This window comes from Neophocaena asiaeorientalis, unplaced genomic scaffold (genome assembly GCF_003031525.2).
Source record: "Neophocaena asiaeorientalis asiaeorientalis breed wild unplaced genomic scaffold, Neophocaena_asiaeorientalis_V1.1 scaffold62, whole genome shotgun sequence".
Taxonomy (NCBI): domain Eukaryota; kingdom Metazoa; phylum Chordata; class Mammalia; order Artiodactyla; family Phocoenidae; genus Neophocaena; species Neophocaena asiaeorientalis.
In genome coordinates, this window is record NW_020175191.1 from 3,513,487 (window position 1) to 3,585,301 (window position 71,815).

The 71,815-nt window shown below is 47.0% G+C and overlaps 1 protein-coding gene across 1 annotated transcript; it reads right to left on the reverse strand.

Annotated features, from left to right (window-relative positions):
• Window positions 1-12,813: 12,813 nt before the first annotated feature.
• On the reverse strand, window positions 12,814-21,174 carry NGF (nerve growth factor). Its single transcript, XM_024764943.1, has 2 exons — window positions 21,055-21,174; window positions 12,814-13,711 (listed from the first exon to the last, which is right to left on the reverse strand). The coding sequence occupies exon 2, from the start codon at window positions 13,697-13,699 to the stop codon at window positions 12,974-12,976; it is 726 nt and encodes a 241-aa protein (XP_024620711.1). The 5' UTR covers window positions 13,700-13,711; window positions 21,055-21,174; the 3' UTR covers window positions 12,814-12,973.
• Window positions 21,175-71,815: the final 50,641 nt, after the last annotated feature.

Below are 71,815 nucleotides of genomic sequence, written 5' to 3' on the forward strand. Positions count from 1 at the left end.
GCAAATGCCATTTTCTCTGCCTGGGACTTCCTTTTGTCCTTGTGTGCTCCAAGCCTCAGCTCAAATGTCTCTCCTGTAAAAGTCCCCCTTTGCCTTGGTAGGCAGAGCTAAGAGCTTTCTCTCACCTCACATTACCATTTATCATATTCATATCTATTCCATTACTAACTAATTGGATCATGCCTGGTTTTCCCACTTGACTGTGAGCTCTCAGAGGGCAAATACTCTTGTCTTATTCATATTTTTATCCTCAGTGTCTAGCACATAGTAAAAACTTAATATGTGTTTGTTGAAAGAATGATGATTAAATGAAAGAACAATAAAAGTAGAGGATGTTACCGCTTGGTTACAGATTTGTAGCCAGTGTTAAATAGTCCTGGAATGAAAGGAAAATGGGCTTAAAATTGCATGGTCACCAGCTGATTTCTTACCAACAAGGAAAAACATTGAACGAATGAAAAACATAGCTGAATGATGTTATCCTTAGGGAATGGTGAAACTATTCAGAGAAAGATATCAGAGAGGCACCTAGTGTTTTCTCATGAAGGACTTTGATTTTCACCCACATCAAGTATTCTCTAGCACCCGTAGTTTCTCCTTATACTTTTCAGTAGGTTCAAAACCTCCATGTTAAATAAGAAAATCAAACAAAAACCCTCTACTCATGCTTGAAGTTCTATCTCTAAGATCCATGATAGACCCAATCAGGGTCATCATACGCACATAATTTATTTTGATTTCCTCAAGGCATTGACAGTGTAGCTCATGAAGGCCTTGCAGACAGGATGGAAAAGGTGAATTAAGAGTTATTTGACAATCAAGTTTAAATAAAACTGGTTGCAGATCGGACTTAATCTGGAGTCAGGTCTTGGTGACAAGCCAAGCAGCTCTCTTCCATAGCCTCATCTTCCTGCCAGCTCCCTCTTCTGTGTTCTGTTCTAGCCATGCTGGCCTCTTTTCAACTTCTAGGACCTTCTGGGCTTTCCTCCACCAGACCTTTTGCATAAGGCTATTGTCTCCGCCTGGAAACTTCTTCACTTTCATCCTCACCAGGTTGATCCCACTCATCCCTTACCTCACACATGATTTTCTCCTCCCCAACTAGGTCAGACCCCTCTGTTGTGCTCATGGTCCCATGTACTTGTACTTGTAACACTCATCATGGTTGCAGTTTCTTTTATTTGTGGGATATCTTGCTCCTTCACTAGACCATAAGGTGATTTTTCTTTTCCCATGTCTGATTTTTCTCACCAGCTTATCCCAGTTCTTATACAGCCCTTGACTTGGATGAACAAATTTATGAATAAGAAAGCTCAGGTCCAAGTTAAGCAAGTACAAGACTCGCAAGTCTGTGGAAGTCTGCCTGGGGTCCAAAGCTGATAGGAGCAAGCAAATAAACCAAGTGAAGGAGTTAGTGCTCAGACAAAGAGAGTTTGCAATGAGTTCCCTGGACTAAGGTCACATTTGTTGATGTTTCTTTAAAAGCTCCAGGTTGGCCTTATCCTTCCTAATAGATGAGAGGATCTGTCAGTATGTTGGATTATGAGATTAAGATTCATATAGAACCCAACATCAGTGATCATTCAAGTTATTGAGCATCTCTTATTAGTCTCATGCTCTAACCTCTAGGGGGAGCTCAAGGCTTCCCCCTCCTCTCACAGGGTGCTCAAAATAGAAGGGGTGGGGCTCTTAGTGGAAGGAATAATGCAATTATAAATGGAGCTGGACTGAGCAAATGCTCTTATATTCACCCCTTTCCAGTTTGCTCTTGTGTTCTTTTCTCTTTCCTTTTCTTTTTCTTCCCTTTTGTGTTTGCCATCAGATGGGCTTGTTTGAGTTCACAGAACTCCTGCTAAGGTCAAAGGTGTTCCTGTTCAGGTTGCCAGGGTGGGAGACATTATAGGGATTTGGAGGCCAAACCTATAATTAGGAGTAAAGATCAAGCTTTTGCCTGGTGCATTCTTGGTGTCTTTATTCCTTAGGCTCTCATCATGGTGGTGAGCAGCAGGTAGAAGGTATAGCTAACACATCAGTGAGCCAGGCACTGTGCTAGGCTCTGAAATAACACGATGAGTTAGACATAGTTCCTGCCCACAAAGACTTTAAGTCTCACTATTCAGTAAGCCACATGCCTGTGTTTAAGCTAAGTAATCATTGGTAAAATGGGAGATGGAGGAGTCCTGGTCTAATAATAGTGAGAAAACAACAAGACAAAACAAAAAAACTAAGCAGTTGTAATTTACCATAAACTTGAAAGGAAAATCTAGAGTGATGTGGGAGCTGAAAACGTTTTTGTAATTTTAGGCTCCATTAATAGATATATACTATGTGGATCAAAGGAGTTAATAGTCCCATTGTAATTAGTGCTGGCCAGTCCACATCTGGAGTATTGTATTTCCTTCTGGACACCACATTTGAAGAGGAACATGGACAAATTAGAGTGTGTCCAGAGAGGGTTGACCAGGATAGTAAGGGGGCTGGAAACCCTTTCATACAGGGATGATTGAAGGACCTGGGAATGTTTAGCTTGGGAAATAAAAGACTTAGGTGGGGGACATAGTAGCTATTTTCAAAAATTTGTCATATGGAAATGGGCATGGGCCAGTTCCATGTGTTATTCCAGAGAACACTTCCTAGGGACAATACTTGGGTGAATGGGTAGAAATGTTGGGGAAAGATTTTTAGTTTAATATGAAGAGAAACTTTCTAGCATCTAGGCCATCCAGCAGTGGACTGCACATCCTCTTTTCTTAGCACTTCGCTTTCTTGTGTCCTTTTTTGCCTCTCCTTGTCAGGGTCAGAACTGGTTTGCATGTTCCCCATTCTTCCCTAACAATCTCAAATCTCTGATCCTTCTTGGTCACCCTAATGGGATGAAGTCCTAGAATTTGCTTCTATGTGAGTGAAACTAGCTCTTGACAACTGACACTCTGCTAAGCACTTTATAGAGGTGATATTGAATGCTTACTGCAAAGGTATGGGGTAGATAAAATTATCAATTTTATATAATTGTCTGTTTTACAGACAGAGAAACAGCTTAGACAACTTGCTCAAAGCCACAAACCTGATGCTATGGACTGAATGGTGTGCCCTAAAATATATATGTTCAAGCCCTAACCCTCAATGTGACTGTATTCCAAAATGGGGCCTTCAAGGAAGCAATTAAAGTTAAATGAGGTCATAAGGGTGGGGCCCTGACCCAACAGGATTAGTGTCCTTATGAGAGCTCTTCTTCACCCCACTCTCTTTCTGTCTTTCCCACCATGTGAGGACACAGTGAGAAGGCAGTCATCTACAAGCCAGTAAGGGAGCCGTTGGCTGGCACATTGATCTTGGACTTCCCAGCCTCCAGAACTGTGAGAAAATACATTTCTGTTGTTAAAGCCAGTCTATGGTATTTTGTTATGGCAGCCTGAACTGGCTAATACAGCCAGTCAGTAGGAAAGCCAGGATTTGAACTCAGGAATTCTGCTTCCATAGACTAGTCCCCTACACACCCTACTATGCTTGCCTTTCCCCTACCAAAATATAAATTCATAAAAAAATAAACAAAAGAAACCAGGTGGATTAGGAGTCTGGACCAATGTGGACTAATGGAACAGGGTGCTTGTTTTTTTTCCAGTGAATAAGGGGCAGAAGTGTAGGGCAGAGATAAACATGTAGCTTTTGTGGATGTGTCAAGGACAGTGATGTTCAGTACGTTCTCCAGGATCTATCACTATTTGCTACCTGAGCTGTGCACAGTGTCTTTGTTCAAAGAAAACAGTACTCAGATCCACCCTGTAGTCCAGATGGTCTGCACATGTCACCAGACTGAGAGCCCTCTTTATTTAGTGGCACAGTTAGGATTCTGATTTAAACATTGCCCTTCTTTTTCTGACACTCTCCCCTCATTCCACTGGGATCTGGGTATTCCATTTTCATCACATCTTTATTGCTTTACATAGGACAAAGGCTTTTATAATGAATAACAAAATTGAAAAGCTTTTTCCTCCTAAAAGCCTCTATAACTCACCAAATACACACAAACCACAACCCAATAAAGCCATGATTAAAGTCTATGTAGAATAAATCTCTCAATGAGTAGCATTTTGAGTTATGTTACCGCAAGTCATCCAAACCCTTTGATGTATGTTGGGCCCTCTTGCTCATAGACCTCTGTCCTATCATCACTTTCCCCAGCCATGAATCTTATGCCTGTGTGATTTCTCAGTGGAGAAGGAGTCTTGTCTAATAGGAGGCACAGGGGGAAGGCTTCCTGGAACATGTGGAGAAAAATAAGGAAAATGACCCAAGTGAAAGGTAAATCCAGAAACAGAAAATCAACACCAAACAGATGGTTTTCCCAGCTGGACTCCTTGCTTGTACTGAATCCAGAGGCTGCTGGAATAAGACTGATTTAGAGGGAATTTTGCCCACATTTTTGTCTTCTGGCTCTTGTTCTGTGTAGAATCACATTGTTTAAAAACAAACAAACAAAAAACCAACAACAGTAACCAAACAAACTTCAATCTCTGAAACAAAATATTTTCCAGATAAATTTATATTTACCACCTAAAGCTGCAAATCTCTGACACCGATTGATGCCAGCCAATGAACTTCACTGAGTTATCTAAATATACAATTTCTGGTATATGCATACAACATTCATTTGATTCTATTGCTTCCAGCAACTATTAATTCAGGGGGAACTAAGTGGCCATCTGTTCTGATAAACTTTAAGTAGCTTGAATTCTTCACAATTGCTTCTAGCAAAGCTTCTCTTAGGGCAATTGAAAGCCTCACTTTTTTGTGTGTGTCCATGATATTTTACTCAAAATCGTGATATTTTTGCTTAATGGATAAAAGAGAGATTGTAATGGCAGCAGCAACTGTTGTAGATCCATAAAGGAGCCGACTAAAGAGAGAAGGGATCGAACTGGTTGTTATTTTTAAATGACATTCTTCAAATATAATAAACTGTAAATAAACTGTATATTGCCCTTTAAGAGTGAGAGCCAGAGGTGGAAACTCCACATATGGCCACCAAAGGATCTGGTTTGAGGTTTTCAAATGCTTCAAGTGACTCCTGACATGGTTTGGCTATGAAATTCATCTACTTGAAGCTGAAGGGAGACAAACTCTGAGACAGGTGAGAGCCAGAGGTGGAAACTCCACATATGGCCACCAAAGGATCTGGTTTGAGGTTTTCAAATGCTTCAAGTGACTCCTGACATGGTTTGGCTATGAAATTCATCTACTTGAAGCTGAAGGGAGACAAACTCTGAGACAGGTGAGAGCCAGAGGTGGAAACTCCACATATGGCCACCAAAGGATCTGGTTTGAGGTTTTCAAATGCTTCAAGTGACTCCTGACATGGTTTGGCTATGAAATTCATCTACTTGAAGCTGAAGGGAGACAAACTCTGAGACAGGTGAGAGCTACTTGTTTTATACATTTAACTGTGACATTTTTCATTTTTACAGCCATTGCTGAGAGTTATATCAAGCGTTATGTAAATTGTCCCGGGTACAGTAAAAACAGCCCCTCTGGGAAGTTTTAGGACAGTCCACAATGTCTGACGCTGATGAGAATGACTTTCATCTCTCTGTTATGGAAACAAAGAAACTGAGGGTCAGAGAGGAGAGGAAGCTTGCTCAGATTTATTTTGAGAGGGAAAGACTCTGTATCAGGCCTCCATTATGGTGCTTTGCTTGTCACTAACTTTTTCACAAGTAGGATGAGCCTGGTGCTGTGTGGCTGGTGCCTTTCTCTCTTTCTGTCTCAATGCCAAATACAGCTTCGAGGCCTGATTCTTGTGACCCTACCTCCACCCCGGGCTTCTCTTTGGGATGAGTTTCCACCTCCTTGAGACTTGGTTGTAGCCCCCATCGCATTCTTCCCAACATGATATTAGCTGGGTCTGCCCCTTTCTGACTTCTCCCTACCAAAGAAGGACAGCAGCACTGACCTTGTGGGACAGCAGCTCAGGAGTGTAAGACAGAGGTTAGATTCTCAGTGGCTGGAGCAGAGCCAGGACTGTTGTACCCAAGGCCAATTTGGACTCTAAGAACCAAAGAGATGAGTCTGGTTAAAGTTCCCAATGGAGAACTGAGGTCTAGACCAAGGGGAGGCCATATGTGGTCTATGACCCTGATACTCAAGAGTGTGGTACCCAGAGCAGCATCATGGGGATCACCTGGGGGCTAGTTAGAAATTCAGGATCTCAGCCTCCTATCCTTTATATATTGAATTAGATCCCCAGGTGACTCAGGTGAACATTAAAATTTGAGAAGCACTTCCCTGGAGAACCCAGGGCAGGATCAGGGTCAGGGGCCTGGGGCCAAGGGTTTAGAACTCAGTAAGGATGAGACGGGAGTGAGAGGAGGTCAGGAATAAGCAAGTAGAGGCCAAGGTGAGGGGGCAGGGTGATTGCTGCCAATACCAGGGGGTATTTGAGCCTGCTATCATGGGCTGTGGGTGTGTGGCTATCTAGACTAAAAGCTGAAAGAAAGACCAAAATCCTCTATCCAGCCTCCAACTCAGACATAGAGTCCTGGAGGACAGGGGGCCCCACTTACCCTCTGTCTACTCAGGGCCTAGCAAGACACCTGTATGTCATTGATGTGCAGTTGGTCTCTGCTCAACTGAATAAGTCCCCTCAGTCTCTCCTGTCAGTCACACAGCTTGGGTGATTATAGTGGAGAGGTGCCACTGATTCTGCATTTCCCTCCGGAGTTTCCTGGTGAGATAAAGATATTTTGGTATCTTCTGTAGCAAAAATCACCCTGCTGGATCAGAGAGGAACCAGCATTGGATTCCTTGAGAGTCTAGGCAGTGCCCCAGAAGGCCCAGGCTCCCACCTGGGTGGTGACCCATCAACGTGCCAATTCTGCAAAAAGGAAAATAAGCCTGCTGATTCTTGCTATTATTGCTGAAAAGTTCCTGCCTAGATGCCAAGTCCAGAGCCTTGCTGTGTACCTGGGAATCGTTACTGCCAGCCTCTGCAGAATCTCAGGAATGAGCTCTGCTTGCAGCAGTCTTCTACTGGCAAGAATTAACGCTAGGTGCAGCTGAGAGAATGTGAAGGCTGGAGAGCCAGCTCGGGGGATTGCTTTTGCAATCAGAAGACGGCCCAAGTCCAATTTCCAGAGTCCTTTGAAGGGATGCCAGCTCGGACACATGTTTCTAATTATCATATGCGACCTCTAGACAGTGTGCAAGTTGCACTTTCATTATGTCAAAGTGAAAGGAATGGTGAGGACGAGATGAAGGGGAAAGAGGCTGCCAGGCTGGATGGAGACTGCACTTAGCCATGGCACCAAATGTCAGCCAGGCCATCGAGCTGGCCTCCAACCCAAGTCCGTACCTGGAGCCAGCAGTGCATGGTGCCCACTCTGGGGACCTCTCTTTTTCTTACTTATTTTGAGTCATGGAAACCCAGCTGATAAGGCTGGAGGAAGCCCCATATTCACAAGCTGTTTGACCAGCTCTTCGGCATCTGGTTGAATACAAAGACTGTGTGGACAGCATACGGGGACCTTACGTCCACCCACAGGATTTCACACTGTTATTCTCTGAGTTTTCCCAAGGTCTGTGTTTGTAGGAGAAGCTGGTTCCATGTCCAGTTTGTAGTTCAGAATGAGGTGAGAGAATAGGGGCAGCTCTTCTTTCTCTCCCATCCAGAGCTGGGCAACCTCGTGTTCGGGTTTCACCTTGTTTGTAGATCTGGAAGAAGTCCCAGCACAAACAATAATTTCGCTCATCTTCTTTTTCCAAACAGTTCAGAAGCTGTTTCCTTTGGAAAGTCTTCCCCGGTGTACTCTTTCCACCTGATTGCTTCTTATCACTGTGGCCATCGTCCAGAAGGTTTATTTGCACTGATTCGTCTGTTGCTCTGTGTTTTTAAGTCAGTGTGTGGGTGCGTGTGAGTGAGGAATGTACACGTCCTGGCTGCTTCAGAGCTCTCAGGGGCTCTCTTTGTGTGTGTATCTGTATATTGTGGCTCTATGTGGGCATCGATGTATATATAGCTGTAAGTGTATTTACCTAAGTTTTAAACACAGTAATTTACTATGTGCCACACACTGGGCTAAGTGCCTTTCAACTCAACAAAGCAGGTGCTATCATCATCATCCGCATTTTCCACGTAAGAAAACTGAAGTGCAGGGAGTGAAGGTAACTTGTCCGATATCACCCAGCCCAGCTGGTGGTGAGGCCAGGGTTTGACTGTGGCGGTCTGTGCTCTTCATCATGACACCAACCTTGGAAAGCTGCTTGGATGACTCCCAGGCAGTGGCTTCAGGAAAGACCTTGCCTTCAACTCAGACCATTAACCCATTTACTGCTGACACAGGGCGGGCACAGATGGGATGGGGTGGTGGGGGAGAAACAGATGGGAGCTAACTTCCATCTTAATTACCCTGGTTGAATGCCTGCCACAGGCAAGGTTGGGCCAGGTGCTGAGGGAACACAGATGGAGCACTTCCTTGATTTTAAGGAACAGGCCTGGGTTGGAGGGATACTCCTCAGGCTGCTGCTGCGAGAGGGCCCGCCCATCTTCATCTTGGCCCTGGGGCCCCGAGCCATCTCCACAAATCCAGGTGAACTTTGAGAAGGTCAGAGCTTTCCAGTTGCAGACGCAAGTGAATTGGAGCAAAACAGAGCCCACGTGCTTGACACGTGGAAACTCTCAAAGACAATGGCATGGACATATATGCACTACCAAATGTAAAATAGATAGCTAGCCGAGACAGTGGTTTATAAACTTGCCAAGGGCTGGGGAAGTAAACACATCCCAGAGAGCCAGGGAGCAGTTCTGTGGCAGTGATGCGAGCAAACAGAAAGCACAGCCTTCCGGTGCTCTCCTTAAGGTGGTCTTGGTTTTAGAACCCAGAGGCTTGCTCAGAGCTAATCCACATGAACTGCTTAGTGCCGTGCTTGTGGAGAGCAAGCTCTTAGTAAATGCTGATGGTCGCTATCAGCATTGCTTGTCACAAAAGGAACCTGTGATATACATCTGTAAAGCTGTCTGTTCACAAACCTCCTTGCTTTGTTGAAAGATGTCCACCCCATTCTAACAAACTTTCAGGGTTTCTCAGCCACCTCTACTTTTCAACACTAAAATTTATTATATACTTCTTAGGTGTGTAAATATATATATATCTACACACATGTATATTACTATTATTATCCCCATTTGACAGATGAAAAATTGAAACTCAGAGAAGCAAAGCAACTTGCCTAAGGTCACACAGCCTAAGCAGAAGTACTTTGCTTGTCTGATTCCAAATCCCATGCTCTTAACCATTACACTAGAACCTCTAGAATCTAGGTGGCCTTCCCGAGCCCAGATTCAAGCAGAATCTGGGCTGAAGAGCTGCTGTTCTTGATCTTACCCTTTGGGGTCTGGCTGTGCCACACCTGTATTCCATGATGTCCACTAGTCAGAAGATTTCCTTTACCCGATCTATATATCTGCCAACAAACATATATTTAGTGAGTACTAGCATAATTGTCACTCTCCTACAATTACCAGAGAAATTATTAAGTGCAGAGTAAATTACTTTGCCTTACCTTTGTATAGAACATGACTGTTTACTTTCAAATAGTTGGTTTTGCTTCATGCTCTCAACTCTGGGATCTAGGAATGATTATTTTCATTTCACAGCTGCAGGAACTGAGGTCAAAGAGGAGCTTGCCAAAGTTGCGCAGATAGGAATGGGGGAGCTGAGCCTAAAAGCTAGCTGACGCCAAGCCCAGTGTTCTGACCATCACACTGGGAGGCTTCCTCAGCACCAGGGCCCTGGGGGCTCCCACTGCTCCAGTCAGGCCTGTGAAAGGAAGACCGGGGTCACTGCTGCGTGGGCCCCTGTGCTCTCGATAGACGCGCTTTCACTCAGGTCTGCTCCCCAGCCTCACTGTCCCCTTTCTCCAAGGGGACGAGAACACCCGGCCCTTCCCTGTCCTCTGCGCTCCAGGGCTGGACGGACCCTCTGCCCCTAATGCAGATTACGCTGAGGGGAAAGTGGTGAGACTTAGGAGAAGCATTCCTATGTTTCGTGGGAATGAAAATAGCCCTTTGGTTGTTGCCGAACAGCTGTATCCCCGTGGTAGGTTTCCCGTTAGGATGGAATGCAGATCTAGGGCAGGCGGGTGCTGTGGTTGAGGGAGGGGGAAGTCACAGAGCCAGACTTGAAATATACACTAGAATCAGACACCATATTGCTGTGGTCTCCCAGAAGGAGGAGTCTTGCCTCAAGCTGAGGCTAGCATGGGCCTTGCTAGGAGGGCTGGGCTGTGTCAGGCTATGTACGGGCCAGGGTCTGCACTCCTCTCTTGGGCGGGCGTGCTGGAGGGGAGAGGGAGCTGGGTGTTTGGGGACCCCGGGTAAGAAGACCTCAGTGAGGCAAGTGAAGGAAAAATGTGTGGGATTTGCAGCTGCTGCTCTTCAGCAGAATATAGCGGGCAGTTTTGAGCTGTTTTTTCAATGTGTTCGAGTGTCTGGGGCCGTGGTGACCTGGCCGGCCTCTGGGGGGCAGCCTGGGTGGGTCTGGAAGCCAGAGCTCCCCGCTGTGTTGAGGGCAGGGTACAAGCTAGAGAAGCCCCCAGCTCCGGATTGTTTCTTGGATCCTTCCGACTCTTTTCAGCCAAACTGATATTCCCTTGCATTGTGTGAAAACTTTGGCTCCCACGCTGGGACTCCAGAGCTTGGCCTGGAGCAAATGTTGCCTTTGGGGCAGGCTATGGTGTTGGTGGGGAGTGGGGGGACTCGGGGGGTGGGGAGGACCTCCTCTTACCCCACCCTCAGCCTCGGTGTTTCCTCAGCGGCTAGAGGCTGCCTTCCCTCTAGGCAGGTGGTGGGGTCCAGGTCACCCCAGTGTCCTGCAGGGCTGGCGGTGGTTCTCCAGACTCTTCACGACGTTGTAGAAGTTCACAAACATAGCCTCCCTTCCCCGCAGAAGCTTCCTGAATGCCTCCCTCAGCAGCCCTCTCTCCCCACATCTAGGGCCCAGCAGGCCTGTCCAGCCCTCAGAGGAAGGGCCCCCAGGAACTGTCTGTCGGAGGGGCCGGGAAGGACAAGGCCACTGGCACTGGAGTCCAGGAAAAAGCCACAGACACAGGTCAGCGGGACGACTCCCTCCCTGCAGCCTTTATCTGAGCAAGTATCTTAGCACAGAATGTTCTGGTTGGTGTTTTTTGTACGTAAATCTTTATTCCAATTGCAGTAGCTTTGATAGGAAAAACAGGGCCCATTTCGTCACACTTTTACCTTAATCAAATGTCTCTCGTGCCAAAGCTGTCTATGTTTCTAATTTGCCCTATTTGGATTGGATTTTGGGGCGGCAGGCCGTGGGACAGGGAGAGTTACAGATGAATGAATACCGCCATTTGCTTTTTTTGTCAGAGGGACAATTTGGGCCTGTTCTTACACAAACTAGATAGGCATTTTACCCTGGGGGGAAGGGGAAGGGTAGGAAAGCAAAATTTCCATTTCAGCTAAGTGCCCTAAAGGGGGAAAGTTTTTTTGCCTTTGTGGAAAATACAAAAAACAAAACAAAATACAGACAAATAAAAGTTGCCCGGGAAGGTAGCAGCTGGAGAATGGGTAGAGCCCTGCTCCAGGCTGTGCCCTGGAGTCCCTGTCATCTCCAGCTATCTGTAAGACACTCCTGATACAGTCAGTGATAATGAGCACATCCCCGGGCTTCAAAAAAAACAAAACGAAGCAAAAAAAGGAAACTACCCAGGGTGTTGGATCTCTTGGAAGCCTGGGGATCCTGATGCTGGTGAAGATGACACATCTTCCTCCTCTTTCTGCTCGTGCTCCCTGCCCTCACACCCCTCTGCTCCCCTGTCTCTCCCTCTTGTTAGTGTCCTCTGTCAGGGAGGAGCAGAGGGGCGTGTTCCCTTCTGGCTTGGCCCACCTCTCCTCCACCCCTTTCCCGGTTATTTGTGTTGGTTCTCACTCATCTTTGTCTTTTCTCCCCACACCATCTTCTCTGCAGTTCCCATGACCCCATCCACCTTTGGTCACTTGTGGAAGTCACCCAATTAGGAATTAAAAAGTTAGTTTCAGGCCGGCCTCTGGTTCCTCTGATTCTAGGCCGATGTTGGGGCCATTGGAAGTGGCTGTGGGGCCGTGAATGGGTGACAAGAGTGTTGGAGGCCTTCATGTTTTTTGGGGTAATGGAGTCTTTCTGCAGGAAGCCACTGGGGGATAAATTGAGGGCCAGCCATTAGAACTAAGGCAATCTTAACATGAAATCAGATCTACCGTGACAGGCCTCCTGAGATTATTTCGTTACAACTCTTCCAGGGAGCTTTTCAGCAAACAGCAGATCTCCCCCTAAAAAAATGAGCCAGGCTTACGGGTCTTTGGTGCAAGTCTCCTCCTATCTATCTGGTGAGTCCCTGCAGGACCCAGCCTGGGCCCCTCTGAGGTCAGAGGCAGCCCTGCGCCCTGCGGCGGGGATCTGCCTTCTGATGAGGCTCCACAGATTTCCCCGAATGAGGCAATCAAGGCTCGGGAATCCGGGCTGTGGGGTGGATGATCCAAGGATTAGGTAGCTTTGGCTCTGGAATGCAGAACAAAGTTGCAATCCAGCAGACTTCCCTTCCTAATTATACCCGGCTTAGGCTAATTTAATCTGAACCCGGTTAGCCTTCCCTGAAGTGTGGCAAGCCTGGTTGGGGGGCGATGGGAGAGTGAGGGTTACAGGTGGGTCTGAGGGAAAGCCAGGGGGTGCTGTGTACCTTTCTCCCTGCAGCCTCCATCCCAAGGCTTGCAGATGGTCACCCTGGGCAAAATGACTAGAGGGCCGGCACACAGGCTGCTTCCAAAAATTTAATAAATAATGGTTCTTTAAAACTGTATAAACTATAAATTACCATGCAGTCCTTATAATTTAAAATAATTTACAGGTTGAGGTAGGGAGGGGCACCGGAGAGTGTGGAGGGGGGAGCTGGGAGAGGTTGAGGGCTGTCGGGCTGGTCAGGATCTCCTCCCAGCTTTCCTGCTGAGCACACACACGCAGGCCGTGTCGATCCGGATGAACCGCCAGGCTGCCTGCTTGCCATCCATGGTCAGCGCCTTGACGAAGGTGTGGGTCGTGGTACAATATGAGTTCCAGTGCTTCGAGTCGATGCCCCGGCATCCGCTGTCGACGGGATTGGGGTCCCGGCACTTGGTCTCAAAAAAGTACTGTTTGAATACACTGTTGTTGATGTTCACCTCTCCCAACACCATCACCTCCTTGCCCTTGATGTCCGTGGCGGTGGCCTTGTCCCCCACCCACACGCTGACGCTGTCGCACACGGAGAACTCCCCCCGGTGGAAGACAGGGTGGGACGACGACCGCTTGCTCCTGTGAGTCCTGTTGAAGGGGGCGGCCCCGCCGGCCTCCAAGTCCAGACGCTGAGCGTCCGCGGCCGCAGGTGGGGGCTGGGTGCTAAACAGCACGCGGGGTGAACGCAGGCGCCGCTTTTTAAACAGTTCGGGGTCCACGGTGATCTTGCGGGTCTGCCCTGCCACCCTGGCGGCTATCGCAGCTGCCGGGCCGCTGTGGGCTCTGCGGAGGGCTGTGTCAAGGGAGTGCTGAAGGTTAGTCCAGTGGGCTTGGGGGATGGCGTGTCCTGCTGGGACATTGCTCTGGGTGTGCGCTTCTGCCTGGACGCCGATCCAAAGAGCTGTGATCAGAGTGTAGAACAACATGGACATTACGCTGTGCACCTGGAATGAAACAGAAGTGAGGATTATTCCACCGAGCACTGGGTGTGGGGCAAGGGCAGTTTCTGGGTCCCTCGGAGTTGACCTCCCAAGAGGATGACGAGGAGGTTTCTCCTGGTCGCTAAAAGCAAGGAGACCCTGGAATTGACCATTCAAACTGAGACGCTTCTGAGAGTGAAGGGCGGTGCTACAACAGTTACACTGGGATGACAGGCTTAAACAGGGCTGGCTCCGACAACCTGGGTGTCTGGGCACCCCATCTACAGGGTGCACTTTCCCAGGAAGGGACGGAACCCCTGAAATTCTGCCCAGTGGTGTGGTATGAACTCGGCAGTGCTGGTTACAGAATTCTTTGAGTTCTGTGCCTGGGCAGGCGGTATGTGTGCACCTGTGTGAAACAGGATGGCTGGGGGGTGAGTCTGACACCTCTCCCAGTGCTGTCTCCTGCCCAACGGCTTGACTCCCCTGGGAAGGCAGTGGGCAGGGCTGCTGGGGACTTGTCTTGAAGCCTCAGCACTGAACACACCCTCTTCAGACAGTAGCACCGGGTCAGCTCTGAGATCTGGTGACTGAAAACCCACGAAGCACCATGTTTGGCAGAAAAAGTGAACATAACTCTGGGACCATCTTAGCCAGTCTATTCAGCCACCAGCCATCTATTCACGTCTATAAATGTGATACTGATAATGGTTTCTCTTGGCGTGAGTGATGTTTTTCAGCCTTTCAAATGCATTCGCTTCTAGTTTCTTATTAGTCTGTGAGTTAGGTTAGGATTTATCGTCTCTCTTTCATATGCAAGGAAAGTGATCCACAGAAATTAACTAACAGGCCTACAGCTGCAAACAAAAACTGGACCAGAAGTAGAATCCAAACATGACCCCTTACTAAGCCAGTCTACCCTTCCATCCTTCCTTCCTCCCCGACTTTCTCCTTCATTCTTACGTGCGTCTTTTTAAAAATTATTTGATCTTAAGTGAGAGTAGACCAAATGGCATAAGTCATCTGCCCCCACAAGGCACTGCCAGCCCCTCTTAAGCATGTGCCAGATAGGGCTCTGCACTGCACCGTGCTGCTTCCCCACCAGCAGCCACCCCCAAGCCAACTAGCTGTGAGACTAGCTCTGTTCTTGAGCTCACTTTCGGTGAGCTCCTGTGCACACCTGTACGTGTGTACCAGCCATCACTGGTAGGGTTAGAGGCATCTAACAAAGCTTCCCCAGATCTTCCTGGTAGGGTTAGAGGCATCCTCTAGAGAGGGTGTTAAACTTCCAATTTGATCCCTCTCCCTCTCTCTCCCCACAGGTCATTCTGCTCCCTGCCTGCTCTTCCAGCCTGGCATGGGTACCACTTCCTCCTTGAGGTCTGCTCAGATCACCCCAGCGAAAAGCCATCTCTTCCTGTTCTCAGCTTCAGAAGTGTGTGTGTGTGTGTGTGTGTGTATGTGTGTGTGTCTGTGTGTGTCTCTCTGTGTGTGTATGTGTGTGTATGTGTGTGTGTGTGTGTGTGTGTGTGTGTGTGTGTGTGTGTGTTCTCTCCTACTAAATCAGTGTAGTGGAAAGAACTCTGCTCTGTATCTGGAGTTAGGAAATCTTGTTTGGATTCCTAGCCCTGATACTTGTTAGCAGAGGAAAGTCACTTAATCCTCCTGAGCCCTCGTTTCCTCATTGATAAAAAGCAGGCAATAAACACTATTTCACAGGGTTGTTGTTAGGATTAAACAGGTGCTCACACACCTATTTAATTCTGAGTCATTCCAATGTCCTGCGGTCAAGGACTTTTTTTTCTTCCATTGTATTGCTGCTAATTCACTCTCAAAGCACACTCCATACACATCTTTTCCTAGCACATAGGTTTACCTCTGTCAGGCTTCTTCTCAAGACTAATATTTGAGCCTGTCTCGCCACTGGCCGCAAGGTCCCGGAGGGCAGAGCCTGTCTCATCCACCTGCGCACTAGTCACTCCACCCCTTGTCTCCCATGGCGGTTTGTGCATAACCCTGCGGCCTCTCTGCATGCTGTGGATAATCGTTTACACGTCTGTCTCCCTGAGAGCACTTTGGAAGCGGTGCAATATGAATTTACGGGGGCCATGTGCAGTGCCTGGCATGTAGTAGGTCCTCAAACTCTGTAAAGAAAATGAACGAGAGAGTGAATGGGTATGGCCAGAGCAGCTCACCATCTGCCTTCTTTCCACCATGATGCCTGGTTTCTTTTGGATTTTGTGCCTGTGACTACATGCTGCATTCCTAATCTGTTTTAAAGTGATGCATTCTTCTCTGTAATGTGCTTCTATTCAGCTGGAAATAGACAGCTCTTTGGTGCGATACCAAGAATAAAACCACCAAATTCTTTTCTCTCTGGTTACTTGGGAAGATGTTTGTGTTTGCTCCAGTTCTGCAGCCAGCCATGCAAAGGAAGCAGTGACACATCTGACTTTCCGACCATCACTGGTTGTGCTGGCTAATGGTCCTGCAGATAAGTGTCCAGCTGACTAGTCAATTGGCAGCTAATTCAAGCCCTTTGCTTTTGCTCCTTTTCTTGTTTCATTTCTTTCTGCCTCTCAGTACACATTATCTCTCATCAGGTAGATGAAGGGAGAAGAAATGAAATGGAAATTCATCCCTTTATATCCATGTTAGTAACACTTAGAATTTGGATAGGGAAATGACTAAAAGATTAAAATGTAGGGTTTTGATGGTAATAAGGGACATACTGCTCCCTATTTCCAATTACCAGAGGTTCCCACCTCATTCTGGAGTCCCCTCTTTGGTGAGCTCATCCTCTTCTAAGGAGTCAACTGAAGTTTCTGTGCAGTTGATGCCAATGCCAGGATCTCTGGTCCAACTCCTCTTCTGAAAGCCCGTTCTGAATCCCCAGCTTCCTGATGGGCACCTCCCCACGGATGCTGACATTTTAAATGCAAGACATCCAGAACAAAAATCTTTGTTCTCATAATCCTCACTAGGATTCTCCCCTTCCTCCTCTTTACTCAGCAGAAGCTGCCCCATTTGGAGCCACCTGACGATTTATGAATTAGTTCCACAGCTACTGTCTCTTGTGAGCATCTCTCCCCATCCTCCTAAACATGTTTCTCTGCATTTCCTTTTTCTGTTACTGGAGCCACCATTCCTTCATTCACCAGCTCCAAGCCTCAACTCACGACTGGACTCTTCTCTTTCCTCTTTGACCTCCATCCAGCCCTTTTTGTCTGCTTCAGTAGCATCTTTTTTTTTTATTATTTGTATTTAAAAAAATTTTTATTGGAGTATAGTTGGTTTACAATGTTGTGTTAGTTTCAGGTGTACAGCAAAGTGAATCAGTTATACATATAGCCACTCTTTTCTTTTTTTTTTAGTAGTATCTCTTGAAACTATACTTTCTAGTCTCACCTCTATGTTTCTAGTCTCACCTCTATGTTCCTGGTTCAGGTCATGGAACAGTCTCCCAGCTGATGTCCTGTGCCCTCATCTGTCTTCTCCCAATGCCTACCATCTCTGGCTGCCCCATTTAACTTCTTAAAGAAGTGCTCTGATCATATCACCCTGCTCAAAGGATCCAGTGGTGAGTGGTTGTCTAGTATGCCACTAGGTTGCTCAGCCTGGCAGACAGACCCTGCTCTCCTTCTACTCCCTTCACATATTTTGCATTCCAGGCAAACAGAATTCCTCAGAGGCAGTGCTTCCCCCCTGTTGCCCTTGGTTCAAACTCTTTTGTGCCAGGCATTCTTCCCTCTGTCCCTCCCTGTGTCTTTTCTGCTCTCCACCTCCGCTGGTTAGAGTCCTTCCTGTTGGCTTTAATACCCACCTTAATAGCCGCCTCCACTGGGGAGCTTTTCCTATTTCCAAAGAGATCAGTTCTCTCCCTTCTCCATCTCTAAAAGCATTTCCTTAATGCTCTTTTTTTTTTTTTAAGATTGAGATATAGTAATATATATGTTTATTTATTAATGTATAAAATAGTAAGGTCTGGAAGCATAACTAATAATTACCTTGATTTCGATATAGTGATGAGCATGGATTTTTTGCTATGAAGTGATAAAAAATATCTCTTTTTTGTTTTACATCTTTATTGGAGTATAATTGCTTTACAGTGGTGTGTTAGTTTCTGCTTTATAACAAAGTGAATCAGTTATACATATACATATGTTCCATATCTCTTCCTTCTTGCAACTCCTTCCCTCCCACCCTCCCTATCCCACCCCTCCAGGCAGTCACAAAGCACAAAGCTGATCTCCCTGTGCTATGCGGCTGCTTCCCATTAGCTATCTATTTTATGTTTGGTAGTGTATATATGTCCATGCCTCTCTCTCACTTTGTCACAGCTTACCCTTCCCCCTCCCCATATCCTCAAGTCCATTCTCTAGTAGGTCTGTGTCTTTATTCCCGTCTTACCCCTAGGTTCTTCATGACATTTTTTTTTCCCTTAGGTTCCATATATATGTGTTAGCATACGGTATTTGTCTTTCTCTTTCTGACTTACTTCACTCTGTAAGACAGACTCTAGGTCCATCCACCTCTTAATGCTCTTTTATGGCAACGTATTCTCCTCTTATCCTCCCCCCTAGAGGGTAAAGTCCCTGGAGGCAGAAACGCATCCTGTCCATCTTTGTCGTGTGCACGTGACCTAGCCCTCGCAGAGAGCTCCACCTCTTAAGAGTCAGTGAGTGTGTAAACAAGTCTCCTTCTGTGTCCCTTAATTTCTCCATCTGAGTGGTGAAGTTTAAGGTGTCTTCCAACTCTGACACTCTTTGGGTTTAAGCAAGTATAAAATTTTCTGTCCTGCCTAGAACTCTGCTGGTTCTACTCAACTGACTACACAGAATTCTTAAAGCCTAATGTGCTACTCCTCATTGCACTGTCCAGATAACCTGTGGTACCTGGTGGCATTTGATCACAGTGGAGGTTTGCATCGTGGAGAGATTGTTTTATTATTTCATTGAGATTTTAAAATGTTGCAAATATATCTCTCATTTGGGTCTTAGAGTAAAAGGTTTTTTTTTTAAATCGACTTACTCATAACAGAATGCCCCTAAAATCTTTAAAAAAAAAAAGTCTTTGGTTTAAAAATCATGAGTGGATAAGAAAGAAAAGAAAAATTAGTGTGTTTTCTATTCTAGTAATTGAAAGCACAAAGCACTGTCTACAAAAGAACATTCTCTCCTTGACGTGAACCAGGGGAGGAGTTTTATTTATTTTTTAAAACAACCTTTGAAGCCTTTCTTCTGAAGAGATGACAGTCCTCGCTGGGGCTTCACTAAGCAGAGACCTGTGAGCGGAATGATTAGCTGGGGAAGATGCAGTTAGGAGCTCACATGATGGAACATGTTCTGTTTAACGTGTGAATGTTCTGTGTTTGTTCTGCTCCCACCAGAATGGAAGATAAATGACTAAAAGTTGAGGGACCCGTCAGGGGCCTTTTATCCATCTACTCAAGGTCCGCCCAGCTTTCTTCACCCTCTCCCAGGCCGAAGGTACATTCTGTGGCTTTCCAGTGGTTCACACACTCCAGTAATAAGAGGAGTTTCCTGCACCAGGTGAATGATTTCACACAGGTTCTGGCCTCACCTGAATAGGTGATGAAGCTGCTGGGCAGAGCTAAACAACTGGTCCACCTCTGTGGCCAGGACAGCTGATGGCGCTGGGGGGCTCGGCGACCATGCCTTTGGAGGTGCATTGTAGAGGGAGAGAGAGAATTCCTACCTTCGCGGGAGGAGGGTCGAGAGAGAGCTGTTAGTGATTTTCAGGCTAGAGATTAGATCAGCGAACCAGGGTCACTAAGCGTTAGTAGAAGAGGAAATCCTCATGACTGAGGAAATCCAGCCTCCTCCTCCATCTCACTCGCCACATTACGAGTGCGGGTCAGGAATCGTTTCTTGTTTTACACTTGGCCTCCACTTGCAACGTAAACTGGCTGCTGTCTTCAGCCTGGGACTCAGTTGGGTGTTGGGGCCTGCGTGGAGTGAGCTTCCCAGGGAGAAATCCCTGAGGCTGCAGCGCAGAAAGGCACTGACAGAATAAACTCCAGCTCCTCTGCAAGTATCTCCCAGGCTGAATTTATTATGGGGAAGCATGAACTGGAAGGGACGTCAGAGTTGATCAAGGGCAGAGGTTCAGTGCATTAGAGTCACCTGGAGGGCTTGTTAAACCACAGACTGCCAAGCCCACCCCCAGAGTTTCTGATTCAGTAGGTCTGGGGTGGGGCCCGAAAATCTGCATTTCCCACAAGTTCCCAGGTGATACTGATGCTGCTGGTTTGGACACCACATTTTGAGAACCACTCATCGAGTCCAGTCCTTGAACCTTAGAGAGGAGAGAAATGGGCCTTGGAGAGGCTCAGCGACCTGGGGTTATGCAGCTAGTGAGTGGCAGGCTCTGCATGTGGGCGCTTGGCATTGCTCAGCCTCAGCTGCTCTAGAGGCGATAGGCCTGAGGCCACACACGGACTGTAATTGATGGGCCCTGGGCTGCGTTTACTCAACCTCCAACGTCAAAATGAAAATTCTGTTCAACAGGTTGTGAGTTTTACCATCCTGAAGCCATAAATCCAGATTCCAGGGAATAGTTGGACATTTAATTGTTTTATATCTTGTTTATCGGGTTTCTAGACATCATGCAGACTTGATCCAAAAGCACTTAAAATGCCCACGATAGAAACATGCAGCCAGAAAGCACTAGCAGGTACAGGCACCTGTGGATTTATTCTCTACTCCAGGATGGAATGGAAACAGAATCTACTGGTCTGAATCCTTAGAGACACATCTTAAAATGAATGAGGAGAGATCATAATTACATCACGATCAATTTAATTGTCTCATTACCCATCACAACAAACCTAGCAGGTGGGTCTTATTCTTCCCATTTTAAGGAAGAGGAAACAGAGACGGTAATAGTAAATAACTTGACCACAGGCAGAAGCCTGGTGGAAGTGGAACTCACCCCTGTCTTCAGACCTGGAGCTCTCCCCACCCTCCACTCCACGGCCAAGGGCATGAAGAGTGATCAGGGACCTTCAATCTCATAAGATCACCTGCTCAGACAGACCAGGAGCTGTGTGGAGGGTCTGACTGGCACTGTCTATTTGAGACCCTGTGTTCTGTTCCTTCAGAGGTGTGTGGCTCAGACTCTTATCGTGTCCTTGGAAGCCATGGGGCCAGCCTGAGAGCATGGGCGATGTCCTCTCCAGATGAGCTAGGAGGGCCACATGTGCTGGGTCACTAGGAGCCACCCGGGTCCCTGCTGATTGACAGCTGGCACTGATGCCCCATCCTCAGCCTGGGGCTCATTTCCAGTTGTCCTGGCAGCTCTAGAGCTAGGAATCTTGGTGAGACAGATGCCTCTCGGGTGCTTACCTCAGTGTGGCCAGGACAGAAAGCTGCTCCCTTGGAAAAGCTGTTATTGGGCCCAGACGCTGAGCTGAGCTTGGGTCCAGCATGCCATCCAGCCCCTTGGACTGCACGACCCCGGGCCAGGACTCTGTGAGAGGAGAGAGCTGGCATTAGATCGGCTCTTTACTACGTTCTCTAGCGGACGGGTAGCTGTGTCCCAAGCAGGAGGGGAGGGAGGGGCCAACACAACAAACCCTGTTTTCTTTCTTTCTTTTTTTAAAAAATTAATTAATTAATTTACTTATTTTGGTTGCATTGGGTCTTTGTTGCTGCGCGCGGGCTTTCTCTAGTTGTGGCAAGCGGGGGCTACTCTTTGTTGTGGTGCATGGGCTTCTTACTGCGGTGGCTTCTCTTGTTGCAGAGCACGGGCTCTAGGCACGCGAGCTCAGTAGTTGTGGCACGTGGGCTCAGTAGTTGTGGCTCGTGGGCTCTAGAGCACAGGCTCAGTAGTTGTGGCGCATGGGCTTAGTTGCTCCGTGGCATGTGGGATCTTCCCGGGCCAGGGCTTGAATCCATGTCCCCTGCATTGGCAGGTGGATTCTTAACCACTGCGCCACCAGGGATGTCCCAAACCCTGTTTTCTTGAGTGTTGGGACTTTACCAGCATCAGGACCAAAGGAGAAGACAGAGCTCAGCTACCAAAATTGCCAGGGGCCTGAACTTGCACAGACCTGCGGCAGCACCTGCCTCTCACTCTTGTGCCAGAGCTCTTGGTTTCTGCCTGGACACAGCCTATGGCTGATCTTACACGCAGTGTCGGTGCTTCTAGTCCCACATCAGAGTCCTGCTCTAGCAGGCCCCTAATCCAGGATTGAAATGGAATTATTCTGTACATTATACCCACAGATACAGTAGACCCAACTCTGGACCAGCATAACTAAGGTAAATTACTCAGAAGAAAAAGTCCTGACAATTGAGAACACGTTGGTGTTTTGATGAGAATCTAGAACAAGTCATGGTGGCAAAGAAGGCAACCTGACCACTTGATAGATAACAGAGAGCTGTTACAGAACTAGGACGCCAATCTCAGAGTTCAGATTTTAGGAAAGTCACATTTTACGAATCAGGAGCTAGGGAGCTGATGCAATGAGCTGATGCAAAAGTTCTATTCAATTTTAGGTTGTAGTTCCTAGAAGCAATGGTAGGTGTCCGTTCTTTTACTTCTATATGTATATAGAAGTATATGTAGGTGTTTCATTCATTCATTCAACAACATTTCCTGAGCACGTATTTCTACTATGTGCCAAGTACTATCCTAGGTGCTAGGGACCCAGCAGTGAATAAGATCAACAAGGTCTCTGCTTTTGTGGAGTTTATAGTCTTGTGTGAATAAACATCTTCAGATTCTTTACATGCCCTGCAGGTAAGCAGGGTATGAGGATAGAGGGTGATAGCAGGGTGTAGTGAGGGGCCATTGTAGACAGGGTGCTCAGTGGAGAGTTCTCCGAGGAAGTGGCCTTCAAGTTGACATCTGCAGGATGAGAAGGAATGGGGGAGAGAGCATTCCAGGCAGAAGGAACAGCAAGTGCAAAGGCTCTGGGGTAGAAACAAGTCAAAGATGCTGAGCATGTAGGGGAGAGACCAAAGAAATGAGTTGGAGAGGTAGAAAGATGTAGGGAGGAACTATGGTTTTACCCTATGGGCAGTGGGAAGGGAGTGGAAGGCTTTAAGCTAGAGGGTTACGTGACATTTTTTGTGAATGAATGAATGAATGGTTATGTCTATTGCAGAACTTGTCATAGGGTGGGGTAGCTCTCCCACCAAAAAGGTTGTAGAATGACATTTTTATCCTTCCTGTCTAGATTGTCTTTTCAACTCCCAAACCCCTTTTCCCATCATGCCTCTTCCCAGTGGGGGGCTACCCCCACCCCCCATCTTCCTGCAACACCCCCTTTCATCTTGTGCTATGGAAGCAAATGTCAGTGAAGCCACCATGGCCCCCAAGTCCCTGATCACACAGAGGAGCTGGAGGACAAGGAAGTAGAAAGGACCTTGGGTGGTTTTCCTGCTGTTAGAAGTTATGAAATTAAGGACTGAGATGTTACTATTCCTCTTTCTGACCCACTTTACTCAGAATATCATTTTTCCTCTAGGAGTACCAGAAAAACCTACACGTACTCAACTGGGGCTCAGGCCTAGAGATGAACACTTACTCAAACACCCTAAAAAAAGTTAGATTCCGTAGCAAAGACCATTTTCAGGCTCCCTCAGGGTTGGATTGAGCACAGGAGAGGGAGGATAGCAGGTTCCCCACAGCAAGAGGTGAGTATTCTAGGGTCTTGTTGCATCACTCATGGGAAGAGGATCTGGTCCACAAACCCTTCAGCTGGGTGTTTGGACAAACCTGACTGATCACCAGATTGGAATCTACAGAGCTGTGTCCTGGCCCATTTTGCTCTCATTTGTGGGTAAGTTGCCAAGTATCTTTAAACATCTCTGAGGCTTCTGCGTAGAATGAGGAACCAGCAGGGATGATAGCTAAGGTCTCCTCCAGCTCTGATCGCCTGTGATTCTATGGGCATTAGTGTTTCCAGCCTGCATCCTTACTGAGTGCTTAAGGAATGCTTTCCTGCCTGTCCAAACACTGGAATTTATTTATTTCATTAATTAAACACTAAACTTGGAGGCGCTGCACCAGCCACTGTGCTAAGTGCTAGGGAAGCAAAGAAGAATGAGACACAGCTCAACTTCCAAGAGCAAGTAAGCTAGAGGTAAGGAAAGCAAACACATGAATAGCATTTAAAGCACAATATGTTAAGTATGATAGATATCTGACATGATATGGAAAACATAGTGGAGGGAGGAGTTTGTTTTATTTGGCCAGATTAGCCAGAGACATATGTTCATAGAGGAAGGAACATTTGAGCAGGGCTCTTAAGGATGAATAGGAGAGCATCAGGGAAAAAGGGAAAGGCATCACAGAGCCCCAGAAGTCCAACATGGCTTAAGAGGGAGTCTTGGGGGAGGGTGAGAAAGGTTTGTGATGGGCCTTATACAGTAGCAGGTACTTAGGAGCTTGCAGAGCTCACTGCTGTGACATATCTGCTGACTGTACCTTCCTATGTGACACAAAAGGCCTACACTTTAATCTTTGGGACAATCAGGGAAGTAGGAGCGACTCTCTTTGAAAATATTCTATATATTCCACTGTAAGGCAGGGTGGCCTCCAATCCAGCTGATTAGAAGGAGAGAGAATGTCGATCTAAATCAAACATTCCACAACTCCTAGGCAGACCTGCCTTCTTGGAGGATCAGCTCTAGACCGACCACAGAGGGTTCCCTGGCCATATATCTGCAACCTCTGGGCCAAGCCACTTTTGCATGCCAGGGTCTCCTGCCAACCACATCTAGATGCCTGATTGCTATACTTGAGATCCTGTGTCTTTGGCCTTCTCTTGTTCAGTGTAGGTACAGGTAGTTTACTACTGGAGAGAGCAATTTCCGGCCCAGAATCCTAAAACACTAAGTGATTTTCATAGATATTGTTGTCATTGATTTTAGTCTTATGCTAGTGGAGGTTGGGGCTCTGAAATTAAATCCGATTTAAATATTACCAATTTCTAATGCAAAGATATTAGGAACAAACAACCCAAATGCGTATCTATTCTTAAACTCAGGTGGTAACCACTTAGACAGTTTTCACACTTTTATAAAAGCATGGAAATAAATCTCAGGACAATGTCCTATTCCTTCTTACAGGGCACGAAAGAATGCTATTGAAATCTGGTGTACCCCTTCTAGACCAGGACAATGCTGGCCTGTCCTGGGTCTCAGGCTTTAAAGCAGTATTTCTCAAAGTGAGGTCTACCATAGTACTGGCAATATCTTGGAACTTGTTAGAAATGCAAATTCTTAGGCTCTACCCTAGGCCTAGCAATGCTGAGTGAAACCCAGCAATCCGAGTTTTAATCTCTGCAGGTGATTCTTATGCGCATCCAAATTTGAGAATCACTGTTTTGGAGGGTCCCATTCTGGTCCCCTTCCAATTGCAACCTCTCCCTTGGGTGAGGGATCCAGGGCTGAGAGAGAGTGATAACCCAGAGTCAGCCTACTGCTGTGCGGTGCCTGCTTGGCTATAACTTTCCATTTCACGATCATCATTATGTCTAGACCACGCCCCAGAACCCCTGAGCAACCAGACTTGAGTCAGCTAGAGCTAAAGCATCTTCTGAAGACCCCCTGAGGTTAAGCGTGTTTGTATGGCCCTCTCTGTTGACACTTGTCTCAGCCTCCCCTTCACTTTCATATGGTCTCAATGATCTTTTGGTCAATTTCAGAATACAAACTGTTTTGTAAAGCTCCCAAGGTGACCCCAGGCAAAAGCCAGGGCTGAGAATCACAGCTGTACAGGAGGAATGGGAAACTTGACACTGGCTTTGATGAGCTAGCAATTAAGAAAAATTATCAAGAAATAAATATATCTCAGAAAATATAAAGTGCAGGTATGGTCACATCATAGGCAACAAGAAGGTGTGAGAATATAGCTTGCAGACTCTCAGGGGGATATTGCCCCTGTCTCCCCTTCCCACCTCCCCACCCCCAGCAATTGTCTAGATATAATTGACGTTTGTGAGTTGGAAAGTTTTCTTTTTACTCCTGGCATGCCACTTAAAATGTTCTTTGGTGTTGGAGCTATGGTTAGCTTATTATTAAGTCCAATGGTTATTTGCTGACAGTTTTAGTACCAAAAACTGGGGGATGCTTGACCAAAAAGACTTCTTGGACCTCTCATTCCTCGCAGGTGCTGGGACACAACGGCTAGTCCCAAGAGCAGTTTACACCACATCAAAAATGCTAGAGCAGCTGGAGTGAACTGCAGCCTCTTTCCTCCTAGATTCCACCTGCTGGAGTTCTGTGGGCTGGGAAAACTCACTAGAAAGGCTGGGCCTTAAGAACATGTTGCTGAGGGCATAATAATAACTTTTGGTGCTGTCGCTGTGGTTTTCACTGCTGTAACTGTTCCCCTTAATTCTCCCCTCTGTTAGTTCTTTCTCTGAGCCTATACACAAAGAAAATTTGAAATCTTTTACATTGAAAGTCTGTTTTCCAAATTTTTAGCCTAACCAGACGTTTTCTAGTATGGAATATGACTGTGGGGTTTGCGACTAGGAGCTTTTTTGCGGGGGAAGAATTCAGTTTGGGCCATTTTAAGATCATTTGATGTGTTTTAACTGTTTAGTTGTTTTGGCACATCTAATAGGAAAATAGCATCTGGCAATAAGGACTTAGGAAGACATTAAGGTTCAGCAAAACCACTATTCTTTTTGAAAGTTTCAATGCTGATAATTCTAAAGTGCCTTGCCACTTTTCTCTAAAAGAGAAATGGTCCTGTGGCTCTTTTGGAGATGCCCAGATAAATTACAAACTCTTCCTAGCATTTCCCAGAGAGGCAGCTCAAGGAAGAAGTCATCATGGTATTGACCTTGAGCTTCAGAATCAAAGAGCATTTGCTACAAACGTGCGTGGCCTTCTGGGGTGTGTGGCAGGCCACAATTTGCATGGTATTTACCCGACTGGATTCATGAGCTGTGGATGCATGAGCTGTGCAATGCCAATACCACGGAGAGGTTTTTGTAACGTGGGTAATTACAATGACACGAATGTGGTAGAAGATAAGGCATCTAAACACACAGCAGCCTTCCACTGTAGAGTTGTGGGCAGTACATTTTTGCAAGAATATGCTAGTAAATAACAGTCCTTGTAGTGTAGCCCATCAGCTTAGTCATACTAATGATATATCTGTAATCTACGTTTGAGTGCAGAAAACAATCCAATAGTTTCAAACTCTTCTGCAACCCTAAGAAAACATCTCCTCATTTCCAACTGGCTGATCCTTAAACCACAAGAAAAAGATCCATTTCAGTTCTGCATTGGGCCTTTCCTGACTGTTGTTCTAATACTTGGGACTAAGAGGTATTGAGGGAAAGGGGGACTCTCAGGTTGGTTGGAATCAAAGTTTACATCCAACGATACCAGCGCCTACTGAGGCCCCCAGCCCACTGTAGACCGAGATGCCCACCTGGGACAGAATACATGAGTGGAAACAAAACATTGCCAGTGAATGCTAACTCAGATCCAAGCTCTTTATTCCATTTGCTTTATAGGATTCAATGTCCTCAGCTCTTCTTGAGCTCGCCTTTTCCTCTCAGTGTATGGTATGTTTCCCAAGCAACAGGTCAGGCAATATTACAACACATAAGTCTATAATGCAATTCAGATGTAACTTCAGAAATTAAGACAAGCTAAAGATCCATAGCCCTGAAAAAGACCCGGGAAAAATCCTGGCTAAACACATACACAGTGTTCTAGGGCTTTTAAAATGCAGGCAGTTCATCCTTCCATTAAAGAGGGATAAGGGACAAGCTGTGGGGCTTGAATGTAAAGATCCCAGCAAAAGGTCACCCTTACTCAAAGTGTCCATGAGATGAGGCCATTTCTGTTTGAGCAGCTGGACTTCAATCTTACTGCAAAAACTGCTGCAACCCAACCACCCTGCATCAAAGGAAACATGGATCACAGGTAGCCAGCACCAAACACATCCTGGGGACACCGAGTCCCAAGGGCACGTCAGATGCCATCCTACTCCACACCCCCCCCCTTGGAGTGACAACTCCCTCACTCTTCCGTGCTGACATTTCCTGGCTTGTCTGCTGACTTCACACCCAGAAAATGACTCAAAGTATGAAAGATAACTTGGCCCAGCTTTGCCCAGGCATGCAGCACATGTGAATTCTAGGTAACCAGAGGATTACCTAGATAAGAGCTGGAAATGAAGAATTTATTTCCCTGTGTGTGTTTGTCAGGGGGCTTTGGGCTGTTTTAGCTACTTCCTGTGTGTGCCTTTAACTATCCCAGCCCCAAGTGGGCGCCTACTACACAGGTCATATACGCCTGATGGGGAATGTCGGAATGTCAGCGGGCTGGTTAACTGTAATGAGGGGCTATTTGATGGGCATTTTAAAGCTCACTTTAAAGAGTTTCATCTAGCTCCTTCATTACCCCAGGAGGAAAGGTCAGAGGAGATGAAAACCTGCTGTCCTCCTAAAGTCACTTGATTCTCATACAATTATATTTCAGAACATTCTCAAACTTCTAGTGTTTCTTCTTTTAGGCTTTTTTTGACCGTGACATCATGAACAAAAGCAAAACCCTGCACTGGGGAAATTTACTCCAGAGCTAACAAGGAACCCACAGAGTGTATCGTCTCCAGGGACCCAGAACATTGTGGGTAGTTAGAAATTCCAAAGATGAAGACAGACAGTTTTCCCTGCTCCATCACCCCCCGCCCACCCCGCACACACAGAGAAGGAAACCAGACACTCAGCCACTCAAGAGGTAAGTTTAGATGTTTAAGATTCAAAGAAATAAAAACTATTTATTTTAGAATCTCAGTTGTTATTTTACAGAATTATAGGCTGTTAGAGCTGTAAAGAAAGGCTCACTAATGACTCTGCACTTCCCTTGATGGCCACGTCAAACAAGGCCCTGAGGCCTGGGGCTGGTTGCATTTTAGCCCCACCACTTATCAGCTGTGTGACCTTTAGCAAGTGACTTAACCTCTCTGTGCCTCAGTGTCTCCTCTCAAAGGTCAGAATAATTATACCTTCTACCTTGAGTTGTTGAGAGGCTTAAACAGAATAAGCATTTAGCCCAGTGGCTGGCACCTAGCTGGTGATACGTAAATGTTAGCTATCCTTATTAATACCGTTAAAGACATTCAGCTATAATCAGGCAGTGGGTTACTGGCAGGCTTGGTGCAGAACAGAAGGCAATGCCTCCTGTCCATCCCATGCCCTGGTCTGGCTGTCTCTGGCAGGAAGAAATCCTGTTTGTGTTACAGTCGTTGTCTGTATTCCAGTCATTTTGGAATGGCTGGCCAGGCACATGCTCAGTGGCCCCGTCTGAACAAGTGTGGAACACAGTCGGTCGGCAGCTGCAGGATGATTATCTGCAGTCATTTCCTGACAAAGATGCTGAGTAACAAACTAAGACATTTGTTTTTGAAATGATCCATTTTCTTCAGCCTTGTCGTAGTCAGGGGCAGGAAGCTACTCCAGCTATGACTAAAACTTGCCAGGCCCTGTACAGTTAATAGCATCTTTGCTTAGTGTGATTGCTGCCTAACAGGGAAAGTGGATCACAAGGAGAATAAAACACGGAGGTATCTTCAAATTTATGCTCAGTTATCCAGGGATTTGGGACAGATTTAGGTATCTGCTGGATCGTTAACTTTTGGAGGTCTTGGGTGGTTTTCTCTCCATGGGGCAGTCTCAGAGGTTAGGCCCTTAATGAATGTTTGTTGAACAGAATTGAAAACTCTTCCCACAGCTGCACCAGTTTATTCAAAGTAAATCATTATTTCATACTATATTGGTAAATAACAAGTGGTCCCAATTTATATTCCTGGATAACTGGGTAAGCCCCACTTTCATGTTGGCGCTGTGGTGTTTTATTTAAGAAGGAGAATGCCCCGTTGCTGGGCCGACAGGTGCACTGCTGAGGAACCAAGTGTCTTAGCTCTCAGCAGCCCCTCATTCCGACTTCATGACAAGCACTAAAAAGCACACAGGTGTTGGGCAGAACAAACTCCTTATTTCCAGCTTGCTTATTTTTCTAGTTCAGAATTTCTTCGGAGAAAGCTATGCTCGAGTCCAGCCACTGGTTATGTTGTGCAATCCACTGGGATGGCAATCACCTCATTGTTTAGTTACAACCCATGAAAAGATGAAGCAAAGAAAGAAAAAAGCAGAGCACACACATAGGGAATGAGGGTGGAGGCTGCACGATGATAATGAAAACCATTTGTTAGCATTTCACTCCTTTCTTTGTGAATCAGCCGAGTTCCTGGCTCCAGGCCTCTGTCTGTGAAACAGAGCTGCCCTTCCAAGGCCTTCCAGGGGCTCATCCCGCCATATCTGGTCTAGAGTGTCACCCTTTGTCCCCAGGAAGGCGGGTGCTTGAATGGCTGCCCCAGCTCCCTCTGGGCCCAGCTCTGGCCCTCACCTTCTGTCCCAGGGCACCTACCCCTCCTGTGTGAATGTGCCCGGCCTCGGTGACTTTTAAGCCCTGCCTGAACCGGATTTGGTGCACTTTGTGTATGCAGGGCTCTCCTCTTTGCCTGCATTGTGTCCACCCGTCTGTGTCCAGGACTTGCAGCCCCAGCTTTTTTTTTTTTAAATTATTTCTACTTTTCTTTCTTTCAGCAGACCTGATTTCTCTATTCCCAAAATACAGGCTGAAACATTTTTAAGGATAAAAACCAAAAATAAATAAAAATTTAAAAATAAAGCTTATGCTTAACAAGCAAAAACCTTTCAACAACCGCCCCCCCCCCAAATTTACAGCCAGTAGAACAGTATATGTCTGCCTAAGCATCTCTGTTTTGCTTGCATTGTCCCCAAGAGAGGAAGCACCTCGAAATGCACATGTTGTAGTTACAGGCAGAGACCAGCACCAGATGCTCTGTGCACTTGTGCTCATGAAGTCCTAGTACCTAAGTGCTCCACCGCCCTCTGCCTACTTCTCGAATCTATCACAGCATTTATACAAGTCTGTTATTCAGAGCCATAGAGCATGGCAGCATTATGTTCAACCGTCACCACCACCACCACCACTATCTCCACCACCATGGCTGTCATTTCCACCACCTTGGCTGCCTGCATCGCCATGACCACCACAACCTCCTCCATCCTATCATCACCCATCACCACCACCAGCATCACTACTTCCACCATTTTACCATCACCATTACCACACCCCCACTATCAGTACCACCATCACCATTACTAACATCACCAGCATCACCACCACCACCACTACGAAAGGATTAAAGAACTTTTTGGAGTCAGTCAGGGAAGTCTGACCAGTGTTCCTCAAGGCCTCCTCTTAGGCTGAGCCAGAAGAGGGTCAAGACTGGGGGTCATTTAGTCTCTCCCAAGTAGTTAAGTGAATTGTTTACATTGCATATAACTCAACTGAGTGGTGAACAGAGCTGGGTCTAGAAATCAATATTCCTGCTTTCCGTCTGTGTATTCCATCATACTATTTTCCAGCACCCATTCTGGAAGTTGTATTTTTTTCTTTCTTTTTCCTGAATTTTGTTATTATTGTTAACTTTGTTTTTCCAGTAATATAGATGACATTATCTAGTTTAGATTTGATAAAATTATCTCAAAAGAGGAGTATCTATGACTATTCAAGGAAGTTATATATAGACACACATATACTTCAAAAGGTAAAGAAGGAATTAGGTACCTCGTCCTCCAAAATGAGGCCGGTTCTTCCATTTGCCTGTGCAATGTTTGAGGATCAGTGCACCATTGTTGCCGACCATCTTTGAGCTTTTCTATTTGTTCATAATCTGAAGACAATCTGACTTTGTGTTTAGGCCCCTGCAGGAGGGAAAGCTCTCCCAGAGCCCTCCCCTCAGCTTCCAGGAGGTACTCATCAGACTAGTGGGACTCCATGCAGTGATTGGCTCCCACTTGAAAGAGGGGAGTTCCCTGGGAGTTAAAGGCCAGCCCGAGTGTGGCTCCCTACTGGCCCCTCTGTGCCAGCCAGAGAAGGGCCACCAGTGTCCCAGGAGAAGGTTAGCTCCCTGGGGTGCTTCTTCCTTATCCACTTGTTCAGACACTGGAAGTTTGAGTTTAGGCTTGTGGGGCAAAAGGGCAGGGGTGGGCTAGAAGTCCCCCGAAGAGCCCCCTTAAGCTTCTCCCTTAGGCTGCCTGAGAGACATCAATAAGGATGGAATTACCTATATTTTAGGTGTAAAATTAAATGTGGTATAATATGATGCATTAAAATATGATAAGTACTTCACTAGCATAAACCATGGGTTAGAAGTGAATACAATTACGACCATTAATAATAAATAACAATTATTGGGTATTACGTGCCAGATACTCTACTAAGGGCTTTCTAGAGATTATCTTTTTAAATACTTATTAAAAGTCTTCTGAGATCAGTATTATCCCCAGTTTGCAGATAAGGAAACTTGCCCTCGACGTGAAGTGGGGAAGTACAAGTGCTTAGTGGATGTGTGAAGGACAAGAGCACAGGGCTGCTCTGTGGTCACTCCTCGTCACTGTTCTCCAGACTGCTGACAAATCTGACTGTTCAAAAGAGCAACAGCTTTGTCCTCTGGGCTTTGAACTGATGGCCGATTTCTGCTTCTGTGATATGGATAACGTATAGGTGGGATCCTGCGTATTTTCTATTCTTGAATTTACCTAATTGCTTTTAAAAATCTAATGGTGGAGTCCGCCTGCCGATGCAGGGGACACGGGTTCGTGCCCCGGTCCGGGAAGATCCCACATGCCGTGGAGCGGCTGGGCCTGTGAGCCATGGCCACTGGGCCTGCGCGTCCAGAGCCTGTGCTCCGCAATGGGAGTGGCCACAACAGTGAGAAACCCGTGTACCGCAAAAAAATAAATAAATAAAAATTTAAAAATCGAATGGTGATCTCCTATCTATAGAATACCTTGACTTCTCCACTTCTCTGTCATGAGACTCTCCTTGTTTACAACCTGAGGGAGCCCACAGTCACTGAAATGCCCTCCTCGCTGAAATACTCTAACCGCCGAGGAACAGATTCTGGATGGACCCACTATTCTGACAGTAATGTAGGTACAGAAGATAGATGCTTAGAATGTGCAGTTGTTTCTTACTGAGCAATTTATAGACATGGGAATGTGTCTATTCTATGTACTCTCATGCATTTTCTGGATAAGATTTACTCTTAATTGTGAGACTGTGAAAAAACCGAAAAACAAAAAAACACAGCAAGACAGGCACTACTCACTCTGGGCTGGGTTGTGATTCTCTGTTGGTTGGCTTTTTGGGTGTGAAGACCAAGCCAGAGACTGATGGGGCCAAGTGGAGTCTGTTAAATATTTCCATTCATGGACATGCAATAGAAAACCATCTCATACATTTACAGGAAAACATCACATATAATATCTTTGTTGTGCTTAATCAGAACCAGGGTAAAATTCCAGTCACCAGGAATAGAAACTTACCCTAATGATTTCATTTTTTAGTCCAAAATATACAGTGTTTTCTCTGCCTGCTCTGTTTGTCACTTTCTAAAACAAGAAATTACCAAGCTATAACTTTGGTTTGAGGGATGGGGGAAAACAGTCAACTCTGAACAGAAATAAAGAGAGACTGAATGTCAAGGGTCCTTGGTGGATGAGCATCCAGAAGTGGATTCAGTTTGTGGATTGTTGACTTTATTTCCCAGAACCGTGTGAATTACTCAATCAGTGTTCAACTGTCCATCCAGGCTCCAGGCTCTCAGCAGTGAGTACTTCATATATATATAATAGGAGTGAATCAAAGGCAGAGAAGAGGTTGAGTGAGCTACCACCAGGGGTTTGTGTGTGTGTGTGTGTGTGTGTGTGTGTATGTTGGTTTGGTTTGTTTTTTTTAATGAAGACATGGTTGTTTTCACTGTTAGTAAATGAAATGGTCTTTTCCAAGAAGACTCAGAATCTCATACTGTGAAAAACAGATAGGACGCTAGGCAGAAGAGAAGCACTTCCTTCTGATTTGCCACATTGAATTACATTGAACTGAGTAAATGGTTTAATATTAGGAATCATGCTTCTCTGTGTGCAGCAGATTAATGGTTTTTATTTTAAGCTCTGGGGTGAAAATCTGGCAGCTTCCTTAGCCCGCCAGCCTACAGCCTTCAGAAACTCTCTTTGAAAGAGACAGGATTGCTGTCTTCTAACTTCTCAAGAATAAGTGTGAGCAGGAAGAGTGCAAATCATAAGAAGGCTCTTCACCAGTGAGCAATAGCTGTCACCTACAGGCTGACAGCGACACTTTGGCAGACACACCAGAAGGGCGGACGTTGGCCATGAATTATGCAGCTTGGCCCCGTCCCCACTGGGCACCATGGGGGATCTGAGTAATGCTGGCACTGAGGATGGCCCTGGCTCTGGTGCAGGATCTGCAGCTTTCAGTTAGGGGCAAGCCTGGGGCTGGGTCCAGGTCAGGGACAGGGAGAAACGCCTTTCTCGTTTCCCATCAGCTTGGAGCTTGAAGAGTGTTTGTGGCATGAATGAATGAGTTCTGAACAGATGGAATCAGACCAGCCCAATGCCTGCAGGCACTGGGACAAACTCAGTGAGCTGGGGTTCGCCCTGCCCTTAGGAAATCTGATGTCATCATAGAGGGAAACTGAAGACAGGGAATGAGAAAGATGGAACTATAGTAAGAAGCACTTGAGAGAGGAGGAGAGTGGGGGGAAGTACAAGGGCAGTAAAAGAGAGGAGAGAGAGGGCAAGAAAATGACGGAGGGCAGTGGGCAAAGTGAAAGAAGGTGAAGAGGGGGACCCAAAGAGCAAAGCAAGGAGAGGGGAACCAGAGGAAGAAGGAAATGGAAGAAAGACACACAGATTGAGGGAAGACTTTGAAGATGGCCTTGGCCTCAGCTCCAGTGAGAGGGAAGAAATCCCCGCACAAGTCACAAACAGACACACGCTTCAGCCTGTGCCGGTGAGATGTGATTCCTAGATTTCCCTGGAGAAATAGCCCAAGCAAAAGGTAATCAGAGCCATTTATAATTAGCAACTCCCCCCAAAGAACCCAGATTTCACCGAACTGTCTTCTGGTGACCATACAAGATAATTCTGATGATGTTTCAATTAACAGTCTATTAGAATATGATTTTTTGCTGGAAAAATTCCAAATTTGAGCCCAAACCCAGTGGTAGCATTGTCTTGGCAGAACGACACAGAGATCTTGCTCCATAGATTAGGGTAAGGCCATATCCTAGGGTACACAGTGACTTCAACACAGAAGTCCTTCATCACAGAGCCGCCATGCTGGGTGTGCCAGACCGGCCCTTAAAATAAATGTGATTGAGTGACCTCACAACTATCAGAGTCAGAGAAAATGCCTTGGAAGAGAAACTGTGAGTGAAAAGGACTAAAGGACAACATCAGGGGAATTGGGGCTTCCCACTGATGCACAGATCCAGCCGGACTTGGTTATAGTGTAAACTTTGTTTAATCAAATCCTCTGTCATTGGGCTTCCCTGGTGGCGCAGTGGTTGAGAGTCCACCTGCCGATGCAGGGGACACGGGTTCGTGCCCCGGTCTGGAAAGATCCCACGTGCCGCGGAGCGGCTGGGCCCGTGAGCCATGGCCGCTGAGCCTGCGCGTCCGGAGCCTGTGCTCCGCAACGGGAGAGGCCACAACAGTGACAGGCCAGCGTACCGCAAAAAAAAAAAATAATCCTCTGTCATTAATAAAACCCCTCACCAAACACAAACACAGATAAATGATGATGTACTTGGATTTCACATCGGGCTCGCATCGCTGCTTCACCAGGTGCCATCCACAAATCTGAGATGCAAGCTGCTGGGGCTGGAGCTGCAGAGAGGCTGTCTTGGAGGAGTGCTTCCGCCACTCCGTTTGTGGCACTGCCATTCCCCTGTTACTGCTGCTCAGCCAGTCAGTGAAGGAGCTGAGGGAAACCACGGGCTCTGCCCAAGACCCACGATCCTTCTCTTGTCAGTGAGGCAAACGTTAAAGGCAAACCAGGAGTGTGGGGCATCTGGAAACCACCCCATAATAAAAATGGATGAAGTACGATGTCACAAACTCAGGAAAGTTTCCACAGGGAGGGGAGAAGAGATGCCCTCCATCGTTCCAGGAGACACAACTGGGATGGAGGGGGAGAAGAGATGCCCTCCATCGTTCCAGGAGACACAACTGGGACGAACGCACAGAGATGGAAGAGAAGCGGGTCCTACCTCAACACTAGGTTGCCAACGATATCCAGCAAGGGGGAACGGCTGCCAGCTGAGGTAGAATTCCCTGTCACGAGCCACGTTCAACTCAGGCTGAATAAATGTAATAGCCTCTCATTATAAGAGTACTGAGCTTGTGTAAATTATCAGCAATTAGAACAAATAAAAGGAGGGAGGGAGAAAAGGAGGGAAGAAGGAAGGAAGGAAAGGAGAGAAAGAGAGAACATGAATGACAGTGTGAATAGTGAGAGTGAGTCTTTCTGTAATCCCACCAAACCAGCACAGGAGGGGGAGATACAATTCTTCCATCAGTGTCAGTTCCCATCCACCTCTCCTTCTGTGAGCCTGGGCAGATTTGGTCTGAAAGATTCGTCTGTTTTAAACAATATGGCCTCTTTGCAAGCCAGCTACATCCGGTGCTCCACTGAAGAAAGAGCAGTCTGTTCCCATACTGGAGGGAAAACCAGCTGGTTCAGCTTATTGAGAGGTATTGTTATACTTCAGCATGGAGACTTCCTAAGGGGTTTTTGAAGGTAAATTTGGCTACACTTCACTGCTCTCTTATACATTGACTTTAGAACACAGCCCTGCTGGAGGACAGGTAGATAGTCTTTAACAGAAGGTGGATAATATTAAAATAAAACAAATTTTAGATAGATGCAGATATTAAAGATGAACACAGGGAAAAAAAGACTGAAGGGAGATACAGCAAATGTTAGCAGTAGTCAAGTTAAAGGATTATGGGTGAGTGTGTTTTATTCTTTTTTGTGGCCTGGGGGATCTTAGTTTCCGGACCAGGGATCGAACCCGTGCCCCCCTGCAATGGAAGCATGGTGTTTTAACCACTGGACCACCAGGGAAGTCCCATGTTTTATTCTTTATACTTTTCTGTATTTTCTAAATATTTTGCAATGAGCCACAAAGAGCTTTTACAATCAGAATAACGTATTTTAAAACAGTTTGACAATTGTATATTTAAAACTGTAGAAATGTCCATAGATTTCACCTATTAATCCCACTTTTGAGATTTTATCCCACAAAAATAATCCTAAGAAGGAAAGAGCTATACTCACGACTTTTTTCCCCTAAATTATTTATAATTGCAAAATCAGAAGCCAAGGTTCTTCAATAGTGGGATAGTTCATTAGTTACTCGGCAGAAAATCTTTTTCTAGAACTTCTGTGTAGTCATTAAATATGACTGTGAAGGCAGTAAGAACAAGGATAAATGCTTGTAATCTAGTGTGGAATGGCAGTGGGGGGACGGGTTAGGGAAGACCATGTATGAGATCATTGCAGCCAAGGGAAATCACACATGCACAGGAACCAGGCCTGGAAGTAAATATCTAAAATGAAAACAGTTGTACTGAGTATTAGAACTTTGGGTATCTCCTTCCCTTCTCCTCCATTTTCCAAATGGTTCATAATGTCATTATAATGCCTTTATAATGAAAATAAGGTCCATAAACCTTTCCATATGTTCTTTCTGTAAACCCTTCAGGTTTCAGGTGATACCAGATTTGTTTCTGTGTTCGTGTTCCCCTCAAGGTGCCGAGCCTGGGCTTCTGCATTCTGCAGAGGAGCAGTCGGTGTTGCTGACTAAGACACCAGGTTTATTTTTTGACTTTGGGTGGCTGCAGGTGGGAGACATGCTCAGTCTGTGAGCAGCCTCTTTGTTTACTCAAGCTACAGTTGTATTGCATTGAACACAGAATAAGAATCTGATGAATGGTTTCTATGTCTGTGGACACACTGTCTATGCTTGGAAGTTCTTGGATACATATGCAAATAGTTGGGAACTCGGATTCTCCTTCATCTATTGTTGACTTAGGTGGTTCCGTTCCCCCAAAGCTCACATAAGGTTTGGTTTTAATGGCAGCTCCTGATTACCTGTTCTATGGAAGGAAAAAATTGTAAACAAACCACCAAGCTATTTGTAGGGCATATTATTTGGTTGTGTTCACCACAGGCTTGGGGGAAGGGGGCTGGGGGAAAGAGGGGTAGGAAGGTTGGGAAGAGGGTAGCACTAACATTTAACACATGCCTGCCCCTCTCCAGGAATAACACTAGAGGCTTACTAGTGTGTGGCTCACTTGCACGTCCCAGACAGACAAGGGAACTGAGACTCTGAGAGGTTAGGTAATTCGTCCCAGGCCACACAGACTAGAAAAAAGGAATTATCTAGTTCTAAAGCACAGTAAGCATTGATTTCCATGCTCTGGGCACATACTAACAGATAATCCACAAAATGAAAAAAAAAAAAAAAAAAAGTCTGGAACTGACTTTAATCACCAGGGCTTCTTTTGTAGTCAGTGGTTTTCAAGCAAGGGTGATTGTGACCCCCAACCCCACCCCAGGAGATATTTGGCAACATCTGGAGACATTTCTGGTGTCACAGTGGAGTGGGGAATTGCTACTGGCATCTCACAGGTAAAGGCCATACATGTTGCTAAACATTCCACAGCGTTTGGGACCACCTGCCACAATAAAGAATCATCTGGGCTGAAACATTAATAGTGCTGAGGTTGAGAAACCTTGCCCTATCATAATAGAGCCCAATGTAACTTATCCCCACTACATTCACTTCCTTATTCACTTATGACATTAAGTTTCTGTGCTTCTGAACAATTCTCAAATATATAAAGTATCTGAGGTGCTGTCTGCTTACTGATCATGTGAGGAGGAACCACTCAGCATATGTAAATCAAATAAATGTGCATCTAGATGACAATGCCAAGTTCAAATCTGAAATTTATGAAGGGAGCTTACAGTGAAATTGCCAGCAAGAAATTAACAACTCCCCTAGTGCTACCAATTGTGGCTAACCCTAATCTGTATTAAATTCTACAGTGAATAGCTGAATGTTCTTCTGAGTCTCGGGATTCCCACATGTAAAATCAGAAACTTGGCTGTTCTCTGATAACAAGGTCACTCACTAAGATTTAACACTTAAGCTATGTCTATAAGCACAGTAAATTGCTTTGGTTTGCTGTTCCTTGCCTATTTGGAGGGCCAGCTCCAGGAGGGCCATTAATTTTGTTACTTCTGTGGCATCAAGACAGCCCCTGGGTAACTAAAGCTAATGAATTATTCAATACTTTTGTGGTTCACCATAATTTTGCAGGCATAGGATACCGATATTTGAGAAAGACTCTCAGAAACTCTGCAAAACTACAAAGGACTCAGGGATCATCTAGTTTAGTCTTTAATCAATCAAGTAATATTCCCTGGATGACCTACTATGTGTCCAATTCCATGCTCAGTATCAGAGAGAATACTAGACAAGCATACAGCACAAGCTTAACCCTCAAGTAATAAACAGTATAGGGGAGGAGATGAGACAAGAGCACAGGAAATATTTAGTGAATAACTTGGGTTCTAAATTGTGTTGTACGGACTGTTAGCAAAGACGGGGTTCAGAGAAGCCTCAATCACATGGAATTGTTGATATTTTTTCACGTGTTTACCTCTCCCATTACACTGACAGCTACCAAGAGTGCAGGGACCTTGACACTTTCTTCTTGGTGTCTAGACAGAGCCTGGTTTGTAGAAGCCAACAAATTAATGTCCATTTAATAAGTGAATGAATGATCTCAACAGGAAGTGGACCTTGATCTTGGCCTTGAAATCACAGGAATGTCTAAAATCAGTGTTTCCTACCCCTGGGATGTCAAAAGAGATTTGATAAAACAGGGGTTCCATGGTCAAATGCATTTGGGAATTGTTGGGTTAGAAACAGCTTTCTTTAATCAGAGCTTTCCATATGCTAGTATGCATTGGGAGTCTCTAGAAGGATTCACTTATCTGAGGTCAAACTTATTTGATCATGGAAACATTTTTTACTGAAGATTTGGTGACATAAATTTGAATCAATACACCAAGAAATTCACTTTGAGACTAGTTAATTTAAATTATCCAAAGAAAATCGTTTCTTGGATTGATCAATGCTTCGAACACAGTATAATGGAGCCCATAAAACTGTGATTTGGGGATTTTCAAGAGAGAGGAAAAAAGAAGTCCTGTCCCTCTAAACCAAGCTGTGTGAAGGAAAGACCAGAATACATTCTATGCTGTCCTTGAGCAGTTCTCATAAGTGGCCTCTTTGCCTCTCTGGTTTAGAGTGTCCTGCTTGGCCTGACGTAATGGCTTAAGCCTTGGATGGACATTTTTTAAAATTTTTGGATGAGTCTTTTCTTAATATTCCCAGTGGGCTTGTACTTTTATTTTTTTTAATGTCTTTTGCCCTGAACTGCTCAACTGGGCTTGATAAATTCTCAGCAGACTGCTGGCCCCAGAGCCCTAGATGATCTGGGACAGCTGCTGTTTGCTTTTTGTAAATTTGCACTTGCTTTGATTTTGGTGGGTTTCCTTACATAGTTTCCAATTATAAGGATCACGTATGGGCACCAATCCACTAAAAAGGTAAAAGCAAAAATGCCTATTATGTTGTTTCTTTACCTTATTAAAAGTTTTTCTTTTTTTAACTTTATCTTTCAAATGTACAGTTGTTTTTCCTTTTCTAATCAACTTTTGAAACAAGTCTTCCAGATCCCAAAGGGTTTTTATTAAAAGACAAAGCAGTTTAAAAATAATTGATGGTGAATTGGGGAGTTGAGTAATATTCTATTGCCATTGGGAGAAAATACAAGCAGACAGTGACACATTTTGTGAATTATTTCTGTTTAAACATCTGAGCCTGAGGTTACAGTTGAAGGCAGAGTTAAATCCCTTTCTGCAAGTAGCTTTGCTTTTAAGATAAATTTGTAAAATGATTCCTAGTACATTGTGTCATGTTCTAGACCAATGTATAGCCTTGAATTTTGTACCTGGATTCCTTCCAAAGGAGCGGGTTGTTGGGAATGGGCCTCATTATAGTACATCCTCATCTGTATCAGGGCTTGGGGGCATGGGTCCAGAGGATGACACTGCAGAAAGACCCTGGGTCATATCACAAACAAATGGATGCAATTCCCAAGTTGAGGAACAAAGTTGTCAAGTCCTGTAGAAGTGTAGCAGAATCAGACAGGAGCCAAAATCCTGGTGTGTCTGACTCACCAAGGTTTGTCTACATGGTTCTGTGGAAGATGTATGATATACCCTTCCCCTCTAAGACAGACCCTTGACCTTGGTGGCTCTGGGCCAGTCAGCCCTCTGGTCACATTTGCTTCTGTTGCTTTTCCCAGAGCTTGGCTTGGGATGCTCGCCCTGCTGTGACTGCACCTCTGTTTTCTCCAGCACACAAAGCTCCATTTGTGCTGCTGTGTCTCCCCAGAGTTGCTGCCTAAGTCATAAAGAAACACTGGGACCATCTCTCAGAAAAATTAACAAACCCTCTGGGCACAGCGCCCCTTATAGATGACGTGAACTGGATTTAAGTCACATAATTTGTGGCTAGTGCTTAGCAGTTGTTCAGTTTAATTCAACACACATGTGACGAGCACCTGTTCCGTGCAGGTACACCATGCTAGGGATTGCAGGAATTACAGAGGGGAATAGGACTGGTCTAGTTGGAGTAATGAGATAAGTACACAAACGGCTAAACTGAAACACAGAATGATAGCATATTGTTAATTCACTTGTTTAGCAAATACACAGAGAACCTACTACCTGCCAAGGCCCTATTTTAGATATGGGGGTACAGTAGTGGACAAGGTGAAAAAGTTCCCTGCTTTAAAGGACCTTAAATTCTAGTGGCTATGGACAGAAAATAAAGGACAAATAACCAACAAAATGTCAGTTGGTGATAACTGCTAGAAAAAACAAAGCATGATAAGGGTTTGGGAATTACAAATTGGGGACGTGCTAGTTTGTGACAGGAAGGCCTTTCCGATGAGGTGATGTTTACAGAGATCTGAATAAAGTGTGGCAGAGAGCTATGCAGAAATGTGGGAGAAACCTTCTAGGCAGAGAGGATGGCCAGTGTAAAGGTCCTGAGGCAGGAACGTGTTTGGCTGAAGAGAGCAAACATTCCCCTGCGGCTGGGGCAGAGTGATCCCTGGGGAGAGTGGCAGAAGATGGGATCTGAGAGGCAACTGGGACGGCTCTTTTAGGGCATTATGGACCTTGGTGAGGGCTTCGGACTTTATTCTGAAGGAGAGAAGAAGCCATTAGAAGGCTTTGGGCAGGAAAGTGACCTGATTTGATATATTCTAAAAGGAGCACTCTGGCTGAGCTTGCACAATGGGGACCAAGAGTAGAAGCAGGAAGATCAGTGAGGCGGCCCTTGTAATAATCCGGCAAGAGGTGGTAATGGTCAGGGCTGTCATGGCAGTGGGAAGACACTGTGAGTGGGATCTACTGAAGGAATAGAGTGAACAGGATTCCCGAATGGATTGTGGTATGGAGGAGTGAGGAAGAGGAGAATCAAGAATGACTCCAAGGTTTTAGCATCCAGCAGGATGGAGCTGTGATTTCCTGCGATAGAGAACACCAGGGAAGGAGCAGATTTCAAGGGCAAAATCAAGAGTTTGGTATGGACATGGTAAATTTGAGATCCCTATTGGACAAGAGTGCAAGTAAGCGGTTAATATGGAAATCTGGAGGTAAAGGAGAGAGGTCAAGAGCCGTAAATGTAAATTTTGGAAATACTGAGATTTGGAGTTTGTCTGGGATAAGGAGCCCGGAGAACTAACTCACTGAGGTTTATTACGTGATTCAGTTTCTGACCTTCATTTTTCTGTAGATGAAATTAAACAAGTCTTCCTGCTCTGAGACCCCCCTCCCCCTCGTCCCCTTCTGTGCCTTCCCTGGTCAGTCTCAGGAAGCTTCTCAAAAGCAGTCACTCTGTCTTATTTAGCTTCCTATCCTTTATACTGTCCAGCATACACCTGGCATATCAGAGGCTGCAAACTTGCTCTTGAGTTGCATTGAGCAAACCATTTATCAAATACCTGCTATACATCCAGGGCTATGCTATGTGCCGGGTGATATTATGAGTAATATAGGGCACCAGTGGGGAGTCAGTAGCCTTACACATCAACCACTAGAGAAACCAAGAAGCCATCTGTCAGAGTGAAAAGAGATGCACAAACAGTCAGGAAACAGTCAGGGGCCTAGGGTTTGGTCTGGTCTTTGTTAGTGACATCCGGTAAGTCATCACACATCTGGGCTCATTTTACATCTGTAAAATGGTCTGGACCAATTATCTCTAAGACTCCTTTCAGTCCTAAATTTCTGCCTCACCAAATTATGCATTATTTATAGGAGTAACTGGGATGAGATCTAAGACCTGATGGAGGCTGGAAGACTTGAGTTGGACCCTAGATATTTGTTTCACACTCATGTATCTCAGATAAATTCAAAAAAGAAAACAGTTGATATCTGCTCATTGCCTACCTATTTCTTTCTTTCTTTTTTTGCAAATCTTGGTGTCATCTTTAAAAGAAAATTACATATATATATATATATATATATATATGGCTAATCATAGCTAAAATTTACCAGATATCTTACATGTGCCAGCTATTGTGGTAAATACTTTAAATGGATTATCTCACTTAATGCTCATAATAGCTCTATGAGTAGAGTTGTTTGGTTTTTGTACAGAGGAGGAAACCAGAGTATATATATTTGCTTAGGTAAATCTCAAAAATCAAACAACCAACAAACAAACTCACTCTAACAATGTTTTACTCAGATTACATAATTTTAACCTAGAAAATCTCAAAGAGAGTCAAAACAATTTTGATTAAACTTTTAAATCTTGGAGCAACTGAAATAGTTTATTAACTAACTAGCGTTTTAAGATGTATTTTTCTCAAATGACATTGCATATTAAGAGAAAAGATTTCCCCATAACCTCAGGATTTGTTTGTAACAAGTAGAATATTATTTGGGGATTGAGTGTTATTTTCTCAAACAAGTATGCACAATTCCCGATATGCCATCATGCTTTTTATTCCAATCCCACTACTCAGAGATAACCAATGTTAACAGTTTGGTCACATCCTGCAGCATTGTCTTTGGTACTCAAATTTTCATACCAATTTAGCTATCTAGAAGTACTTTATTTTGACATGGGCCTGGCCCCTCGGAGTGTGTAATGAAGGAGGGAAGGCCTTTCTCTTGCCCAGTTGGTAAAAATGGAGTCTTCCACGGGGGTGAGTAGGTGGAGTCATGGCTCTTGTAATTTTCCGATGTGATGACACTTGCATGGAGCCACCATGTGTTTGCAGGGCAGCTCTGAGGGCTGGGCATCTGATTTCAATAAGCCCAGAGAGCAACTCCATCCCACAGTGCCTTAGCAGGCAGACACATCTGCTCTGTCTCCACACTCCACAAGCCAACAGAAAGTTGCTCTTGTGGAGCCTGTGGTCCGGCTTGACAACCAAAGAGAGTAGTTGCTGTTGGAGCCTGTCCAATCCCTGTGGAGGTCAAGTTTTGACCCAGAGCCTTTCGGAGCTTAGAAGCCAGGCTGGTATTGTTCTTTATGGTTAGTCGTGTTGTCTCAATTAGAAACAAAAAAATCTATGAAGTCTGGGTGCAGACTTCTCAAGTCTGGAATTCCTCCCACACATGGAAAACAGGACTCACTCAAGGAAACGATGCCGCTGTGTTTGTCACCCACATACTTTGGGATCTGACCACAGAGAATAATTCGCACTTTATCCGAGCTCTCTTCACCTGGGACTGGTAAAGAGCTTCCACTGAGTAGAGCCGCAGTCAGGAGACCCCAGTCAAGTGACCGTGTGCAGCAAAGTAAATGCTTGGCTCTCACTGGCGAACTGGAATCCCATCCCTGCCGCTGGCAGGAGTCCCGTGTCACTGAAATGTTTGGGTAATTATTGGCAATAAGATGTTTTATTTAACAATATTTAGACAATGCACATGATAACATAAACTCATGAGTTATTTCACTGTTAATAAAGAAAACATCCCTTGATCTTCAGACCGTGTGGCTTTCGGTGGAGTAAACAGATAACCCTGTGCTGCTCTAGGAGATGGTAAGCGGGTAGCATCAGTCTTCACCTTTCCCTCCCACAAAGGCTGCCCCTCCCCTGGGCCCACGGTACACAACTTCCCCCTTCTCTGGGCTTCCCATCCTCTCTCGTGGCCTCTGTTCCAGGACCTAGGGGGGCTTCCCAGGGGCAGGCTGCAGCCAGATCCCGTGGAGCCTTCGTGTGAATTAGTGGAAGGTGCCCTTCCATCAGCAGAGCTCCCACTCACCCCCTCGGCCGGATACCCAATACAGGACACAACCTGCACACTGCCGTGGAGAATGGGGACCGCCCACAGTCCCTCTACGGATGGCTGGACAGGGCTGCCCTCTAGACTGCCTCACTGACTCACGGGATCTGGGTCAGGACCCTGGAATTACGGCGCATTGCCAGAAGGGTCAGTAGGTACCCTTGGACTCCAAGGCAGTGTCAGCAGAGGAACAGCGAGGGGATGTAGCTTCTCTGCACAGCAGCCGGGGGCTGTCTTCACATCCACCCACCTCTCGTCTGCATTACTGTGGGCAGCTCACCTGTGCCAACCTCCTTTGGCACATCTGTGACCTCCAGCCACCCTCTCTCTTTCATCATCTCCTCTGTGTTCTAAATACAGAGCACCTACAAACAGCAACCACTGCGGCATCACCGTGTCGTACCACCCTGACGGCCCACATGCTGGTCTTCCCCCCACAACCCCTTTGGGCAGCCTCTGTCCCTCAGTGCATCCACTGCCACCCTGCGTGTGCAGTTTGATAATCTGAGAACCTAATTCAGGAGTAGGTGTTAGTAATGCTGCCCTGATCATTTGGGTTTTGCTTTTAAGGGAAGCCATCTGGAGACCCACAGTCCACCTAAGGGGTGGTGCCCAGAGTGTGCTATGGGCAGATAACATTGGGTGGCTTCACAGGACCCCCTAAATTATTACCTGCATACTCATGCCTGGCTCTAACTGAAAATCCTGGCTGGGAGACTTGCTGGTTGGTGTCACCCAGCCTTTAAATCTGATGAGAGGTTAAGCTAGTAAATGGTTGAGTTCCCATAGCACAGCGGGTGCCTTCCCCAGGGTGAGCCAAGTGTGAGCATCACGGGCTCCCATCCGGGAGCTGGGAGCTGATCAGAGGGAATCATCTAGAGTGTCCAGCTTCTTCTCCCACCCAGACCCCATGGCTGGTCTTTTCCTCCAAGATTCTCCATCTCACAGCCCTGCTGACTGCCTCATCTGCACCTGCACCACCATCCAGAGCCCATATTCTGTGTGCACAGCAGACACCACGCAGACACACAGAAACACACACACACACACAGCTGCACACACACCCTGGAAACAAAGGTACTTCCACTGTAAAGCACCGCCTCTGCCATGTCCACCTGCTTTGCTTCCTGTCAGTCTTTGTAAGAACTCAACACTCACTCTTTCTCTTGGCAGATCCCTTTAGAAAACTGGGAGGACAGCGAAGGTGCAAGGATAGTAGAATCAGTTGTTTTAAAAACTTGACCAAATCATATATATTGTGAACTCTGACCTGTGCTCACCTGGTGTTTCCTGTGCCTAGAAACAGACTGGGAAAAACAGCAGAGGTGCCATGTTCTAATCTCGTGCCCTCGGCTAAGCTTTCAGCCCCTGGTTCTTGTGCCCCGAGCAGCCCGAGTTATATTAAGGAAGAACAATGTCAGCCTAGCAGCCTCAGCCAGGCCCCGAATTCCTGAGGGGTCAAAGCCTGACTGGAGATCTGCCTGACCAAGTGTCTCATAGAGGTGGTTGATAAATATCATTAGATGGCAAGGGGGTGACGAAGACCACAAGAACGGGCTCTTTCTTAGAAGCCAGATGGCCCAGGGTGTGACATAAACAGCCCCAAGGCCCCAGTCACTTGTCGACAGTGCCTTTCTGGGAATAGGCTCTTGGAAGAGTCTCTGCAGGAAGGGGACAGGCATTTGGCTTAAAGGGCAGGGTCTGTGCTGTCCACAGCAGGAAGCAGGTAGAACGTAGTTGGAGCCCATGGTGTGTTGGTAAAGGCGGTTCTCCAAAGTGGGAGGGACCTTGATTTGTAGCATCTGCTGCTTTCTGGGGTGTAAATACTCCCACCGTGGCTAATTTCAAGCTACCAGTGTGACCTCACTGAGTGTGGAGTTGGGAAGAGAAGCTTGCAGTGGATCAGGTGAGGGCCTGTTGGAGCCCGCCTCAGCACACCAGTGTCGGAAATATCTTCCTGGGTGAGGAAGGGAGACTTCCCTTCATCTGGGGAGCATCTCTCCTTCTCCTGCCTACCTTTCCACTTTCAAATGAATCATGCCTTCCTCCAGGAACCATCCCTGCCCCCCTAGGACCCCCTCTCCAATGGCATGTGGATCTCTCACATGGAGCACTTCTCAGAGTGGAAACCGCCCATTCCTTTGTGTGATTCTTGCCACTGTCTTCCCAACTAGTCTGTAAGCCTTGTGAGGGAGGAACTCTGTACAGTTTTTGTCTACCTTGTATCAAGGATGCCTGGCATGGCTCCTGGCACAAAATCGGTGCTTGTGAAATAGCTGATGAAAGAGTGAATAAAAGAAATGACCTGAGACCTGAGCTGGGCTTGGTTGATAACCCTGATTTTAGACAAGGGACTTCACCTGCTACCTTTTTGGCTTTTTTTCCTTCTTTTTCAAAATTTGTATCTATATCTCTATATAAAGACCGAATGATTTCGCATGATTCTTTCAATGCTAAGATTCTATGGATACTTGAGTCAGGAAGGTAATGCAATTTTTGAATGTTTGCAGCTGCTTCAGCAATGTCTTCACTTTTTCATGTGGGGTGTGTGGGTGTATGTATGTGTGTATATGTGCGTCTGGTTATAAGTGCCTGTGCGTGTGTGTGTATGTGCATGTGTATGTGTGGTGTGGAGGGTAGGCGGGGCAGACGGCGGAAACATGCGGAAGGGGGGGGAAGAAAATCTCATAATGAAATGTTTTCATTTCCTTTTCATGTCCAAGGCCACCGGGTCATAGAAGAATCCATCTGACAGCCAGCCCTGTGGTATTAGATTCATCCCAGTGATTCTTTTTCCCAAAAGGCTAAAGGCTTCATTGGAATTAAAATGAAGTAAGAACTGCCAGTCAGTTCCTAAGTCCCTTGTGGGCAGGTCCAAGTCTTAAACGTCCTTATATCCTGCTAAAGCCCAGAACGGTGCAGTGAGAAGCCAGTGATACCTGCTGAATAGTTAGCTTTAACACAGACCTCACCTTGGCAGTAGGAGTCAGTCCTAATCACCAGTTTTGTTGGAACCAAAATATTCCTCCATTTTTATAGGTTTACTTAGGAACACATGGGCAGAAACATCCTCAGAACATTTTATAAATTTCGGTAGTTTTGATCACAAATCAGGCAACCTACAATTTACTTCTCCTTCAGTCCAAGGAAGCTAGAGGACCCTTCTCTCTGGGATTGCTTTTCTGTCCCAGTCCAGCACTTTCTGGCAAGACCAATGGCAAATCTAAGTTCTGGGCCCCTTTTCCTTTTACCCATTGCTGCATAAATTCATTTCAAGGGCCATGGTTCCCTCGCTTTTGTGACCATCCCAGGAATGAGAGGTGAGAGCGAGGTGAGACTACCACCAAACCCCTTGTAAGAAAGGAAAGGAGCTGTCCCCTGTCTGTGTATAGCATGACATTGCCTTTCCACATGACAAAGCCACATGGAGGCAGCAAGGAGTAGATCCCAGAAATCTGTGGGAGCAATTCTTAGCTGGCTGTAAATGCTCTGCGACAGGGACAGGCCCTTGCGGGTCGGGGAGAGGTGCTCCAGCCTAAATCCTGGAATCGTGCTTAGGAAGCTAGGTTGCACTTTCTACATGGAAGCTTGACCTGAGTAAAGAGTTGCAAGAGGACCTGGCATGGGGAAGACAGGTTGTGATAACAACCACGACAACAAGAACCCTAAACTTTTCAAGGCTTACGTGCGTGGTGCTACGTTAACCATCCCTAGGCATTATTATATGTAATCATCATAGCAACCTTATTATTACTGCCATTTGACAGATGGCTTAACTGAGGCTTACCCCACAATTGAACGGTAATCACAGGGACACCGTGACGTTGAACTTCTGCCTTCCTCGGCTAGGGATTTCCTCCCAGTGTTTTAAACTCCATTCCCTTTCCCTCTCACTTCACAAAGACCTTAAGCTCCAAAATATTTCCATGAGTCACTGACTGATGTCTGAAATTTTACTTTCCAAGATTTTAATAACAAATAGCAAACAGCCGCCGTTACAGCTTTTTATGTGCCAAATACTGTGCTGTTACATGTATGCTCTCATTTAACCACTGCTTTATAAAGGAGGTATTATTATTATTCCAATGTTACAGTTCAGGAAACTGAGAATCAAAGGGAGTTTTTATAATATATGTAAAGTCACACAGTCAGTAGGAAGGAAGGACCGGGGCCAGCCTTTTGCTTGCTCTGTTGCCTCTGAGTGGTTCACTGCCTTCTGACGGAGGGAATTTGATGGCTGCTGAGAGCATTTGCCCCTGGGATAGGCATCTGTCTGAGCCTTTGTCAGCCATGTATTTCTTAGTATGAACGAAGGGTCAAAGATCAGCCTTTGATGGAGTAGAAGTTTGAGAGCATCACATCTCTGTATACCAAGGAGACCTAATGATGGAAGGGGGATCCAGTGACAAGTGGCAGACAGGTTTTGTGACCAAAACGTCAAAGTGAGTGTCAGCGGCTCTCTGAGGAATCAGCAAAGAGATGGTTAGCTCAGGGGTGTTTTATGGCTTTCAAGGATGTGTGACAGACAGACTCATCACCTTAGCTCTATGAGGCACGTGGGGCCCAGGCAGCTATGAGACTACGTCTGTGGGGAAATCCATATTTCTATGGACTGAGTCAGGGCTAAATTAGACATTGGGGCAATGTAACGCATCTGAATTTCACCACCATTATATCATTCTTTAGACCTTGTAAATGTTCATGATGGTATTTTTGGTAGGTTGGAGTAAGCTGTCTACATCTGAGGTGTATTACTCTAAACCTACATTATCAGACTAATAAAATAGGGTGTTGGTCAGCTAATCCCCTATACTGATATCCTCAGAAGTATCCAGGCAGCAAAATGAACCAGAGTTGCGAGTAAGTGTTCTGAGGTGGCCGTGAGGGCACAGACCCTGACCATACGTGTCACTTGGAGGAGATGTTGGGTTGAGTGGAGCTGTGTACCTGGGATGAGGCATTCCCCTCCCATGAGGGGCTCCGTGATCTACAAACTCTGGAATCCTGAGACCTTGGAAAAATAATCCATGATGTGAACCCAACCCTCCTCAAGAACTGGACATTTACATCCTATTGTGAGGTGGTGCGGGGGGGGCTGACCTGGGGCGGTGGGGGGCACCCACTCATCATCTGGCATGTGTGCACGTGGACTACACATTGTCACATGTGGCATTATGGGAATTGCTTTTTTAAACTGAAGCGCAGGACCAATGTTTGGCAATGGCTCAGAGTGTTTGAAATCAAGACTATCCTGGAACCACATTTGCATAATTATCTCATGTAATACCAACTAGATATGGGTCAGTATGTCTATTCAGGACACAGTCTCTGCCTGGCTACGTGAAAGGTCTGATTTTACCCTTTGCTGGCCTTTCTAATGGCCCAAGTCCAACTCACAGTTGTCTCACTTGGCTCCTGGAAAACTTAGAAGAACCCCCAGTTCCTTCTCCAGGAACTACTATCAGCCCTTCAGGATGAGCTACCCAGAGATGTTCCCTGGAGATGGCTTTTCTTCCATCCCAGACCCCTCCCTCCCTCCATACTGAGCTCTTCTCCTGATCTGAACCAACTGGAGCCTAGGTTTCTCCTTCCTGCTCCTGCTTTTCTCCCACTCGCCTCTCTTTCCTGGCTCCTCTCTTCAATCACACATCTTAGACCCCTGAGCCCTCCAGCTCTGCTCTCCACCCTATTGAATGTTAAAGTCCACAGCTGGCTCTAATCTACAAGAGGTGCCCCCAGGTACATTCAGGCTTCAGAGGAGGCCACAGCCCTGCTCCATTTGGGGCCACCTTAGCTGAAGGGGTGAGGGCTGCACATGTCACACCTCCTCCAGGAAGCCTTCCCCTACATGCTGGATCCCACTGATGGTCTCCTTTCCTAACCTTCTGTAGTAATCCCTGTCTGCCATATTTACCAACCATTTATTCATTCAACAAATACTTCTTGAGCTCCTATATGTGATGCAGCCCTTGATGAACACAACAAAGTCCCTGTCCCCATTCTTACATTCCTGTGGAGGAGAAGGATAATAAACAAGAAAACAAATAATAGGACTAAGTACTGTGAAATAAAGAAAGTAGGGTAAGGGAACAGAACCTACCATGGCAGGGTTTGGTGGAGTGGGGATAGACATTAAATTACGGTGTTCAAGAGGGGACATCTGCGCAGACCTAAATGATGAGCAAAAGCTAACCATGTGAAGAAGACCTGTGGGTAGAAGTGTCCCCAACAGAGGAAATAGCAAGTACAAAGGCCTAAGTCAGTAGCAAGAGTGATATGTTGAAGATATAGCAAGAATGTCAGAGAGGCTGCCACGTAGCAGGCGATTGGAGGAGTGATACAGGACACAGGAAGGAGGGTCAGGGTCCGGATAACATAAAGGCATTCTCCGCCTCACCCTGCTGACATTTTGAGCCAGATAATTCTTCGTTGTTGAGGGCTGTCCTGTGCACTGCAGGATGTTTAGCTGCATCCCAGACTCCACCAACTAGATGCTGGTATCACCCCACCCCCGGCCCCCTCCACGTGTGACAATCAAAAATGTATGATGCTGCCAAATGCCCACTGGGTTAGGAACCATTGAAATGAGGCCGTGGCAAGGGTATGGATTGTATTCTCTGTGTAATTGGAGGGTTGAGAGCTAAGAAATAACGTGACATGATTTACATCTTCAAAAGGGCATTGTGACTGCTGTTGGGTTAAAAGGCTGTGGGAAACAAGAGTGGAGGCAGGGAATCCAGGAGGAGGTCCCCGTGTCGTCTGGCTGAGAGGTGACAGTGGTTGGGACTAAGAGGCAGGAGTGGGATGCTGAGAAGGGACTGGGTTCAGAACTTATTTGGAAACCAGTGAGACTTGCTGGTGGATTGAATATAAAAGGTGATGAGGAAGGTCCAGTCAAGGGTGATTTCTAGATTTGGGGTCTGAGCAACTGGGAATAATGATGTCATTGTCTAAAATGGGGAAGACTAAAATAAGACTCGGAGAAAAGTAGTTCAGGGGTCAAAAATTCTCCACTTGAGATGTCCATTAGATCTCCAAGTGGCCATGACAGTAGAACGGAAGAGGCTGGAGCCCAGGGGAGAGTCCAGATTGGAAATAGACATCCAGAAGTTGTAGCTCACCTTTAATGCCTGGGGGAAAGAAAGGACCCTAGACTGAGCTCCAGGCACTCCAATATTTAGAGGCCAGAAGAAGGAAAAGCCAGCAAAGGAGACAGAGAAGAGGGCCAGTGAGAGAGAGCGGGGACATTAGGAGAGCTTCGCATCCCCGAGGCATCCTGGCCTGGCAGCCTCATCCACCTTGGACTGTCCTCAGCCAGGTCACTGCCTAAGCGGGGAGCCCCTTGGGCACTCATCTGTGATCAACACCAAGGACTACTATAAAACTGGGTTTTGGACAACCCAAGGACTTGGCAGGGGTCACCTTGTTTAATCTTTGCACTAAGAAGTTAAGTGCTACTAGTTCCATATCACAGCTGAGGAAACTGGAAATCAGAGAGCTGCAGTAATTCGCCCTCCATCACATGTGTTTTTCAACGCCACTCCTGGGCCTGGAGCCCTGGAGAGTCTGATTCCACGTTCACACTTTTTCCATGGCACCCTTGGCCTCAGTCTCGCAGGGGCCCACTCAATGCCTGGCACAGGCCTCCGTTCCCACCATGGTAGGAACAGCTTGTTTCTGCCTAGGCTTACATGAAGTGCTTTCACATCTGCTACTGCATTTGAGATGGGCAGATGGGAGCTGGGATGGCTCATGCAGGGTAAGTGACTGTCAAGGTTCCTCACCCAACTATGGGCAGAGCCAGCACTGGCGCCAGGAGTCTCATGGTCCTTGTCCAGGGCTCTCAAATCTTACCTCTTATACCTACAGTCAAGGTATCTTCCCAGCTGGCAACCATATTCAAGACAGCAGCCCCATCTGGTAATGCAGGGGCAATATTATTATTCTCATTTTACTGATTAAGAAACAGAGGCTCAGAGGGGTTCTGTGATTTGCCCAAGCTACACAGCTAGGAAGAAGCTGAGCCAGAAATAAATCCCCAGTTTCCTAGCTCTCAGTAGTACTGAGTTGAAATAAATAACCTATATCTGACTTAACCATTTTTCTTTCTTACATAACAACTTTCCCAATCCATAAAAGAAATAAGCTTTAGACAGGTTTGTGAAATTTTCCCAAGCACAAGTATTGCCAGTCCGAATTCTGCAGTAGGTCCATAATCATTTAAGAAGTGGAAATGGGTAGAAGGAGGACATTCTGTATACTGTGCCAACTTAAAATTCCTTTCTTTCCCCTTAATCATAAAGGTGCTTTAAAAATAATCTTTGAAACATATTTGTTGCTTTATTAAGGCTTCTACTTTCTGTCCCACTCTTTTTTAGAAAAAATCAAAATAATACTTAAAAGCCCCACTCCCTAAATATTTTCTTTCATTTCCAAGATACAGAGATGCTGACACATGGGCATGAAATCTGGAGTCAGGCTTTGGTGTCTGACCTCCTGAAAAAGAAAATGAAAACATTTCTAAGTGTTCACACTTTCCCCGTGAGAGGACAGACACAATACCCTTGAACCCAGATGAAAAGAAAGGTAATTCGTTTCATGCATAAGAAATATTCTTGGTGGTATGTTCTGGGACAATTGATTCCATTTGTCATTGCAAGTTTCAGAAAGGGTGGAAGTATGCTTTTTCTCCCCCCCTCTTTTGGGCACAGAAAATGTTAAGTCAGCATTCACTTTTTCTTCAAAACAAAACAAAACAAAACAAAAAACCCAGGTGCAACAGTGATGGATTTAAACAGCCTCTTAGCTGCTTCGCTTATGGTCCAGTCAAGCTCCCGGTGCTTGGCTCAATATAACCCACCTGCTTAAGGAGAAAGGGGCTGGGTATGATGTCACAAATGTGTGTCTTCTGCTATAAATGTTATTTAAAATGTGCAACTGGCCTGGTGACATTAGTTTTACAGGGAATAGTGGGATAAGTGGTGGAAAAGCACGGAGACTCTTACAGAGATGAAAATTACACCAGATCCACGTCTGCCTTCTCCCCTTAGGCCCCCTGCCCTGCAACCTCAAATAGAGATGTCTTAACTGCCTGGAAAGGAGCTTTAAACCTTTGGTCTGGATAGGAATTCAGTATTTGAGGAGATGTCACTAATAATCCTCTTTGAATCTGAGTGGTGAAAATGGGGCCCAGGGGGAGGGCATTTTACAAGAAAAGAGTTGGAATGAGCCTCAGGCGAGCACAGGAAACAGAGGAGGGAGAAAGGTGAAGCTTCCGTCTGAACAAAGAGGCAGCAGTCTGTCATCCCTGATCTGTCTTCAGGGGCTGCGTTAGCCAGGCTCTCAGGAAAACTGGGGCATATCATCTCTGTGGCCCCTGGTGTGGGTCAGTCTTCCACACTTCCAGCTGGAAAGGGGTGGTCTGGGGTCAGTGACACATCAGGGCCAGGTTGAGGACCGGAGTCAGGATTAGGGTTTGGTTTACCTGAAGCTGTCAGCTCCAGGGCCCACGCCAGGAACCTCTTGGCTGTTTCTACCAGGAGAGAAACTGAAACCCTCCACATTGGGGCCGCCTGGAGCCTCGCTCACGAGAAAATGTTAGGCTCTCTGCTCTGGGCAGAAACTTCTTAAGAATTTGACAATGTCAACATTTTAATGGTATCTTAGCCCTGTTGCCCTTACAAAAATATACTGAGGAGGAAGGATGTGATTTGTGGGAACATAAGCTCCATACAGAGTCACTATACCACCACATTAGGACCAAAGCATTCATCCCGGTCACAAGGCCAGGGAAGGCTGGGATGTCCCCCCTGATGGTTCTTAGTGACAGGGAGGGGGATGTCTTGGGCCCCTTGGACAATTACTGTCATGATCATGTCTGGGGAACAGAATCACAGAAAGATGGCTACGCAAACATGAAATAGGGAAAGATGGTAGAGAAAGGTAGGGACAAAGGTGAGATATGATTGCTGTTGTTTCTTCGCTGGGTTGACCAGAGAAGCAGCCAACCTCAGGGATAGAAACATCTAGGGAAGTCACGGTTCTGATGAGGTTGATTAGTCTCAAAGAAGAAGATAAAGAAGGAAGAGGAGGCGGGGGCGGGGGGGAAGGAGAAGACAGGTGATGCCAGTGGCTCTTGCTTCCTGAGGCCTCCTTGGTGGCAGGCACAGTACCAGGCACTTTATCTGAGTCACTTAATCTACACAACAGCCCTACGAGGAAGCAATTAGTCTGACCTTACAGATGAGGCCGCTGATCCTAAGAGTACTTAAGTTACCCAAGATCACACAACTAGGCATCACAGAGCTGGGATTTAACCCCAAGTTTGCCTGGCTTCAGAGCGATGCCCTTTCCTGTACAACGCTGTTGTCTGTGCCAGTAGCTTTTAAATGTTTTTAACCATGATTCACAGTGAAAAAATACATTTTCCATCGTGATCCGGTATGCACACATATTGTGTAAATGTATATACAACTAAAATAAAAGTTTTATGAATACCTTCCCTTTCTCCATGCAACGCATATTGATTTTTAAAAATTTACTCTACTTTTTTCTTTAAAAAAAAAAAGAGAGAGTTGTACTACTTGATTTCGCATCCCCCTAATGGGTCTGTAGTTTGAAAACCATTTTTCTTTCCTTTACTCTATGGCAGAGTAACATTTGAAATGTTTGTCAACTTCCTGCTTGAGCTTGTTGGATGCTGGGCAGCATCTTTGCTTTGGAGGCAGGCTGCTAATTATGCGCCCTGGACCATCCCTCTGATGAGGGGACATCATTAATCAAATATTTCAGAAATTACAAATATCTGACAAAGCCGTTCACTTGGAAAAGAATCAGTCCAGGAAACCATCCAGAAAACATAATCGCTGATCTCAGGCACCGGCTAGTAATATTTTAAGCAGTTGATGCATGCTTTTGCAAAAGAAACAATTTTCTCTGCCTTCAGAGCCTAAAGGACACATCTGATCTGACGGGGCAGTGCAGTCACCATCTAACAATAAATGCCCAAGGAAAAGAACAATGCAAGGGGTTGCTGAGACTCTATCCCTCCACCATCAAGAATAGTGTCTTTCTCATTTCTTGGTGAGTACACCCAGGATCTGAAATTAGACTGCTTTGCAGTGCGGTGTGTACGTCTCCACCCTGGTTTAGGATTTGGGGGTGATTTTGTTTCGGCAGCTAAGGGCAGGGACAGGGTTGGCTGGATCAGATTTAGATCATGGAAAGTGAGGTCCAGATCAGGTGGCTTCAGCACAAGTCAGCCTGAGGAGCCGCGGACTCAGTGACTTCACTCCAAGCAATGTGTATGCTAATTGAGAAAACATGTTCCTGTGATGGCCTCATGCAAAAATCCAGATTTATGAAATTTTTTTTTTTTATTCCTAAGAATTCCTTGAATATTTGCCGTGCGTGTCTATACAGCCTCCCGGAGTACTTTTCCTTCTAATGGAGTCGAGTTGTGTTTTTCTGCTGTTGGCCCAGGTCAGGTTTTTAAAGGGTGGCATTCTGACAGAGCAAGCGGGCACATGGTCTCAGGCAGTGGGGAGAAGCAGGAAGAGGTGGGGAGGGGAGCAAAATAGCCTACACCTTCTGTCCTTCTCTTGGGGCAGGAAAAGCAGTTGAGGCTCAAGTCCTCAAAAAGCAACTGTTCACAAAGCTCAGTGAGGGGCCCTTCTTCGTGCCTCTGGCCCTTTAATGCCCTCTGGACTGGCTAAACCCCACCCACCCAGCATTAAGACAGGACTCAGGCTCGCTGGGCACTGCCAGTGTTCCAGGCTCTGGGCTAAGTAAGGGCTTTCCAGCCCTCCCTCCTGTCATCCTTGCAACCATCCCCCGAGACCAGCATTATGAGTCCCTTTTACAGATGAGGAAACTGAAGCTTAGAGGGATTGAGTAATGTGGTTATAGAGGCAACGAGAGGCAGAGCTTGCCTCTGAAGCTAGTTCTATTTTGTGCCAGGGCTGCTTTTATACAATCCTACCCGCCCGCAGGACATCCCCTCCCTCAGGAAGCCTCTGGAGAAAGCACCGCGCCATTCAGACCTCTCTGAGAGCCACACAGCTCGCACTTCTTCAGCTAGTTTCCATTTTGATACTGGTCTCAGTTGCTCCAAGTGTGTTCATCTAGGTGACAAGACAAAAGAAGCCGCAGACAGATTTTGTTTGGTCTGCACAGATGTTTTGAAAAGTGAAGACACTATACATTCAAACTCAAAGTTTTGACTCTTTTGGAAAAGTTGGAAGATCTGGCCACATTAGACCTACAAAGCTGCAAAGCAACAGACGGCCTGTCCCCTTCTGATGGGCGTAACCTCTCTAGTTTACTGCAGTCCCCATTGGCTCATGGCCTTACCTCATTTACGTTATCTGATGAGCCTCTCTGAAGCCATTTAAATGTTCACTCTAGAGCCAGGTCCTTGGGCAGGACCATGATTTACATTTATTATGACTCTCCACAGTGCCCAGGCCCCTGGTTAGCATATTAATAAAGATGCTAATTGAGAGAAGGAAAATCAGTCCAGTGGCCTGATGTCCAGTGAGCCTGCCTCCACGGGGGTGAGGACTGTTCCCCCTTCAACCACAGGTTATACGCTATTCAGCAACAGCTGCCCAGCCACTGACCCTTGGGGTGGGAGAGCGCAAATGCCCGCCTGGCTGCCATAGAGAAATTCACCTCCTCCTCTTCCTTCTCTTGTAAACTTGATAAGATACATAAAATCCTAAGGAAACAAGTTGTTGGAGGAGGAGTTGGCTATGCGGGGTAAGGAACTGAAACACTCCTAAAGCTGCCAGTACAAATGGCCATTCGCAAGAAATGCCTTATTTAGAGAGCATTACATAACATCTCTGAGATACAAGTCTGAGGAGAAGTTTGCCTCTGAAAGAAAATTGCAGGAGGAAATCCACGAGTTTCCTTTTACTCAGATATTGTGAGGCCAAGGTAGTTCGGAAGGTGAAATGTTTGGTTCAAATTCCATCAAAATGAGAATGTTAATTACAGAAGGTCAAAATATAGGTGGGTAAGTTCCTAGAGAAGCTTCAGTGCTTCCAGAAAGATTCCTTCTCCTAGTGCAGCAAAGCTTTACACATACAGAGGCATAAAAAATGCAAAGATGATGTTGTCCGGTCTGAAGTGAAAAGCATAAAGGGAGGACTCCCTCAGATCAGTACCACGGAGGGAGAACATGAGTGAAGGGAACTCGTGTTTGTTGAGTGCCTGCTCAACTGTGCGCCAGGCCTGTGCTGGTGTCCCATCAGTATCATCCCACTTGATGTGCACAACAGCCCAACAGAGCAGGTCCTACTGTTCTCTCTGTTTCACAGAAGAGGAACATTGGGTACAAGAGACGCCCTCCTGCATCTCTGGTCTCCTGGTGCTCAACTCCTTCCTCCCTGCTCACCTAGTCCAGCTGCCTGCAGGCCGTTAGAGCCCAGCACGACTGCTCCTTCCTTCGAAACCACAACCCAAAGGGAGCCTGCCTCTCTTGGCGTCTCTCATACAATGTGGGAGTTCAGCGTATGGTTACTGACAAGGATGAGGTGATTGACCTCCAAGCCGGGCCTGGTCAGGTCCAGACATGGGACAACACTTCTCCAGACTGGACAAGTGAGAAACGCAAGTCACTTTAACCACACATCAGATCCATAGTGATGGGGGGGCAGAGACAGGACCTCCCTCCCCCAACCCGGGCTGAGCTCTCATGGCTTCCAGCAAACGGCCCTCCCTGGGCTCACTCGGGAACAGCGTGCCGCATGAAGACAGATGATATATTCCACCAACCCTGGCTACCGAAGGAACAGCCAAAGGAAATGGGAAAATCAGCCCATCTGTACCAAACGACAAATACTTTGTGGCTATTGGGAGACGATTCCAGCAATAGTGGATTGTAACTGCCCTCGATGTGGAATAGCTTCTGTGGGAAGCTTGGGCCGTTCATTCCCACTGACTTCGGAGCTAGATCGTTCCACTGGCAGAGCTCTCCACCTGCAGAGGCCCCCACGGGCAATGCCAAAACATCTCCGTCTGCTTACCCCAGTGGGGAATTTTCAGGGAAACCCTGACTGTCTGACTGACTAATACTACCACTAATAAAAAGACGCTCCGTGTGTGAGGCTGGCCAAACCTGGCAATTCAAAACGCATTGTTGCTAGTCCCACTTGCCGGATTGCATCATCAGACCGGTCTCAACCTCATTTGGGAATCTCCTTAAGTCTCCAGTGTCCATTTTTGGGGGCCTCATTAGGAATCAAATTCAAACTCTGCCAGTTCTACCGCTTTGGTAGTTTTCTCTCTTCTACTGCTTGGGGGTGAGTAGCAAGCTATTATATCCTCCAAAGGCATCGTTCGTTTTAGCCGTTTGCACTATGAATAACCAAATGGTCCTGTTTTTTGTCCTCCAGTGAGACCTTGGGGCAGAGGAAAGGATAAGTGAGAATAAACCCAGGGCTACAAGCACCATCCCTCCAGCGTAGCATTGCTAGCCTGCTTTTTCAATCAAAGGTCACATTATTGATTCCCATTTATTCTCACAGCTTGGTCACTGTTGTATTAATTTGATATCGACATGTGCCCATGTTGTAGGAAGTGCTGTCAGTGCTGGGAAGGGTTCTGCTTCCTTGTTCTCTCATTCAGAGCAGGGACCTCCTGGTGCCAGAGTGTGATCCATTTAGTAAAGGAGAGAAGGATTTCCTCCCAGTGCTGTGGACACCCGGGGCAGGCAGTCTGCCTGTGTTTTTAATAGCATATGGCAGAGAAAGAAGCTGCCATGCTCTAATACCACCCATCCCTTCTCCCCACTCTTTCTGGTTTTCTTTTCATGTGGGTCATTTGTAGTCACACTCCACTGACAAAAGCAAAGGATGGTGCCCAGCGGGACCACAGCCCTGCCAGTGGCTTCCTGGAGCCTGATATGCTGGCTCCTGGAGGATGAAGCCCAGGGCTGGTCCTCTGAAGCCCCAATTCAATGATTAAATAATAGATGACCCGAACATAGGGCCTGAAAGAAAAGCCCTTATTGGTAATTGCCAAGGGACTTCTCAACCGGGAGCGGTATTATCCTTTTAATAAGCATTTAGCCATATATGGGGGGAGGGGATTTGGGGTTGCCACCATTTCTGTCATTTTAGTAGGGGAGGTAGGGATACTAAACTTCCTGCATTACATAAATAGGCCATTCTCAACCCAGAATCATCCCCAAATGCCAATAGCCCCATTGAGAAACACTGTTAACCCACTACGCTTGTCCTATAGATTGGGAGAGTGAGGGCTGGGAAGTTTAGTGACTTGCTCAAGGTCACAAAGCTACTTTCCCTCCTGTCTTACAATTCAGGAAACTACCACAGGAAGTTTCCCCAAAATACAGGAGAAAAATATCAAGAGATCATTTCAGTGTGATTCCTATTGAGGCCAATAACCTATAGAAACTCCTCCAAAACATGGAAAGTAACCCATAGAAGAGTAATGAAAAAAATCTACGATGCTTTTTTATTGTAGGTTTTCATTATTCTCGTCTTGGCCAAATTTTGTGGCTCAAGGTCTATCATCTCAGCTTAAATGGTGACAATTCCATCCTTGTGCACAGCCAGCCAAAAGGTCAATGACCTCAAAGCCTCAGCTCCTCCAGCTGCATTTCTGCCTCAGGGCCACCCCGACTTTACTGCTATTTGGAGTTAGGTTGTTAACGGTCTCCCCACTGCCAGGAAGCAAGATCCCTAGTAAAGGGTTGGGGAAGGGTCTGTCATCTCCATTTACTTACTAGAGGCCACCGTATGCTGTTCTGTGAAACTGGTCCATCCCAGAGTTGATTTCTCAGGACCGGCTGAGCCTGGGAGCTGTCAGTTTAGCTGATGGTTTGCAAGATCAGAGGTGCCAGTCAAAGAAAGAGAAGCCTTCTGGGGACATGAGTTATTTGCTCAGAGATATAGAGAGACTATATATGAGTCCTCAGCAAGCTTTCCACTGCCTGCTGGGAGCAGAGAGTAGTTTTCCTGCGGCTCCAATGCAGTTGCCCCTGAAATAAGGCACCCCACGGATGTGCAGCCGTAGTGTTCAGCACTCATTTAAAAGTGAAGTTGTGCGATTTTCTCATCAGTTTAATCTCAGTAATGTTGAGAAACTTCCCTCGGGCTCCAGCCTTGCCCTGCCATGCCCTACCCTCCCTGCTGATGTCGGCAGCTGGGGCCCCCTTCCTGGCCACCGCGCAGATTTCTCCATGGAAGAGGAGAGCGTGAAGCCTCATCCCTTGCTCTCTCTGGCCCTCTGGGTGGGGGAGACATGTGGTGGGTGATAGGAGAAGGTGGGACCCTCACTCCTTGACAGAGGTTAAGCGTATGGAAAGAGTCACCAGGCTGCCCTGAGTAGACCCAATTTTCCAGTTCTCTAGTGGGTCTGGGCTGCTTTGGGGTAAGATGGCTGTCCAGGGATGGCGTGGCACCAGCAGCTGGCTGTAAAATCCTCTGAGGTACTCCTACAGTCGTGTCAAAACATGTGTCCCTGGGCCCCAGAGACCTTGGTTTCCCATTCGTGGTGCCTCCTAACATTTTTCCCTTCAAGACTGCCCTTTTTCCCACCTGCACAAAAACACTGGGAAAAGCATATGGGGGAGGAGTTGACAGCATGTGATGCTAACCCCAAACCCCTTCAACGACCCAAGTATGAGGAGAGTTCATTTCCTCTGTGAGTCAACACCAGCAGGGCCAGTCTCAGCCCCCAGACCACTCTCACTCACCCCGCACCCCCAGTCCTCAGTTGCCTCTGAACCTCTGGGAACATGGCCCATAGTGGATTGACATTTGGGTTGCCCAGACTGACATACAACTTCTTCCACAGAAGAGACCCTTCCACAACTAATGTAGTCTTTCTTCAGTAGCTCTTCAGAAGGGGAAAGTTTCAGACATTCGATAGCAAATTGTAAACACTGCACAAGAAGAGCTGGCAGGGCCCAATGGCTGCTGCCTTTCTATATGCTCTGAGAGGGAGAAATAGTCCCCTCCAGCAGACTTAACTGACAGCTTCAAGAGTTTGAAGACCCTGGGGAGGAGATACTGGTGGGCCCTCCACGTCCATTTCTGAATTTAAGAATGCAGCTGGCCGTGCACGTGTGGGGGGAGGAGGGGGCTGGCTGGCAATGGGTGCGCCCAGAGGATGGAACCAAGACAATTAATCAAGTGCCTTTTCTCCAGGACTTCCATTGGCCTCAGAAGACAGAGGGGGCAGAGATACCCAGGAGAGCCCTATTTTGGTTTCCAGCTGGGAACGTGCACTGAGTTTTCCTTAATACCCATAGCGCCCAAAGGCTTTGCAGTAATACACTTTAATGCATGAAACACCCGTAAATTATCCTACAAACTGTTACAACTTCCAACCTGGAACAACTTGGAAAAACCAGCCTAGCAAGCAGGCTCTTTTTTAATCTCTCAAGTCACAAGAGAAGAGAAAGTTCAAGCAGAATACACCTTCCATGAGAATCTCAGAGGTTTTTTGGTTTTGGGGGGTTTTTTTGGAAAGAGAAAGGAGAGTTGTAATCAGAATGAAGCTGCTTGTTTCCGATGGCTCAAAGATGCCGCTCCTTGACCCCCAAGCCCTCTCCCTCCCCTGGGTCTTTGTCGCTTGGACCCAAGGCGCTGCCCGCCCCACCCCTCCATGCCAGCTTCTCCCACACCTGGCGGCAGACAGCTGGAGGTGAGGCGTGAGACCCACGTAGCAGGACCTTCCATGGAGGCCCCTTGGCGAGCAGGCTTCCCCTATCAACCCCTGGGGCCCTCACTCGAGACTCCCAGCCCTCCAGCGACCCGCGGAGGAGCCCAGAGACCCTTGCTCCATTCCCTGCACCAGGTCCAGAGCCCCCTGCCCAACTCGTCCCCTTACCTGGGGACAACGTAGCGCTCGCGCGGGACTCGGCGCACACCCCAGCCCGCGCGCGCCGTGCACTAGCCCTCTGCGGCGCAGACCACCACTCCTGCGGCCCCAGCGCGCTCGCAGCCCGCGCATCCCTGTCGCCACGCTCTTTCGCTCTCCCTCACTTGCGCGCTGTCTCCGTCTAGCTAGTCCCCGGTACCGCCGCGCGGCGACTGCAGGCGCCAGGGTTGCCTCCCGGACTTCGGGCCATCGGGAGATCGGGAACTCCACGACCTGAGAGAGCGCTGCTCCCCACGACTCGCCCGCCCGCCGAGGCTCCCGCGCTCCCGCACCCACTGGGGACGCTCCTCTCATGGCCGCACTTCAGCCCGCGGAAGCCTCGGCGGGTGCCCGGAGATCTCGCCAGACCGGGATCCATGCATACTCTCCCCAGGAGCCCAGCCACGCCGGCCCGCGCCCGTGCCCGCGCTGCGCCCCTCTCGGGCTGGGCTCGGGGCAGCCTGACTCACCGCTGCGCTCCCCTCCGGCTCCCAGCGCTCTCTGCTGTGCCGGAGCCCCGAGCTGCTCTAACACAGGCTTCTTGAATTCTTAGCCCCTCCTCCCGGACTCCTGAGTCACCCACTCCAAATCCTTTCCCCTACTCCAACCCTTCCCGGCCCCAGCCCCGCACCTGCTCTGGCCAGGCGGAGGTGCCCGCCAGTAGGGGATCCTGGGGACGAGAGATCGATCTTTCCCGGGAGGGCCGGTTCGACCCAGCCAAGAAGGGGTTCAAACCTCAAGAGGTCAAAAGGAAACGCACGGGAGTTGGAGGGGCTGCGCGCAAAGCCCGGCTGGCCAGGGATTTTCTGGGGCACCAGGAGTGCGTGCTGGTCTCGCTTGCCAACGGGCCAACAAGCTGCGGGTGGGCTGAATCGCCCGGCCCACCCCGCACCTCCCCGCCTTTCCCTCCCGCCTCGCCTGCAGCTAGCGACTGGAGCAGGGCACGGGAGTGTCTGCCGGCGTCGTCCTCCGTGCCCTAGGCTTCAGCTGCTCCTGGCAGCCGAGAGAGAAAAGCCCAGAGACCCCTTCTCCCGGGACACCTCCCGTCACCCTGGGAGAAAAGAGCACCCAGGGGAGCTCCTGGAGATACAGGTGCCGGGGCTTCTCTGACACGAGGGAGGACTGTGGCTCTAAGAACCAGAACCAGCTAGAAGACCCTGGGGGTAGGGGCAAGTCCTGCGTAGGGACGAGGGGCAGAAGACTTAGGCATCAGCACCTAGAGTCAGAGCATTAACTTAAGGCCCTGACTCCAGAAGTTTCCTTCCTGGGGTCCCCCATCCTTCTGAAATTGTAGGCAAATTTGTCTGGCTGTGTGTGATGTGTGCACTTTTCTGGGTAGAGGGTCCGCAGTTTTCAACAATTTTGCATGAGTTCTGTGACTCTAAAGTGACCTAGGCAGAGAACCTGCTGTTTCACCCCAAGCCCTACCTAAATTCTGCTTTTCCTCCACCATCCATACTTTCAGTGAGGTGGGATCTCCTAGACTGCCCTCCAAGATTTCTTGGGTTCCATGGATACAGACCTTGATGGGGGAACTTGTCTGACCCATGGCCCATACTAGCAAGGCAGAAATACCCCTTAAGTCAGATTTCTACCAAATATGAATCATTAATTGTAATAATGTTCTGGGGGATTTGTGGGTCTTTGAAAATTCATACCACCATCCCCTCTGGTGTTGAGCTTGTAGATGTTTTTCTTCACTTCCTCCTTGAGCAAATTGCATGCTGAACCCCTACCCTGTGCCTGAGTCAACAAGGGAAGAAGGCATGTAGGGAGAGAGACAGAGAGAGGGAGAGGCAGAGTCTCCCTTTATGGGTGAAGCCATGGTAGCACAATTAAGGTGAAAGTCACTCTCAGGTGCTGGGATTTAGTGAGGTACAGGAGTTCCCTCTCTAAGTCCAAGGGTGGCCCTTGTCCCCCAGTGGAGGGCACTTGAGCAAGGTGAGGCCCTGCTTAGACACTTGACACAGATTGGGCTGAGGTTTCCGCTTCTTTCTGTTTTCATCTTTGCTCCCATACCTAAGTTCACCCACTCATGTATGCTCTGAGAAGGATGAGGTAGGAGAAAGCCCCAGACTTGGAAGGGAGTTTTAGGTTTGATATGACCTTGTTATTTCCCAGCAAAGCCTCATCCGCTTGAGTTGCTGAGATACAAACCGGTAGAGGAACACACTTTGGAGGTGAGTGTAAGTGACCAGAGCCACCATGAATGGCCCTTTCTATAGAAGTAACATCAGAGGCAGGGTGATCCTTTAGGAAATTTATCATCGTCAGTGAAACAAAGGAATTTCCAGACCATAGGACAAATTCATTCATCAATCATGTTACTTATAAACTTGTTTGAAAGCACCAGCCCTAAGCCTTACATAATAGCTGTCCAAGAACTTAGGGATGAAGTTGAAAATTTTAGAATAGCAGATTATTTGGTTGCTGAATACAGAGCTTTTATATGTGTCCTTGTGATATCACCCGGAAAGATAAAAGGATTTGGGGCACTTATGGTTCTTTTTCATGAAGTGTGTAAGAGGGAAATTTAAAAGTGATGTAAGCAGGATATAAGCCTGGATACCCCCCTCCCCAAATTGTTGATCACATTCTGATGGCACATTTGGTTTAATAAGTGCTCCTTTCCATCCCTGAATAGCTCCGTTTCTGTCCCTGAGCTTTTAGGATCTTGAGTAAATTATAACACATAAATAACAAACACACACTCCAAAGATTGATTATTGGGCGCCTACTGTGTGCCAGGCCCTGTAACATGGCCATGGTACCTGATCAGAGAGCTTGTGTTTTTGTGGCGGCTGGATTATTAGATCCCAGCCACGTTTATCACCATCTCTCCTGGTCCTAGCACGAGGCCTGGTGCACAGTAGACGTTTGGTGAATGCTTGTTGAATCCAAAAATGGTCAGAGCCATTTGTGGCTGTCAGACAGCCCATCCACACTGGACTGGTTTCCAGCAGGTTCCAGGTCAGACCGGCCTTGGCACAGAGACACATAGCCAGGTGTCTCTTCTCTTGCTCCTTCCACATTCACGAAGGGCCCAAACAGAAACGTCTTCCTCCTGGGTCATTGAGACAAGGACTTTAAAGCCTGGACCAGCTACATTTATAGGAATGTAAACAGCTGAGAGGGCAGCGGGCAGAAGGAATGGTGCAGACAAGCAGAGGGTAAGACTGTTTTCTGTACTAGATTTTCTCGAAAGCTTTTTCTCCAGAGTATCAAAATAACCAGCAGCTGATGCATTTGCTGCCTTGGAGGACAGATTTGGGCATGCGCAGTAACTGTTGTTATTTCTGAGGATTCGGAAGCCTGCAGCCATTGAGTGCCTCATCAACGGCAACACTCAGCCTAGCACAAAGCTCCCGCCTCTCCCTTGCTTCATTCCAGGAGGCCAGGACAAAGTGCGCACGCTATTTAAGACACCAGGAGGCTCAGCAGCGATCTGCCGGTACTGATGGAATCACCGGATCTGCTCGCAATACGTGTGAAGCAGAAATATTGTCCCAGTTGCTGGAGGAAGTGATAGCTTCAGTTCAAAGATTTTTTTTTTTTTCCCCTTTCTTCCAATCAGAGTGGAGAAAAGCTTCAGAAGAGGAAATGTTTTATAATGCTTAATGAGACGACATGGTTACAAAATCACAGAGAGGATCAGTCATTTATGCAGGAGGACGCGGTTCAGGAAGGACAAGGGCGTAGCCAAGTGCGGATGGCCAGGGTCAGGACCAGAATTCAGGCCTCTTGACTTCTAGGCAAGTCTTCTTGATGCCATACTTTCTGAAAGCGGCTGAGGGAGAGACCTCCCATCCCCGGCCTAAGTGGGGGGGCTGGTAAAGGAGAGAAGGAAGGCCGGGTGCAGAGAAAACTGCAGTCGGGGGGGGTCCCGCTTCTCTTCTGGGGGACCATCCCTGCATACTCACGGGGCCTCTCTCTGATATCTCTGTTCTCCCTCTCTGATATCTTCAATTGCCCCATCTCTGCAGGTCCCTTTCCTTTTGCTTGTGAGCGCTCACTTGCCTTTTCTCTCCTAAAGAAACCACTGGCCCTCCTGCTGCCGAACCAGTGGATTTCTCAACCTCATTCACTACCATATTCCTCAGCAAAGTCAGCGAGACACCCACCATCTCCTTGGTTCCCCTTAACTTCCTGCAATCTGGTTCCCATCTTCTTCCCCTTCCCTTCCCTTCCCGCTACTGAACTGATATTTTCTCCTTCAAGGTCACCAGTTGCAATAATAACACCGCCACCAACATAATAATGGCAGCATGTATTGAGCACATCCCTAGTTTCAGGTCCCGGACAAGGCCTCCTCTGGCCCAATCAGTAGGTATCATCTGTTTGTAACTAAGGAAGCTGAGGACCTAAGAGGTAAGTCTCTTGCTCAGCATAAGTCAACGGTTGAGCAGAGATTTGACCCAAGCCTGTGGTGCTCTTGCTGTTAGACCCCCATGCCTCTTCCTCCTTCAGCCAAGTTCAGCAGACTTTGCCAGTCCTCGGCTTCCTCTCCGATGACCTCTGGCATCATCACTTTCCTTTCTAGGCTTCTGTGACTGCGTCCTGGCATAACATCTACCTCCCTGATTTCTCCGTCTGCCCTCAGACTGCACATGCCTCCCATGGCTCAGTCCTGGACTTACATCCTCTCCCATGCATCTTCTTCCAGGTGTTCCCTCCTCATTTTATGATTCCACCCCTACTTCATCTCTGACCTCTCACACACGCCCCTCAGTCACTGACATTTTGAGCATCCCTAAGTGCCAAGTGCTACCTGGGTTCTTGTTTTAGACCACAGGCACGAGCACTAGCAAGGGCCCTGTTGCCATTCCCCCTTCACCCTCTGCACCTCCACCCAAAGTCTTTGTTCTTAACTCAACCTGCCGCAGCCTGGAGGATCTCATCCTTGGAACCAGTCCGAGAACCTAGCTGGGCTCAGAGTAGTTTGGCTCTTCTCCAGCGGGGGCACCGCAGTCCAGGAAAGCTACCAGCTTGGAACTGGGAAGATTTAACTCCTTGAAGGTCGTGCGACCTTGGGAGAAAGATCTATCCTCTTTGAGCCATAATAAGTATAATTTCCTTATAATTATACAATTAAATATATTAAAGTAATTTCTGAGCACCTTTTATGGGCCGTCCTGTTTTAGGTGCCGGGGATTTAGCAAGTGAACGAAACAGCCTCTAGTCACATGGAACTGAATTTCTAGAAAGCTGCTTCACCCATCATTAAATAGTTATTTAATATGCAGTATATACCAGGCCTGTAAAAATATAAAATTGTGATTTAGTTGAGCTTGACTTGGAAAGAAGGGTGAGACAGATGAAACAGGCACTGACCTCCTTAGGTGCAGGGTCTAGCGAGCCTCCTAGTGGATCGGAATCTCTCCTCTGTTCTCCTGATGCAAACAGCTGTGAGCCTCCCACTTCCCAGACTGGTCCAGCTCTGTCTGCACACGGGCCTCCAATGACCCTATGGCCACCACGTGGACAGCCCAGATCTCGTCTTCGTGGGTGCTGTGTTCAGACAGCTCTGAGGCTCTCCCCTTCTCTCCCACTAGGGCGAGTCCTCAGTGCTACTTGGGAGCCCCCACAATACTGCTGCTGCTCCAGGGTCTGCACCCAGGTCCTCATTCCGCAGCCCCCACCAACCCTGGCATCAGGCATTCCTACTGGGGCCACTGCAGAGATGCCCCTGGGGCAGGGCCCTCTAAAGATCAAATTCTGTCTGTAGAGCATCACGGCTGCTCTTTCCCGTCATGTGGTGCCATGTTGACACTTAGTGATCTGTGATACTGAGACACAGGCAGGAGCCTCACACCCTCTTTGTAAGGCTCCTACAGAGGAGTCTGGGCTGGGCGGCTCTAGGTCACCTCAGTGGTCCAACTCAATGCATGTATTACAGTCCTGGGCAGGATCTGTGTTAGGTACAAGGAAACAAAGATCAAGAATAATTGTTTCGGGCTTCCCTGGTGGCGCAGTGGTAGAGAGTCCGCCTGCCGATGCAGGGGACACGGGTTCGTGCCCCAGTCCGGGAAGATCCCGCATGCCGCGGAGCGGCTGGGCCTGTGAGCCATGGCCGCTGGGCCTGCGCGTCCGGAGCCTGTGCTCCGCAACGGGAGAGACCACAAGAGTGAGAGGCCCACGTACCGCAAAAAAAAAAAAAAGAAGCAGTGTTTCCTGCCATATAGAAACTTGTTATCCAGTGGGGAAGCAAAATGTAAACTGATACGATACATCCCAGGGAAGATATGGAAGCTCAGGGGATGGAGCGTTTGACCAACTTGGAGCTTCAGAGACTCTTCATTGTTGTCCATTGCAGTAGCATAAATTCCATATTCCTTAAAGCCCTGTGTCATCTGGCCCCTTGTGCCTCTTCATCTTCCCCTCTTGCAACTTCCTTTACTTTTCTACAGCTCCAGCCTTAGTGACTTTTTTTCAGTTCATTTAATAAGCTGTGCTGGCACCTCTGGACCCCATATTCCTTTTTCAGTGCTTCAAAAACTATCACTCCCCAAGCTCCATCATGCCCATTTCACTTCCTTTGAGACTCATCTCTCAGAATCTTAGATGACATTTCTAATGAGGTGCTTTCCTTGATCCCCCAAGTCAAGACCGGTGCTCGTTCTAGGTGCTTCTGAGGCATTCTGTGTTGCACAGAGCAAATGCTTAAATATATGTAAATGAGCTCAGCTTTGAGGCATGAGTCAGAGCCAGGGAAGCATGTTGGGAAGCACATCATTTCAGACAGAGGGAAAACTTGAACTAAGGCGTGCAAGTGTGAAACAGCATGGTGTGTGCAGGAAGCTGCAGTCGGTTCAGAATTAATGGGGCACGAAGTGGCAGGAGATGAAGCCGGAGGAGTCACAGGTGAGGTCAAGGAGGTTGTGGATTATGGAGGGTAAGACCAAGTGCAGGGAGGCCCCCCGGGGTCTGTAGTCATTCCCAGGCAAAATGGTCATTCCTCAGTGTCATCTGTCATGAGGAGGGAGGGAGCTGGGGTATTTACCCTCCAACCTCCGTTCAAAATTGGTTGAAGGCTATTTTGGGGGAGGGCAGAATAGACCCCCACCACTAGTAGTTTGCCTCCTTTACTCATTTGAACACACTCTTGCAGCCAGAGAAAGCCCCCAGGTACTTGCAGAAAAAGGCCATCAGCATGCACCTCGATAGAGAGATCTGAGGCACTGATGGCACCAGTACCTTATGCTACACATTCTTAGCCTGATGCTCCAAAGTCTTCCATTTCTCTCCTCCCAGTCTGCTCTACTTGGATTGAAACATAACGTTCATATCCAAGTGAACAACAACGATGACGCTTGAGTGGGGCACTGGGAGCTAAGCATAGAGAGGAGACACGTTCAAAATAAATGCAGGGGTAAGTTTGTCAGGACATGGGAATGGTTGGATGAGGGGATGAGGGAGAGAAAGGGGTGTCCTGGATGTCCCCTGGCTTCCTTATTTGCCTGACCAGGTAAATGTTTGTGCCAACTATGGAGATGGTGTCAATGATGGAGCCTGTGGGTGGCTGGGAAGCAGAGATCTTCAGTTTAGGATCTGGGGGGGCCTGTGGAACACTGAGGGGCATCTGTGCAGCATGAAAATCTGGAAGTCAGGAAAGATGTCAGGGTTAGCAGTCTCTGCCCATTGCATGCAGGCTGAATGGAGCCAGAGGCATTATCCCATAGTCTCTACTGAGGACTCCCTCCCTCAGTGCCATACTCTCATTCCTCTACCATATTGGCACCAAACCAACTCTGGGGCATCTCCCAGAGGCCTGAGCCCAGGGAAATAGGCCACTTGCTCCAATATTCTCTGTTTCTTTCCTACCCGTTTCTGTAATACTCACCGCCACCTTTCGGAGCAGGCCCAAGAGTAAGGGAAAATGAGGACCCTGGCCAATGATCACCTGGCCTGGCCTGTCTTACCCCTGCCCATTCTCCTCTGCTGGGCTGAAGGGAAGTGCTTTTTCCTCCTCCTTTCCTCAGCCAGACCTCCTCTTAGGTTATACTCTGGGCTCTCCCCTCCTTAGGCCTATAGTGAAACTCTGTGATCAAGAGCTCCAAGTCTGGCTCTTGATATTTTAATGGGAGCTTAAGGAATTCAGAGACCAACCCCCACCCCGCTTTTTTGACTCTGAGAATGCTTGGCTTTCAAAACCATTGTCTTGCTATGAACTCAAAAATCCTATTCTGGATGTGGAAAACTGAACATAGACTCTTTCTTTCTCTTTGCATCCCAGCTGCCACAATCCCAAAAGTCTCCTATGAAAACCACTTGCCTCTGGAAGAATACGGGGAGGTTGAATACTGGGAATGCAAAAGAGAGTAGATATACACATCTTTGTTACATTCATACAATAGGCAAGAGTCTACCATCCCCACTAAACTATAAAATCCTAGGAACTGTCAATTCCTAGTGGAGTATAGTAGGTCCTCAACAAATGCATATTATTGAATGAATCAATGGAAGCTCAGAGTTTGAATAAGCAGACAGAGGTCACACAAGCTAGCAAGTAACTAACCTAGTCTGTGGGCTCCAAGACCCATGCCCTCAGCATTGCAACTTACTGACTAGTATTTGGAAAAATTCTTAAAGAACCAAGACTTAGGTATTTAAAATCATGTTTTGTCAGCATGGTAGAAGCTAAGAAGACTGTAGACCATTCAGGTGTGCTGGCTCACTTAACAGTTTAATCCCACCATGACCCTGGCCATGCTCCCTTAGCCCCACTCAGTCCCGGGCTGTATTCCTGTTAAGTAAACAGCATTTTGGGAGCAGCAGGGAGTTCCTGGGATCCGTTTCCGGTACTGATGGTGTGCCTGATGAGATGCTGAGAGGCAGCAGATGGGGGACACGCATCACCCCTGCAGGTAGCACCTTTTCTTAAAAA

Coding starts and splice junctions, on each gene's coding strand:
- NGF (XM_024764943.1), bottom strand. CDS start 13,699: ATGTCCATGTTGTTCTACACTCTGATCACAGCTCTTTGGATCGGCGTC.